General features: G+C 35.2%; 3 protein-coding genes across 4 annotated transcripts in view; 2 read left to right on the top strand and 1 right to left on the bottom strand.

Moving 5' to 3' along the window:
- Window positions 1-13,031, top strand: part of LOC129279652 (ragulator complex protein LAMTOR4 homolog) — a 20,828-nt gene extending 7,797 nt beyond the window's left edge. Inside the window, exons 3-5 of one of the 2 annotated variants that reach the window (XM_064110916.1) lie at window positions 485-602; window positions 4,423-4,553; window positions 6,208-13,031. In XM_064110916.1, the coding sequence (XP_063966986.1) occupies window positions 485-602; window positions 4,423-4,520 (216 nt within the window). In that variant the 3' untranslated portion in view covers window positions 4,521-4,553; window positions 6,208-13,031. Of the gene's footprint in view, window positions 1-484; window positions 603-4,422 lie in introns of both variants that reach the window. The other variant, XM_064110915.1, reaches the window with a different exon arrangement.
- A 3,379-nt stretch (window positions 13,032-16,410) lies between these two features.
- Window positions 16,411-51,703, bottom strand: LOC129279663 (uncharacterized). Its single transcript, XM_054915766.2, has 5 exons — window positions 51,694-51,703; window positions 50,714-50,850; window positions 32,214-32,629; window positions 29,123-29,248; window positions 16,411-25,538 (listed from the first exon to the last, which is right to left on the bottom strand). The coding sequence occupies exons 1-5, from the start codon at window positions 51,701-51,703 to the stop codon at window positions 25,436-25,438; spliced, it is 792 nt and encodes a 263-aa protein (XP_054771741.2). The 3' UTR covers window positions 16,411-25,435.
- LOC135156971 (uncharacterized protein K02A2.6-like) lies at window positions 34,923-47,581 on the top strand. The gene is made up of 2 exons (XM_064111152.1): window positions 34,923-43,453; window positions 43,496-47,581. Exons 1-2 carry the CDS (start codon window positions 43,307-43,309, stop codon window positions 47,579-47,581), a joined length of 4,233 nt encoding a protein of 1,410 aa, XP_063967222.1. The 5' UTR covers window positions 34,923-43,306.
- Window positions 51,704-72,089: the final 20,386 nt, after the last annotated feature.

Below are 72,089 nucleotides of genomic sequence, written 5' to 3'. Positions count from 1 at the left end.
CCCCATCTTGTTGGAATTTGTTTGTAATTAGTTTGATGTGAACACTTTCTACTATTAATTTTAATGATTTAATCATGGTTTATATTGGCCACTTTGCAAGGTCAGGCCCAAAGAACAAATAAAAAAAAGAGACAGTACATGTAATATGCATTTCCAATGGCAGCTTCAAAATCAGTGGCACAAATCTTTATTTTAATTGACTCTTGAGCACTGTTACAAAACGAGTTGCTATTGTTGGTAGATAACAAGCGTCTTAATTAAAATTTTACTTTCTGTACATAATAAAAGTCCATTAGAGAATGCTGTGTAAAATCTGTGTGAGTAAGTAAAAAAAAATATAGAATAAAAGTTGAGACATATTACAAGGAGCAGAAAATTTTTTAATGAAACTTTTGAGTGTTATAATTTAAGCAATTTTACGATGCATTTGGCACCTTGAACTGAATCAAATGATACCGGTATCTATTTTACTTTGATATGCTAGTCATCTGGGGATCTTGAGAATGATGAAGCTACTGCTGCTACCATAATGAAGATGATCAGGCTAGCATCAAAAGTAAATATTACATCAGACAACTCACAATCCTTCAAACGACTCTCAGGTATGATTGAATGTATGGAAATCATCCAGTAAACAGAGAACTCTGTGAAAATAAAGTATTATGTTTTTTTTTTCTTTTTATGTAAAACCATAATTTTGGGTTTTATTGTTTTTTATTCTTTTTATATAAAATCATAAGTTTATGTGTTTTGTTGAATCTATATGTATAGACATAATCAAAGAATGTGTACTGTACATGTTTTCAGTGGCTTATTATAATCACTCGCGTCGCGTTCGAAATCACTCGGGTTTTGGATTTTTGGCGATTTTTTTTTTTTTTCGGTGTGATTTTTTTTCTAACGGTGTCTTCAATGGGACAAACACGCTGGGAAAATAAAATGAAATTGAAATTCGAGTTTCGTTTTAAGCCGGCAAGTGCCTTAAATAAGATGTAGGCCTACTCGACTACTGTTTTAACATTACAAACAAGTAAATCAGCCATGTGGCTCAAATAACTTAGAATAGATCCGGACTTCTACTGTGTCTTATAGAGGACTCTGAGTCGGAACTTGCCATATCTGCCACATCGATATTACATCGTATCATTCCCATATGCGGACATGCCTGCATGCAATGGCCCCAAGGCGGCCGGACCCGACCGCGTACGGACACGACGTGCATCGGTAGCATGGAGTAAGCTAGTTGAGTCGAGCTGAGTTAGATCTCACGTTACATATGAGGCGCCGATTGTACCAATATTATATAAAACAATTATTTGTTATATAATCATTTATTATATAATAACTATTATTTATATTTAATTTACATTTTATTTGAAAATAATTACTATAATATAAAATAACATTTCTAATTATTTATATATAATTCCAAGTAATACTTCATTATTTGTAAATAATGATTATTTGTTTTCATTATTTATAAATAATGATTATTTGTTTTTCATTATTTATAAATAATGATTAATCGTTTTTCATTATTTATAAATAATGATTATTTGTTTTTCATTATTTATAAATACTGATTGTTTGTTTTTCATTATTTATAAATAATGATTATTTGTTTTTCATTATTTATGAATAATGATTATTTTTTTTTCATTATTTATAAATAATGATTATTTGTTTTTCATTATTTATAAATAATAATGTTTGTGTTTCATTATTTATAAATATTGACACTGCATACTTCATTATTTATGAATAATTGCAATTCGTTTTTCCATTATTTATACATAAGTTTGTCGAGTTTTCTATTATTTGTAAATAATAATTATTTATTTACAATGCCAGTGCACATTTCTTTATTTATAAATAATTTGTTGAGTTTCCCATTATTTATAAATAATGATTATTTGTTAAATAATGAAGACGTCTACTTCATTATTTATAAATATTTTTTTCGAGTGCGCCATTACATGTATTCTCATTATTTATAAATAATCATTATTTAATGTTCAAGTTTTCCATTATTCATAAATAACGATTATTTGTTAAATAATGAAATATCTACCTCACTATTTATAAATAATGAAAATTCATCGTGTTTCATTGTTTATTAATAACAATTTTGTTTGAACAATATCCCATAATTTATAAATAATCATTATTTATAAACGATTTTTACAGTTTGCCATTATATACAAATAATCGTTACTTATATACAATTAACCATTATTTATAAATAATGAAAAACAAATAATCTTTATTTATAAATAATAAAAAACAAATAATCATTATTTATAAATAATGAAAAACAAACAATCATTATTTATAAATAATGAAAAACAAATAATCATTATTTATAAATAATGGAATGTCGAACTATTATTATTTACAAATAATGAAGTATTACTTGGAATTATATATAATTAGAAATGTTATTTTATATAATAGTAATTATTTTCAAACAAAATGTAAATTATATATAAATAATAGTTATTATATAACAAATAATTGTTCTATATAATATTGGTACAATCGGCGTCTCATATGTAACGTGGGATCTAACTCAGCTCGACTCACGTTAGCTTGCTCCATGCTACCGATGCACGTCGTGTCTGACCGCGGCCGGGTCCGGCCGCCTTGGGGCCATTGCATGCAGGCATGTCCGCATATGCATGGGAATGATACGATGTAATATCGATGTGGCAGATATGGCAAGTTCCGACTCGGAGTCCTCGTATAAGACACAGTAGAAGTCCGGATCTATTCTAAGTTAGTTGAGCCACATGGCTGATTTGCTTGTTTGTTATGTTAAAACATTAGTCGAGTAGGCCTACATCTTATTTAAGGCACTTGCCGGTTTAAAACGAAACTCGAATTTGAATTTCATGTTATTTTCCCAGCGTGTTTGTCCCATTGAAGACACCGTTAGAAAAAAAATTGCACCGAAATAAAGAAAAATCGCCAAAAATCCAAAACCCAAGTGATTTCGAACGCGACGCGACGCGAGTGATTATAATAAGCCTTTTCAGTAGCTTGGTGATTATTAAAAACAAGTTAGAAAAGGACAAGAAAATGATCATGCATTTTTTTTCCCTCAATTTTAAACTTGATTGATTTTTAATAGAGTAAAATAAAAGAAAAAAAACAGACAAAAAAAAATCAATGAAAGAAGAGCAAAAACTTGGTTTATAATCAACCTTGATTTCTATGAGACATTGGACTCACCATAATGAAAACTGAGTGCCATATCCATGCACATACATATAGAATGCATGCATTAATTGGACTGAACATTAAGCAAGCCCAAATCTACAAAGGTGGTTTTGAATTTGTGGTTAGAAACCCTGGTTTATGCATATTCTATGCATCGATTCAGCACGTACATGTATGATAAGTCCAAATGAAATCTTTACCAAGGACAAGTTTTTTAAATGTCATAACTTTTAAGGTATATGGATCTAGTATTTGGACATTAAAGTAAATCAAGCATCAGTGAAGATCCTGCATGAGTTTCAGGTCACATGATCAAGGTCAATTAACCTTCTTGGGGGTATTTGTTGAATTGCCATCATACCCTTGAAAGTTTATGATATGTAGACATAAGAGTAATCAAGTATCACTGATCGTCTATTACAGGTCTTTGGTCACACAATCAAGGTCAAATATCATTTAGGGTCAATGAACTTATAGTATTTTATTATCATATGAATGGTGCTTTTTGTGAATAATTATTCTAGAGTTCTTTTCAAAGTCAGCACTGTTGCTATATTGAATCGCGTAATGCAGGCGAGGCTGCCAGATGTGCTCCACTTGTAAATTAGCCAACAAATCTTTATCTATATCTGTCCATTACATACAATCACCAGCATCTACATGTAGTTGTCTTGTACATTTGGGTTTATGGGTTGAGCGCTAAACACGGTTAATCTGCTTTCTTTATAACAACGTGCTCATCAATGATGTAGCCTCAGTAACAAACATTAAATTAGCATTATATGATATAAGATCAGTGCAACAAATCATTTAAATCAATAATAAATTTCCTTTTTTTTATTACTACTGATAGAACATATGTAAGTAAAATATGCTTCCATAAAGATAGGCTGGTGACTATGAGAGGCAGTTCTAAATATTCCAATCATAGTCCTTTTAATCCAAATTGGCTGGTAAAGATTCTTGAAGAAAAATCCTTTGGAGAGGCTTCTTCTCCTCAAATTATATTCCTCAATACATTTGAATAAATTGACAGCTTTAATAATTGTTCTAATATCCAACTTATCCTTGTAAAACTCATACCCTCATCCAAGATTTGTTTAATTTGATAAATAAAAAAGAAAGAAAAAGAAAAACCTATTTAATTTCCTATTCAAAATGTTTTTTCTTGAAGATGTATTTCATTATTTTCTTTTCCTGCAGTGATTTTCGATGACTTCCTGTATATAGCCACAATATCAAGTGACAAGGTCTACATTAGTAAAAGGAAAAATATTCCCAAAGAACCGGTTTTGGCATGATAAACGAACCATTTGATGTAAATGTATTACAAGGTTTGTATAAAGGATGTACAGTACATCTTTACATTTGTTCAACCATCTATTAAAGGGAAAGTTCACCTTGCCTAAAAGTTGATTGTAAAAATAGCAGAAAAAAACAAACAAATAAATCACCATTGGTAAAGATGATGGTCGAACTATTTTTCGAGGGAAGCTGGATGTACATGTAGCTATCCTTTGAAGTGAAGCTGAGGAAAGATAGTGATAACGAGTACATTCAGCTTGCCGAGAAAGGGATAGTTTGCCTCGCTACCTGAAATCAAGAGGTGATTATATGCTTTATATTCCATTAATTGCCTGTTCAATACGAGAGCGTATTCCTAAAAGGACCAATATCCAATGAATATCCGGTAGGCTACTGTACACAACTTGCTGTTCAATATGAGACCTTATTCAACAGTCAAGTGCACATACGCAAAATGTACACCTACAACAATGAATGCAATGTGATACACAGCATAAAGCACAATGATACTGTATGACGTCACATTTTTATGATGATTATAATGAAGTGAGACCACATTAACTGATTGTAGTGACATGAGATTTACAACCAAATTTTCCCCTCTTTTTTTTTTTTGGAGGGGGGGGGGTGGGATAGATATTAAAGATAATTATATTTGATAGCTTTTTTTTCATGGAATATAATACACATTCCATTCGTTAGGACCAACATTCCTCTGCAATTCATGGAATAATTACATATTATATCAGATGGCTGAGAATGGGATACCAGAAATATTCCAAGAGTTTGGTAAAATATTCTACGAATTATAGATGAGTGGAATATTGGCGCTAGAGAGTGGAATATTTCTGGTATTCCTTGAAATTAAGTCATCCAATATAATTATTACAATATATTCCCCCCACAAAGAGGGAAAATTTTTATTGAGCAAGTCCTTTCACTTACTACAATCAGTGAATATGGCCTTGCTTCATAAGATCAAATTAGATCGTAGAAATGCGTCATGACATCATTGAGTATCATTGTGCTCTATGCTGTGCATTGCATTGCATTCATTGTTGTATGCGATGTATATTTCATGCATTCCCGCATGCTCACTAGACTGTAAGTGTTGAATATGGTCTCATATTGAACAGCAAGTTTTGTACAGGAGACTGGGATCCTTTCAGGAATACACTCTCATAATGAACAGGCACTTGAAGCAGACAGAAATATGCATTTTTGCTAACTCTATATAGATAATAATTGCCCTTATCCCTAATAAGACCAGGGGGGGGGGGGGGGTGATTAACAAAATCATTAGAAATTTAGCAAACAATATTTGTAAGAAAATGAATGTGATGTTGAAATTTTAAGAAGTACATTTGATCAGATTCCTATAAAGAGTCTGTGGACCAAAAATTAGCACTTTTGGGGCATTTAATTATTTACTTTATGAGAGCAAACTTTTGATTTTACGCATAAATTACCATAATTACTTAGCAATGAGATATTTCACAGAATCTGATCTTATAGTTTTGTAGATTATGACACGGGCAACGTGCGTGCCAACTTTTGACGGCCGAGATCCTAAAGGGGGGGGGGGGGGGGCCTGAATCCCCCCCCTCGTCTTCTTAGGCATCAGAATATCCCAGTCTATTTGTGGTATCCAATTCCATCCCATTTTTTCTTTTATTTTTACAGCAAAGTTTTTGTTAGGATGAACTTCCCCTTGGTGACTTCAAGCTCATTGTCATGAGTGGAATACAGTCTAGCTTATCAAGGCTAAGTGTCGCATGAAAAATGGTTCCAACCATATCTTGATAACTCAACATCAAGTAAAGTTTGATCTTGCATCAGCCTCATTTATACTTTGATGCAGTGGCAACAATAGTTGATGTGAGTTTTGTGATCATCAACTGTGACCTGCCATTCCCAAACCATCAAACAGTTGCCAGGAAAGGTTCTCTGTAAACTGCCAAAGTAGTGAGTTGGTCTTCAAAAAGTTAAAATGTGACCAGGCATAGCAAAACCCACTTACAGTCACCAGAAATGATTTTAAGTTAAAAATTTCTACTTAAAAGAGGAGACTCTCAGCTTTAAAATTCAATTCAATTTTTTCAATTCAATTCTTTATTCATTCAAATTCAAATAGGTTAAAAAAAACCATATGTACAATGCAAACAAATTAAAAATGCATACAATAATACAGAGTAAATCATTTCATAAATAAACAAAACATTGCCTTGATTAAATATCATAATTGAATGAAAGAGAACTTGAGAAGAAAAGCACAGAGGCCTTGTGAGAATAAGTTCTCAAAAGAAATTATAATATATATTACACAGGCATATATCTAGATCATTATAATAATGTAGGATGACATCAAAAACATGTAAAATAGGGAGAGCAAAATAATTAATACTTGGACAAGAGGGATTTTTAAAGACATCTTTTAAATAAATTTAGATTTGTGTATGATCGTATGTTACAAGGAATGGAATTCCAAACAGTGGGAAAACTAAAGCGGAATGATTTTTTTGTGAAGGTTGAGGAAACTTTAAATAAATGAAAATCATTGTTTATTCGAGTGTTATAATTGTGAACATTGCTATTTATCTGAAACATCTGTAAAACATTCGATGGTAAAACATTTTGAAAATAAAAGAATCCAAGAACGGCAGTATAATAAATGTATAAGTCATAAACATTCAATATGTTTAATTTTTTAAATAATGGTGCAGAATGTGCAAGATAATGACTGAATGTGCAAATCCGGACTGCTTTTTTTTGTAGTTTAAATAGTGTGTTTAGCTTTGATTGATTGCAATAGCCCCAAAGTGGTATACAATATATTAAATAAGGTAATATTAAGGAATTATACAAAGTAAGCAGAGCAGATAGGGGTAAATAATGTCTGAGTTTAAATAAAATACCGACGCACTTTGATATTTTGTTGTTTATATAGTCTAAATGTACCTTCCATTGCAAATTTTTACCAACATAACAAGAAAATTAACATCATCTGACTTTTTTAAAGGTTTTGAGTCAATGGATATGACAATATTTTCTACTTCATTACTCACATTGCTATATTTATTGTGGAATGGAACAAAATATGTTTTATTGAAGTTGATTATCAATCGATTAGTCTTATACCATGTGATAACTTTGTGGAGTTCAGATTCAATATTTCTTGTAAATTTTCTGTGTTTGGTTGTGTATAAAACAGAGTTGTATCATCAGCGTAAAGTATATATTCAATTTTTTTTAAGGATTTGGTGATATCATTAATGTACAATAAAAATAACAGGGGGCCGAGAATTGACCCTTGTGGCACGCCATATTTAATCAAAGTATTATCTGAAGAACAATTTGCAAAATATGTATAATGGTAGCGATTATCTAAGTAGCTAGTAAACCATTTCAAAACTGTTCCCCGTAAACCATAGTGATTCAATTTATATAACAAGATATTGTGATCCACAATGTCGAATGCTTTTGACAAATCCAGAAATATCCCAAACCCAAACTTATTATTATTAATAGATGAAATAATTTTATCTTGAATGTCTATAATTGCATGGGAAGTAGAATGATTTTTTTCTGAATCCATATTGGCTGTTAGTGATAATATTGTGGCTACAAAGAAAAGAGTACACTCGATTATAAATACATTTCTCAATCAACTTAGTGCACAGGGTAGAAAAGAGATTGGACGATAATTGTTGAAAACATGACAATCTCCCTTTTTATAAATGGGCACTATTTTTGCAATTTTCAATTTGAGTGGAACATCACCAGTTTCAATAGACATGTTAAAAATATGTACTAAAGGCTTCACAATGGAGTAAATAATTTGCTTCATAATATTAACATTTAAATAATTAAAGTCATATGAATAACTGTTTTTTAATGATTTACAAATTTCAGCAATTTCAGATTCTGTAATAGGCTTAAAAAATATTGACTTCGGACAGCTATCAGCAAGATAATTATCAATAGTGTTGTTACATTCACTATTAACAGGAGACGTTGATTCCAATGCTATTGAACAACAGTTAGCAAAATAGGAATTAAACTCTTTGGCAATGCTATGTGGATCATTGATTTCTTTCTCATCACAAATAAAATAGTCTGTTTGAAGTTATACGAGTAGGAGAATTGATAACAGGGAATAAACCAAAAGATGAATTGATGTTCAAGAAAGTACAGGCATCATGTTCCAAAGGATGTTTACATAAATCAATATTAAGGTCTCCTAAAATATAGAGTTTCTTATGCGAACATGAAATCCCACAAAGTAATATGTTGTAAAAGTTTAAAAACACATCATTATTACAGCTTGGTTTTTTATACATGACACCAACTCTAAAGTTAATATTATTTTCACTAAAATCAATAAATAATGCTTCGCAACAGTCTTTTTCTTCATCTGTTTGAATAATATCATTACAAATTTTGAACTTGATGTTATCACATATAAATAAACCAACCCCACCTCCACGTCCGATATGCCTTCTTCTTCTTCTTCTTCCGGGTGTAGTACAGACCTCTGGGTAGAGTATTTTCGTACTTTGTGCAGTGCTTAAAAACTAGTGTGCCATGCTGCATTGCCAAACCTCAGTAATATGCTTATGAGGTTAAAGGTGTATGTACATATAAGGTAAAAGTGCTCCTTGTGCAAGTAAAAACTAACTCCTTTTCCATCTAAGCCTGGCGCAGCGTTATCCCGTCCAGCTGCCTCTTAAACTGTTCCAGAGAAGAAGCAGATGTTACACTGGCAGGGAGCTGGTTCCAAAGGCATACAACACTAGGAAAGAAGGAGTTTTGAAACCCAGAGGTCCTACACAATTGTTGTCGATATTGAGTATGTCTCAATGAATAAAAGTATATCCCTATATTTTAAAGGGAATAAGTGGAGTTTTAGAAATCCAAGTTTCTGAAATGGCAATAACAGAAAAAGAGTGTGTTAATAATGATAAAAAGTCTGTAATTTCGTCAAAATTCTTTTGTAGACTTCGAGCATTAAAATGTATTATGCTGAAACCAGAGGGTATATTAAATTGCAAATTGAACTCATTTGTGGTATAACAATTGTATGAATAGGAAGGATTTAATACATTTATATCAGGATCTATATCATGAAGAGTACTAACCATAGACTAAGTGTAAAATAGTATAACAGCTATGAATGAAATTCCATAAAAGTGTATATATATTTAAAAGGAAACACATTTCTCCAGATTTGATATTGAAAGGTATAATTGAATAAAAAGTTGATCTCCTCCAAAAATACATTACATACAAAAAAAGAACAAACATGTAAAAACGTAAAGAAAAAAAAGGGACTTACGAGTTCTATCAATCAGATGATAGAGTAGAGATAATGAAACATGTTAACAATATACACATGAATATACATGTACATACATGAAAAACAGACACAAATACAACAATCTTCAAATAAGATATTAAAGTCCAGAATGGGAAAAACTCCACCAGGATTAATGCAATGAAATCGAGATTAAGTCTGTTCAGTTTTAGTCAGTTTGTCCATTGCTTGCAAGATGTGAACTATAACTTCTTTAGAACATCAATGTTATGGATTAGTTTTGTTTGATTCTCTTTTCCTTTCAACACGGCAAATATGCGTCCGTCTTTACTCCATGTTTTGTCCACTTTGTCATTTTGTCACGTCTCATTGAGCAGTTTTTGATTTCTAGCTGTGAGGTCCTCAACGATGGACATTTTCTGACCTTTCAGCTTGCGTCGCTTTGAGATGAACTCCTGGCGCTTCCGATAGGATTTAAATTTGACTATGATGCCTCTTGGATGATCTCTGTTGGGATGCTCTTTCCTCTGACCCACCCTGTGGGAGCGTTCAATGTCCTCGATCTTGAGGTCTACCTGGAGATGTTCGTTTGCAACTTTTAAAACGATGATGTCGGTGTTTTCCCCTAGTCTTTCTGGGCAGCCAAAGATCCTTACACAATTTCTTCGTGAGTTCTGTTCTTGTGCATCTAGCTTTTTATCAATTGCCTGTAGATTGGTATTATGGAGACTAATCTGCCTTTTGACTTCGGTGAGCTCCCTGGATTTGTCATTATTGCTTATTTCGAGTTCCATGATGAGGGCACTTTGTTTTTCAATTGTTTCTTCCATCGCTTTGACCCGCTTTGTGATTGATCCTTCCACCAGAGATAAAAAGCTCTTACTTTGAAGAATGTCTTTAATGACCTGTTGTACCAAAACAGAGTCACTTTGTTCCACTGACTGACTAACTGACTTAGACCTAGTCTTTACAGAGGATGATCCTGGGACTAAAGAAGTCATGATGAAGAAAGACTGTCCACAATAAAAAAGACCTGTCCACAAAAAAAAACTGATGGTCTATTATTAGAGGATTAGCAAAGCAATTAAAGTTCAAAGAATTCCTCCAGTGTGCTATTGTTGACAGCTAAGGGACTCAATCAGTGTTACTGTATGTCAGCAAACCTTACAGTAAAAAGAGTGCTCTAAAAGCTAACATCGAAGACATTCTGTGGGACCAGAGCTCTGATTCTGAGATATATAGTCTGAATATCAGGTTGGAGTATAGCTTTTCCAGAATCAGTCACAGCTTGAAAATATCACAATATTTCTCCTGGTGAAGATAGTATCCCAAGTAGTATTTACATGATGATATAACTCACATAAAGATGCAGATAAATGAGTATAAACAGGAGAATAATCAAGAGCTTCCTGTGGTTCCTGTGGTAGATTTGGCCTTTACTTAAAAAAAAGACATACAACTCACTACTTTTAGATGATCTAAATCTTCAATACAGAGAAAATAACATTCACTACCACAGTATGTTACTTTAGAGACATCTAACATACCTCTTATGAAAATTATATCATATTAAAGCTTAGATCTTCAGCTTTATCATAATCTAAAAATCATTTGTGCTCAAACAGAAATGAAGGGTAAAACATCAACTTTTGTTGCATGAAAATAATTATTTTGTTTTATGTTTTAGATCAAAAGTTTCCCCTATATTACAACATCTTTTTAAAAATCCAAACACTTGACCTAAAAGAATGATTTTTCTTCTTTATAAAAAATATGAAATTTGGTTAATATTTAGAGCAGCAATGGCCGAATAAAAAAAGGTGTTTTGGTCCGCACCAAGCTCATTAACAATGCAAAACCACTCTAGTCATGAATATCACTTGGATAAAAGAAGCCACTTTTTCAGGGCTTGCCGACTGACTGGCTCCAAACTAATTAGGCACATCCTGATAGCATAATGCATTTTCTTTATACTGTCAAAATTTTAAGTTGTAAAGTTGAATAAAAGATAAGATACAAGAAATTCTTTGATAATTTCTTGGGGATTGCTTAGCAGTTACACTGAGATTAGTGTGCACATATCATTGGGTATCCTCAGGTGATGGCTCTTTTACACTCTACTACACTTCACTACCTTTACACTTTGCTACACCGACCCAAACCATCAGGGCTTGTAATTCAGATGGACACTTTAATAAAATCTATACAATGTTATAAACCTGCCTGGAGGTTTTATATCTTGTAAATATACAAGATCTGTTTATCAGTTGGCCCTTCCTCCCTTTCAATTATTTATATTTCGATTTGATAATTGTCTATTGTAATTTTATAATGTTATCAATTTTTTGTATGTACTTCAAATGTGATTATATGTTACTATGTCAATTGTATCAAAAATTGTAAATATGAAATTGAAAGTGGAAAATAAAATGATTGAATTGAATTGAATACACACTAGTCTCTCTGCTGAGGCAAGAGTACCCACCCCATAATATTCATGAGAAGGTTGTGTTGTCTAGGGGTTTCTTATTGTTTTTACTGCAGGAGCATTAATAGGCAATTTGTACTGTAAGAAGATGGAAAAAACATATGCAAGATCCTAATATATCTCTGCAAAACTATATTGGCAATTTCTTGAAGAAAAATGTAATAAGAGGTCTAATTTAGTGCAATAATTTTTTTTTTTGAAGTATCCCTGGTTTTTCTAAAGAGAAAAAAAATAACACACAAATTGTAACTAAAATGGAGAAGAATTAATTTTGGAAGACATGAATGATACCCTTTTCATATCAATCAGGACAAAATGGCTGAGGAATCAGTTAAAGGCAGACTTCTTATTTTCCATTTGTGTATGTTTCATTTATATGTGAAAATTGTTTGTCTTGTTTTGAAGCACTTTAATGATGAGCCCAGTGAGTTTCTTGAAAACAGACTTTCAACAAAAGTTTGAAGGCCTATAAGTGGTATGAGATGTGCTCAGTGATGACATTAAGAAGACCATTAGTGAAAGTTGCTTTGTTTTGTCCATAACAGTAATGTGTATGTTGCAAACTAGCAGAAATTAAACTTTTTATTTAATCTGAGAGATATATACATGTATTTATATACTTTACCATTTTACCATTTTAATGGTTCAAACCAGATCTAAATGTGAAATAGTTTTTTAAATAAATAAAAACCTATGGGCTACAAAGCATAGCAAATGTATTTGTTTTATTCTACTTCAGTAAACTGAAACTAGCAGGTTGTGTTTTTTATCCGTCTAAATTACATGATGTCACATTGTGTCAGTACTCAGGAGTGTAAGAGTAGTCATTACATAGGTTTGTTATTTTGCTTTTGGTGTACATTATATTTTGTCAATTTCACTTTTGGGACCAGTTGGGATCTTTATATAAAGTGTGTCCCACAGAAAAATGTTAATGGCACTTTAAATGAGTATAATGTGAAAATTACCAAATCATATTGGATCCCGGGGGGGGGGGGGGGGGGGGGGGGGGGGCCACTTCCATTGACGAGTGGATACCATGCGCGACCATGGGGTCTCGAAAAGCACCCTAAACACGTAATTTCCATATTCTGAAAATGCACCCCTTAACAAGTATTGGCGTGTGAAACCCGACCCTTAACAAGTATTGGGAACAAAACGATACTCTTGGCAAATATTCCCTGAAATGAGCCCCTAAACAAGTACAAGAATATTCTATTGTTATGTCACGGGTCCTTTGGGTGTCGGTTTTCATTTGGTTTAGTACGACCCCACCTTCCACACCTCGCGCAAATCGGACTCTAAACACGTAGTGTTGGGGCAAAAAGGACATCCTTTATAAAACATTTTAATTTTGTTTCATCATCCCCGCAAATTTGACCCTAAACACGTAACTTTCCTAGCAAAATAGATACCCTTTTTTCATTATTTTTGTGTTTTTGACACCCTTATCACGTTACGTACGTAACGTGCCCTATCTTGAAAAAGACATCCTTTTTACGTGTTTTTTTGGTCGCGCATGGTATCCACTCGTCAATGTAAGTGGCTCCCCCCGGGTATTGGATATAATTTAATAATCGCAAACTAGCATTTATTTCATACATCTGGCATAAATTTTATGTGATATGGTTGATTGAACGCAGAGATATGAGCAGTTTTTTTTTTACGTTGAATAAAGTACTTAATGTACATTATTAGTCCAATGATGTCTTCACTCATTCCGATTTTATTTCCTTTGAGTGTTTAGGTGACCATATGCTTAAAGTACAAAAAAAGTTATAAAAAATTGGCATGATATCTTTAATGAAGCATAAAAATAACTACAAGGAAATAAAATCAAACATTTTTTAACCCATGAGCTAATCTTGAAAAGTTGCTTTTTTCTTTCTTCTACATGTAGTTTTTTGTCTCACCTGCATAGCAGAGTGAGACTATAGGCGCCGCTTTTCCGACAGCTTTTTTTGAAATGACAGCATAACTTAGAAAGTATATGGACCTAGTTCATGAAACTTAGACATAAGGTTCATCAAGTATTACTGATCATCCTGCCTGAGTTTTAGGTCACATGACCAAGGTCACAGGTCATTTAGGGTCAATGAATTTAGACCATGTTGGGGAATCAACATCAAAATCTTAACCTACATGTAAGGTTAAGTTTTTGAAATTTCATCATACATGTAACTTTGAAAGTATATGGGCCTATTTCATGAAACTTGGCCATAAGGGTAATCAAGTATTACTGAACATCCTGTCTGAGTTTTAAGTCACATGACCAAGGCCTAAGGTCATTTAGGGTCATTGAACTTTGGCCGAGTTGGGGGTGTTTATTAAATTATCATAACTTTGAAAGTTTATGGATTTGATTTGTATGACCGAGACATACACTGTAAGAGTAATCAAGTATCACTGAACATCCTGTGCGAGTTTCAGGTCACATGACCAAGGTCAAAGATCATTTAACCCTAAAAGGACTGGGGGGGGGGGGCCATGATGCCCCCCCCTCGACGCTTCGCGAAACGCAAAAATTTAGCACCGCAAAATTTTATGACTTTTTTCTTTGAAGTCTCGCGCAACTTTTGAGACCTAATTCGCGGCATTTGGGTATAGCATCGCGACGTCACGTGACTTTATGAGACAATGATATGTGTACAAAGTCTATGGGAGATGAAATTCATAAAAGGGTGATTATTTTTCGTTTTAATCAGTCTGCTTAATTAATTTAGGGTTTATTTTAGGTGTTAAATGGTTTGTAATAGTTTCCAATGAAAAAAACAGACAAAAGATGAAAAAATAAAGAAATACATAAGAAATTCTAAAAACAAAGAAATACATAAGGAAAAAATTGGCTTTTGCAATTTTTCTTTGTGGAAACCTTTAAATTAGATTACAAAGATGAGATCTGCAAAAAAGAAGAAAATTTGAAGTGAAATTGGGTGTTAAATTTTCATAATACAAAATAATTATTTTCAGAATTTTGTTTACACCATCTTGGAGTTTATGTGGTAAGGAATGTGCGTGCCAAATTTCGCCGCGATTGCGCAAACGGCGGCCGAGATCAGAAGGGGGGAGGGCCATCATGGCCCCCCCCCCCCAGTCCTCAATAGATCTCAGGGGGTCCTTAATTAAGGCCAATGAACTTTGGCTATGTTGGGGATATTTGACTGTAATTACCATCATAACTCTATAAGTGTATTGGTCTAGTTCATAAAACTTGGACATAAGAGTAATCAAGTATCGCTGAACATCCTGTGCAAGTTTTAGTTCACATGACCAAGGTCAAAGGTCAATGAACTTTGGCCATGTTGGGGGAATGTTAAAAATCCATCATAACTCTGAAAGTGTATGGATCTAGTTCATAAGACTTGGACATAAGAGTAATAAAGTATAACTGAACATCTCATGCAAGTTTGAGGTCACATGACCAAAGTTAAAGGTCATTTAAGGTCAATGAACTATTGGTCATTTTGGAGGTAATTATTAGATTGCTGTCATAACTTTCAAAGTTTATAGATATAGTTTATAAAATGTGGATATAGGGGTAATCAAGTATCACTATCAAGTCTTAGGTCGCATGGTCAAGGTCAAATGTCATTTATTGTCAATGAACATAGTATTGTATCATTATATGAATATGTTTTTTTTTTTATATCTTTAAGTAGTTTTCAAAGCCAGCACTGCTGCTAAATTGAATCGTGTGATGCAGGTGAGACTGCCAGAGGTGCTCCACTTGTTTTAACATGTACATGTATTTTCATTATTTACGTTTATTCTTGTCATAAGCATTTTCGTGTGGAAAGATTTGGCTGTACTAAATTATGCCCTAGCTGATCTGCCCATCAAGATGAAGGCATGTCTTGAGTCTGCGTCACTTCAGCCATGTCTTCATGTGAAGGAGAGCTTGACAGACAATTCTTGTCCCGACTACACATACATGTACATGTACTACATTGTAAATACAAAACTTGGATGGAGAGGTTTTGTGATGTGCAATGAAAGAAGGCTCATCTTTGCGATTATTGGACTACATGTATGTATCACATAAGATTTCATCCAGTTGTAAAAAATGAATTGTAGTTTACAAGTGTAAAGGATACAATGTTATAATTTTAATGTTATACCCATCTAAAGTGCCATTAATTAACATTTTTTGTGGTCACGCTGTACAAATGATCATCCATATTAAAAGGGAAATGAAATAATGTACAAACATGTCCAACTCCGTCATACAGATTTTTGCTATCTAAAATAATTTATGTACATATGTGAATAAGAAATTTGTGATTTTCAAAGAAATGATAATCATTTTGGTATTTGTGTTATGATAGACTAGTTGACATTCCATTGTGCATTTTGTGCCTTTTGTTCTCATATGTCAACATTGAGACCTCCATCAATTTCAAGCTGGCGGTCTCCCACATCTCAGTTTATGATATTGTTTATTCTTTAGTTCAATATACATGTTTCAATACTTTAAAGAAATAAAAAATTTCCAAGTATAATTACTATGTGTGTAAGGTAATGTATCATTATATTGGAAAATGTTTGCTTATAGTTATCTAAATGTTGATTATACATGTACTTGTATGTAATTTTGTTATTGAAATGTGGAAATGAAATAAAATCAACCTGGAAGCTCTGTACGTTAGTAATGATATTTTATTTCAATACTTAATCCAAAAGGAAATCTTATTTTTAAGACTATCTAGGATTTAGTGTTATCAGAGTTTGAATGCAAATATATACTGTTTATAAACTCCTAAAAAATGTTTGGAAATCTGACTTTGATCGATAATCCCTCCTCGGTCTTAGTGAATATTAATGTGTGATTGATACCAATGAATAGATCATATAATTCTCTTTAAAATGATACGCTACATGATATGATTATGGTTAATATGGAGGTGCAGTGCCTTGAAATGTGAGATCAGGTCACAATTCAAAAGTTGAAAAATGACAATATTAAAAGTCAATGTTCTTTTTTTTTCCGTGGGGATGAGTGAGTTTCTCAGTGGTCTGTTTTGTTTTTATGCACCTTAACATCAACATCAGCATGGAATCAAACACACCTCTGCACAAGCAAACACAACAAAGAACCATGTATGGGTATTTCAAACGACTCAAACCATGTTATCTCACAGAACCATCACTACATAAACCACAACAAAACATCAAAAATGAAGAAGCAGGGGCTTGATTTGAATGGATTGACACAGACAAAAGAATGATGTTCTTTATTTACTGACCCTTCATGTCTGCTCGTTTTGCAGCTTTTCAATTCAGACCTCATCCAACACTTTTGAATCCTGCTCATTTAGTGATGGCATGATCATAACAAGCATGGTATTTTAAAGAAATTTAAATGATCTTTTGAATGATATCAAATATGGGTCAATCCATGTCAAATCAACCAATGCTTGTCACCCGACTCATCGATTTTCTTTAAACTAGCACCAAATGTTGCCCCAAGTGTCTGACGGAAAAATCTGAAATATTTTGCCCCAAGGTCAAATGGTTGCTAAGATACGGCCTCCCATAGCAATCAATGCGCACTCAAAGAAATTATTTTAAATAAAATTGCCTATTTTTGATTGACTACTGCAGCAAAGTTTGATTGATTACAGTCTCCATTTTAAGTAAATTGGAAGAACTTTTTGGTCTAAACATGCAGAGTATACTGCAGCGCGGACCTGTCGACCAGATTTTGCACACGAGGTCACCAAAAATGGCGTTAAGCATCCGTGTCAATGTTTTCAGAAGCATGTTTAAGCGAGTTTAAAGAAAATCGAAGAGGGTCGGGTGACAAATTGTCTGAAAATTGGTTGATTTGACGTGGATTGACCCATATGCATTGTGTAAAGTTGGGAGAAATTAATGGCCAAACTCGAGATTTCCAAAAATTTTTTTTAGAGGTTTAGTTACGTGTAGTTTTAAATAACAAAGTTGAGTAAAAACAGTGGAACAAGATAGCTTGTGTGAAACGGACAAATCAAAGAAACAGATCAACGAAAGTTTGAGAAAAATCAGACAAATAATGAGAAAGTTTTGAGCATTTGAATATTGCGATCACTTATGCTATGGAAATCCTCCTATTGGCAATGCGACAAATATGTGTGATGTCACTTGTGAACAACTCTCCTCATACATGGTATAGGTTCGTTGTTGAAAACTAGGCTGAAAACGTAGCCTATAGACTGGAAGAAGCAAGTAGTAGAGGCGACTATAAAACGGGAGTTTTAAACTGTACAGTGAATTTCTAGAATTTACTTACATTGCTGTGCATGACATGTGTAATCTATAAAGAAACCTGCAATGACTCGATCAAGCTCAGTTATATTATGCCTATAATGTCATAAAAGTTATCTAACAATACATTTATCCGAAACATAACACCCTCAACAGATGATGTACAACTGTGAACACAATTAATTGTACATATGAATGACAAGTATACATGATGTTTCTTCATTTTATTCACGCTTATTTCGTGCCTGTACTTTGTAACATCCACAAGACACAGGTATTTTTGTAACAAATCAAGTAATGGTTTATAGATGAAAGGCACTTTTTAAAGGTATGAAAAATGAGGTGATGATACGATAGTAAATAGTATCACCTGAAAAAACAATGAATCCTTTATTGAACTGCATGAGTTTACACAATTAACTTGTTAAATTTCTGTTCAGTTTGACTTCCAAGATCTCTAATTTTTTTGGGGGGTTTTACCAGTAAAGAGAGAGTTGACATACATGTGAAATACAATACCAACATCATTAACAAACATGTATTTCAGAGATTAATTGCCAAACCTGTTACTGTAGTTGCATAACATATCTTGTTACTGCTGAACATTTTTCAATAATCAACATCTGTTTGTTTAGTGAAAATGAAATTTATTGCATCTGTTCTTTGTACGTATATGCACAGGTTTCATTATTTATTATACAGGTGTACAGTGCAAAAATACATACTGTAGCATACACATACATTCAGGTAGATATATAATTCTCTTTCAAATACTTTAGGTCATACTGCACAAATTAGTCATTACAGTTGATTAAATTTGAGACAATATTGCACATAAGGAATCCCAACATTAACAGGGCCAGCGCCAGGATATTTTGAGTTTTTTTTTTTTTTTTTTTTTTTTTGGGGGGGGGGGGGTAAGACAACCTTCAAGGTCAAGTCCACCCCAGAAAAATGTCGATTTGAATAAATAGGAAATAATCAAACAAGCATGCTGAAAATGTCATCAAAATTGGATGTGAAATGAGAAAGTTATGAAGTTTTAAATTTTCCCTTAAAAAAAAAAACAGTGATGTGCACAACTCAGTGTCATGCAAATGAGACAGTCGATGATGCCCCTCACTCACTATTTCTTTCGTTTTTTATTGTTTGAATTATTTATTTCATTTTTTTACAGATTTGACAATGAGGACCAACTTGATTGAACCATATAGTATTAAACAATGCTACACTGTAGATACACATGTTCAGGGAGGAATTAATCGTTGTTTCACACGACAACGGAGAAAATTGGAACATTTCATATTTCATATAATAAGATACAAAAGAAATAGTGAGTGATGTCATCAGTCTCATCATTTGCATACCGACAAGGATGTGAATATAACTGTTTTGTGAAATTAAGTGAAACTTTAAAATGTCACAACTCTCTTATTTTACATCCGATTTTGATGAAATTTTCAGTGTTATGCTTGTTGGATTTTTCACTTTTTTTTTCGAATCAACTTTTTGTTGGGGTGGACTTGTCCTTGTTTAAGTAATTGTGTCTCACTTACATGACTGGGGTATTATAGAAGTGCATGGCCCAGCCCTCTAATCCTCTACTTTTCCTTCATCCCCCTCCTCATTTACCCCCCCCCCCTGTGGTGCTTTCCCTGAATATAAAATAAAGTTTGTTAAAGGGGAATCCAACCCAAATAACTTGTTTTTAGAGGAAAACAAAAAATCAGAGAAGTTGGTTAAAGTTTGAACAGTATCAACCAAACAAAAGTTTTTAATATCTAAAAGTTGTAAAAATTGGTAATCACAATACCCATGGAGACTTCGAATTGGCCGCATACATGTATGTTATGTCATAATGGCAAGGTCTACTCTTCCATGTACTCCGATACATAAAAGAGCTAAAATGTATTTTTTTTCACAAATTTTACTTCAAATTATATTTTTCTTTCATGAAGACATAAACCAATATAGGCCTACTAGCTGGGACTGTGTGACAGTGTTTATTTAGATTACTGCCCCTGGGGGATGGGTACATGTATTTTAATAGGCGAAAACTACAAATACCTGATAATTATTAAAGTCAATGGGAAAAGATGTCCTTGTCATAAACCCAGTTGCCAATTTGAAATCTACAGTGTCCCATCTCGATTTTATAGCACTAATGACTTTCTTATGGCTTGTCTGACTTCTTTCAAACTTTCACCAATCTGTTTTAGTTATTTGTCCTTTCTAACATTTTATGGCCAAGGCTGGATTCCCCTTTAAAACTTGTACACCGATATGTTCCTTAACCCTAATTCTCCCGGGGGGGCCATAATGGCCCCCCTCAACAATTTTCGCGATATATCTGCAGCGCAAAATTTTTTGACCTCGCCGCTCACTGACTTGAGACCAAATTTGTGATGCCCGGGTACGCGGTTATGACATTACGCAACATTATGTAAGTGCATGTCAGACCCAAAATTACTCATAAACGTGATTTCATGTACAAATCCAATGCAAATTGTGTATTTAGCCAAAATTCATAAATGTATCAGTATTTCTACTTTTACTGCTTAAACTTAATTAATTTTGCCTTGTTTATGATCAGAATTAAGTCTGGAACGATTTCCATCAAAAAAACAATAAAAAAACAAAAAGTAAAAAAAACAGAGAAATACATAAAAAATTAAAAAAACAATAAAATACATAATAAGAACTCGGTCTTGCTACCAGAATTTTTTTCATTCACAATCGTTAGGAATGCTATAAAGAATATTTTCACCAAAAAATAGCATTCTAGGAGCTTTATTTAGTGATTCAGAACAAAAAGTATGATTTCATGAATAAATTAGCATAATTAATTCATATAAAATAAAAATATATGAATTCAGTGAAATTTACCAATGCAACTGCGTAGATTACGTCATTCTCTACCATCATGCAAATTTTCGTTGTGATTGCGCAATCCGCGGCTGAGATCTTAAGGGGGGGGGGCCATAATGGCCCCCCCCCCCCGAATGACAAGATTGAAAAATACCCTGGGAGATTTAGGGTTAAAAGGAACAAAAATGGGACATGTAAGTTCATGCATCTTAAAATATATTTGACTTTGTATTTTATAACAAACTGTATATTGTCATTTCTGCAAATTAATGATCAGCTGTGAATTTAACGCTGCGCGAAAACATTAACACATTTTATCCCCAGGCAACAGCATAGCTTTGCTATTGTAAACATGCTGAGTGTTGAAAAAGTTGCACCTACCGTATATATGTACAAAAAAAAAAGTTGAAAAAGTACATGTACAGTTAGTAATTCAAAAAATTGCTAGTATGTTGATTTTTTATTTCTCAAACAAAATCAAAGAATTGAGTAGAAGAAATAACCAGTTGTCTCACGATGTAACAAACGTAGTGGGAAAGCGACGTTTCGTCTGCAAGCTGCTAGACTTCGTCAGGCAATGCAGCTTGCAGCATAGCTTTGCTACTGTAAACATGCAGAGTGTTGAAAAAGTTGCACCTACCGTATATATGTACAAAAAAAAAGGTTGCAGACGAAACGTCGCTTTCCCACTACGTTTGTTACATTGATTACATCTAGTCAATCCTTCACCACGATGAACCTCTTCCACATCAAAATCAAAGAATTTTATTGTCATCTGATGGACTCTATACATGGGTACATTGGTAGCTATTTGAATACTCATTAATATTCATAAGTCACATGACTGAAGGTTTTAGAAATGTAAGATTCTGTTTAAAAAAATTACTTACATGTAAACTAACTTTAAACAAGAGTGTCGCTTAGGCGAGCACATAATACGCCTGCCTGTAATGCAGAAAATGGAGTTATTGGTCAAGCAAGAAAAGTGGAAGGTGGCGACTTCACCTTTGACCTTCTGACCTCAAAATCAATAAGCTTCCTGGGGTCCATGCTAGTATCATACACACCAAACTATATGACCCCAGGTTAAGTTAATTTAATCTGAAGTTATCGCGTTTACACTGAAAAGTTAAGGAAAGGACGGATGGACACCGATCGTGTTACCATAATACGTCCCGTAGAACGGGCGTATAAAAAATCTTACTTAGTCATCATGCTTGAAATAAAGGAGAGACAGTATTGTTTTTATTCTAATCAAATGGCTGGATGAAATACATCATGTGACCAGTAATTTATATTTGTGAACAGAAAAAATTGTTAATAACTATTGATTGGTCATGGTTTTGAGATGAGGATGGTTTATATAGGATCCACATCACTGTCTTATACAAGGAAATAATTTTGCTCTGGTATTAGAATAATAATTAAAAAATTAGAAAAAGTCCAAACAGAACTGTTCCAAAGGTACCAGTCAGCCTGTCACAATGATGTCCATTCATTAGTTCTATCTAATATCAATTGTACAACGCCTACTTAGCTTGTAGTACGCGAGCAAATGGGAGGCTGAATGTCAAACATTCGTACCGTTGCACACACGGCATACCATCCAAAATGTACCATGGCACGGCTTTAGGAGGTGACGTCACAATACGATTTAATTCATGGTGCTCAGTAAATATGAAGGTGCAAAAGCCCAAGGTCATGTGCGCTTGTGGGATTTTGCTTTTCGCTTTAATATTTTTGCTCCTTTTTCATAGCTTACTGCATGGAACAACTCCTTGTTTTTTCATATCTTTGCTAGATTCTGAGGCGTTGGGGGCATGATGGCCGGGCATGGCCCCCCCTTCTGATCTCAGCCATTTGCGTGATCGCGCCGAAATTCGGCATGCACATTCTTTACCGCATAAACTACAAGCCAGTACAAAGAACAATTTCTGAAAATCATTAATTTTTATTTATTATGAATAAAATATGCAAATTTATTCGTGAAAAACATAAACTGCATATTTAACACCCAATTTCACTTCAAATTTCCTTTTTTTTTTCCAGAGGTCATCTTTGTAAACTAATTTCCTTGTTTTTTTCATCTTTTGTTTTTTTTCATTGTTTTTTCAATGAAAATTATTACAGACCATGTAACAACTAAATTAAACCCTAAATTAGTTGAACAGACCATTAGAATGAAGAATAATCACCCTTTTATGAATTTCATCTCCCATAGACTTTGTACACAAAGTATAAAAATGAGCCATTTTCGGCATGACCCTGTCTCGTATAAAGTCATGTTGCTATACCCGTAGGTCGCGAATTTGGTCTCAAAAGTTGCGCGAGACTTCATAAATATCGAGCGAAGCGTCGAGGGGGTTAATGGACCTTCATACCACATTTGAAGATGATCGGAGAAGAAATGCAGCTGGTAGAGCACTCACAAGGACATCTATGCCATTTCCTCAAAAACTCTGGTTACCATGGCAACAATGTCTCTGCCCACAGCAAAATCAATAGGCGGCTTTGCTTTACCATAATGGACCTTCATGCCACATTCAAAGATGATCAGAGAAGAAATGCAGCTGGTAGAGCGCTCATAAGGACATCTCTGCTATTTCTACAAAAACTCTTGTTACCATGGCAACGATGTCTCTGCCCATACCAACATCGATAGGCGGCTTCGCTATACCATACTCGACCTTCATGCCAAATTTGAAGATGATCGGAGAAGAAATGCAGCTGATAGAGCACGCACAAGGAAATCTCTGCTGCCGCGGAGGCGGCGCAACGAGGCCAAATCCATAGTATCCTCCGAACTCTGTTCGGGGGATACTGTACATGTACATGTACAATAATAATTCATACCAATTCTTACTAATGCCCTTGATGATATGTATCATAACTATAATAGATTCCGTAACTATAGTGTAAACCATACAGAACCTGTATCACACACCTTGTTTATCACTTTTTTTTCTCAAAGAATTGCTCTCAGCCAGTCAGTTACTACAATTTCTGTAGCATTGAAGACTGAAGACTTGTCAGCATTTCATGAAGCAAGGGATGACTGAAATTGATCTAAAAAAATTTTCATGACATTTCTCACAACTGGACAATGTCAAGCCAAGGAAGATACCCAAATTTATACAACTCCCAAGAATGTTCTGTAATCTGATTGGTCCAAATCGGATCACATGATATTCAGCGAATTGCACTATTGCATCCAAAATGCACTATCCTGCACTCTGACGTCAAAGTGCAGGATAGTACGAGGTCTGGAATGATCTAGAATATAAATAAAATAATAGTATTCGGGGCAACTCAGTAACATGGGAGAGGAGGGGGTTGTATAAAACAAACAATGTATGCATTCCTGTGCATATAGGACCTAAATAATGAACTCTGTGCTCGACTCGCCAAATGGATATACCGCACTCGGTCCTTCGGACCTTGGTGCGGTATATCCATTGGCTCTTCTCGCACATCGTTCATTATTTGGCCCTGCATGCACGCGCTTACGTGCATTATTTGTATACTATTAAGTACATGTACATCAGCTAAAAGTTATACATATCTTGTCAAGCAGTCTGAATATCTAATTAGAGAATGTTGTCCAATCGTGACTCCTTAAGCTCAACAAAAATTTTAAAATTGTAGGTTTATATTCACTTGGTCTACAAGCAGTTATCACATACATGTAGTCTTTTACTACATGCGCTAATCCTCAGATAGTCTAATACCACATGGACTAATCCTCAGATAGTCTAATACCATAAGGACTAATCCTCAGATAGTCTAATACCATAAGGACTAATCCTCAGATAGTCTAATACAATATGGGCTAATTAGACTCAATAAAAATTTGACAAAGTTGGTACATGTATTAGACATATTGTACTCAAGACCAAACAGCAATTACAACAAATTGAGATGATCCGAGAATTAGACATCTGCTTATAGACCAAGTGGATGCAAAGTCTTTTTAATACTAAAGGAATCAAGAAGAAGTATCAGGGTGTGATGTAAACTTGAGACCTGTGTTTGACAATCCTCTCCACACTGAGGCCTGTGTCTTCTGAGCTCGTTTCGAGTTGAACTTTCTTCTGTAAAGGTCTTGGGGAAAAAAAATGAGAAAAAGGGCACTTAAAATCATTTAATATTTGGTCTTTCTCTACATGATATGAAGCTCTTTGATCATCCCTCTTTTTGGTTGCCAGTACAATGCCCCTCCCCCGCCACATTTACAGATAGCTTAACCCTTTAATAGACTGGGCTACTTTGACACCTAAGAAACCTGAGGGGGGGGGGGGCTGATTCAGCCCCCCTTATAATCTCGGCCGTCGATCATGCGATCTCAATAAGGAGCTTTCGATTGTCTGCGACTGCAACGTAGTCCTAGTTCACCGGAAGTGGTGACACCGCTCGTTCAGTATCACGTTCGTACATCGATGAAAACAGTTTCGATTTAAGTCGATGTACCCTTACCAGGCCACAGCATATACCAGCGTGATAGCGAGCGGGCCGTGGGCCGATGCTCGGCCGGAGAATCAGGCGTAACATCACGCTACGAACCAGTGGGGCGACTGTGGGTGCAACATTTGCACTTTTGCGCAAAAAGCCGAAAAAAACACAGCTGTTTGGAAATAGAACATCAATTACCTATCGGATATGTAGTGTCTGAAAACAGGAGACACTAAATGAAATGGAAAAGCTGGTAAAAAGCAGTAATTTGAAGTTTACCAGCCCTGCTGAATCAACGAAACTCGAATGTTGATGCGGCTTCATTCATTTTTGCTAAGCTTGGATGACGTCATCATGTACGAACTAGCGCTCATTCGAGCACTATGACACCGAACGTCAAAACCCTCAAATACGAGTCACAGATTTGGGCAGTGAACGAGAAGGCTCGTCACAGATTTCTTCGCGCATGCGCAGCGCTCCTAAAATTCCTTAATCTCGTACGTCCACATGGCTCGTCACAGAAAACGAAAGCTCTCCACTGAAAATTGGCATGCACGTTACCATTGGCATATTCTACAAAAGTAAACCCCTCAAAAAAAGTTTGGAAATCTGTGTTTGGCCATTAATTTCTCCCAACTCCCAATTTTACACAATGCATATTTGATATCATTCAAAAAATCATTTAATCCTCTTTAAAATGATACCATGCTTGTTATGATCATGCCATCAGGAAAAGAGCAGGATTCGAAAGTCTTGGATGAGATCTGAATTGAAAAGCTGCAAAACGAGCAGAAATAGTCATGAAGGGTCAATACAGAACATGATTCTTTTGTCTCTGTCAATAGAGATGAAAATCCATTCAAATCAAGCCTCTGCTTCTGTGAGATAACATGGTTTGAGTCGTGGTTTGAAATACCCATGCATGTTTGTTTGTTTTTTGTGTTTGCTTGTGCAGAGGTGTGTTCGATTCCATGTTAATGTTGATGTTAAGGTGCATGAAAACAATTAAAAGAAACCGCTGAGAAACTCACTCATCACCACGGAAAAAGAACAGTGACTTTCAATATTGTGTCATTTTGCAGCTTTTGAATTTTGACCTTGCCCCACATTTCAAGGCACTGCACCTCCATGTGAACAACCATAATCATATCATGTAGGGTATCCTTTTAAAGAAAAGTAAATGCTCTATTCATTGATATTAATAACCCATTGATATGTACTTAAACCGAAGAGAGATTATCGATCAAAGTCAGATTTCCAAACTTTTTTTGAGGAGTTTATTAGGTCAAATTCTGTGATAAATGTCACTGCTATTATGCTAATATATGTAATAAAATAAAACGTTTGGCTAAAAACACTATTTGCATTGGATTTGTACACAACCTCACCTTTTTTGAGCGATCTTGCACCTGCATGCACTTACAAAATGTTGCGTTATATCGGAACCGCGTACCTGGGGGTCTCAATTTTGGTCTCAAAAGTTGCGCGAAACTTGAAAGTAAAAAGTCAGTGAGCGACGCTGTCAAAAAATTATTGAAAAAATGTCAAGGGGTCTTCTTGGGGTTAAGGGTGCCACATTAAGAGGAGTTCATGTTCCTTAATACTCAACTTCAAATAATTTTTGATTGTGTGTAGATATTTCGTAGAGAAATTAACAATCCTGCCAATAGTATCAATTTTGATACGATACACTTTGAGACTATCAACTATACATTCTGCATCCAAACCCTTTCTTAGAAGGTTCTTAAATATCAAATACTTTATAATGAAGGCTTATTTTCTATCCATGAGCTTCATCACATCCCAATATCATATCTTGAAGGTAATTCTGTGAAAAATCTCATTGTTAATTAATTATGCTAATAATTTATGCATAAAATCAAAGATTTGCTCTAACTAACAAAATAATGCCCCCAAATGCTGATTTTTGGTTCACAGACTCATAGGAATCTGATCAAATGTACTTTAAAAAGATTACAACACATTTATTTTCTTATGTATTTTATTGTTTTCTAAATTTCCTATGTATTTCTTTTCTTGTCGACTTTTTGTTTGTATTTTTTTTAATGGAAATTTTAGGGGACTTTATTTGAAATTAATTGATATCAATCAAACAAGGAAGAATAATGATACATTTATGAATTTTGGCTAAAAACACTATTTGCATTGGATTGTACACAAATTCATGTTTTGAACAATTTTGGGTCTGCATGCACTTACCAAATGTTGCGTAATTTCGGAACCGCATACCCGGGGGTCGCAATTTTGGTCTCAAAAGTTGTGCGAAATTTGAAAGTTTTATCATTAGGGTTAATTGCAATAAACATGTACATGTAGAGTACCAAAGTGCGACGTCACTATGTCATGACAACGAACGGCTGGTTCTAAACTGAATCGCAGCTGCACGATCGTCTATTCACATATGTAGTTGCAAAAAAGGTGATGTGTTTCGTCCATGGCTTTTTATACCATCAGTCTGAGAGTCATAACAGGGTGCCGTTTTATAAAGCTGTTTGTAAATTAAGAGCCACTTTAAGGACTGGTGATCCTTTCTTGTGGTAAATGCTGTAATAAATTAGCGATGATTTCACAGCGATAGAAAGGATCACCAGTCGTTCTTAAAGTCTCTCCTAACTAACGAACAACTTTATGAGACGGCCCCTGGGTTCATTTGTTTAGAACCAGGCTGCTAATTCACCATGGCAACTGATGTCATCGCTTCGGTACTCTATTAGAACCATAAAACCTGACCTTAAAGGGGTATTCCTGGCTGACAATAATGATTTGAACAGACATCAGACACTTCAAATTTTATTGTAATCGGACAAGGAATAACAAACTTTTAATTTCATATTTGAAAATATGAAATTGTTTATTCAGATTTCTTTCTCTAATAAATTGTAGTAAAAATTAGTTTTTATGTAAGATAATCATTGCTACATGTACATGTCATACACACATTATGAAAATATGAAATAATTACGGTTTCATGTAAAAATATAGGAAAAAGGAAAGTGGGGACATGAATGACATATCAGCCCTTCTATCCCATATTCATAGTAATAGCACACATATAACAGTTTTTAAACTTTCAATTTTAATAACTTAATGAATTGTTATTAGATTTTGAAGTAAATTTCAGTGTTTTGCTTAATTGTACTCTATTAATTTGAATATAATAGATTTCAGCCAGGATTACTCATTAAATTCCCAAAGACTGATATGACAAACTGTACCTGATTCCAGGATCACTACCAGAGCTTCTATCTCTTGGGATATTGTCATCATGGTTGTCCTGGTGACACACATCACTTCCCGACTCACCGCTAAAAGAGTGTGATCTGATTCCAGCTAAAAACTTCCTAGATGAGGTCAAGGTGGAGGATACACCAGAGAAAAGTCATTGAGTGTATAACATACATGTACATGTACAAGAAAGACTTTTGGGTCAACTATTAAATGTTAGCACAGGGAAGATTAAAGATTAATCAGTAAAACTACAAGTGACATCCCCAGAATGTTGAAATTGAGTTTTCAATTACTTTTGAAGAGAAACTGTCATTAACACATGGTGCTGAGTAGTCTGCGGGAACAGACCTTTGATTATCACAATTTATATTGTGAAATGCAGAGTCTGCAGTGTGAGACTAGATTCAAGCTGTTCTGTTGCTGAGAGTTTTGAGTCTAGTCTTAACTCTAGACATAATTGGTATAAGTGTCCAACTTGAGTTTGTGCTTACAGACTAATAGAACATGCTGAGCATGCTGGATATAATAAAACTCTTTTTACTGCAATAAAAAAGTGATGTCACTATAAAATTTGTGTTCACGTATCATGAAATAAATAAATTGAGATCCACTATAATAGTACCCTTTTATCATGACTTGGTACCCAGGATATACAGTCCGACCTCTCTTATCCGGCCTTCCCTTATCCGGATCCCTCTATTATCCTGACGCACACTTGCCGAGATTATTATTTTTTTTTTAATTCAATCTAGTACGTGAGGAAATGAGATTTCAATCTAAAACTCAATCCTATACGCAAACTTACTTTGATTACATATATTTTCCAATATAGTCTACCTACAACAAAATCTCACCCAAATCACTGAAAGAACTTAGGCATGATGATTTCCAGTAAATCAGGGTGCAGCACAAACATTTCATCACGTTTCTCTTTTTGCTTCCCGGGGAAAACAACAGATGTCTCGCTAGCTAACATTAGGCCTCAATACGGACAGCGCCATCTATCATGTTTGAGCCTACTGTCAGTATAACAATGGCTGACATTGCGAAGCTGCAATACCCGCCATGATGATCTATTGTAAGACTTAGTTTCATCGAGTCATTCTTTCTTTCGAGGTATGCTCGATGTATACCTCAATTATTTTAGCAGGTAAATTATTCAACAGTTTTGGCCATCAATCGATTTCATTTCCTTAAAAATACCGCCCATAATTTGCACTGACACTGCAGTGAATACTGTCTGTACGCCCACTACAATAGATAACGTGTAGCTGACGCCGTTGGTCTGGGGAGGCAGCCAGCAGCGCAACTGCATTTATTTTATATTGGGTCTTCCAGATCCTGATAAATCCCTTATCCGGATTGGTGCTTGTCCCAGCGTGTCCGAATAAGAGAGGTCGGACTGTATGCAACTCATCTTTCACAGCCACCCCCCATCCTCTAATACCGTGTTTACACTTAATCGGCATTTGAATCGGCTCGCGGTTCAGAACCGCGAGCCTGCAGCATCGGCTTTTTCATAGCGTGTAAACGCGAACAACTTGAATCGGCTCGCGGTTCAGAACCGGCAATTTGCACCACCAAAGTAGTAGGTTCTGAACCGCGAGCCGATGCAGAATCGGCTTTTTTACTACGTGTAAACAGAAAGCCGATTCTGCACCGGCAATTTGTGCGCATTTCAATTACTTTACCATTGTGACGTAATTGTAAGCGCACTGATCCAGCGTTGTCTTTATTATGACGTATATTGTAGGTATGCGTATCATTTCAGGTTTTTGCATCGGCTCGCGGTTCTGAACCGCGAGCTGTAACAACGTGTAAACGCAATCCAAATGCCGATTCTGCATCGGCATTTGGTTCAGAACCAATTGCCGATTAAGTGTAAACACGGTATAAGTGAGCTATCATACAGTTGGTTTGTACAATAAATTACACTTAATGATCAATTCAATCTGTCATAGGTCCACCCTTAGTAAGCTATCATACTGTTGGTTTGTACAATACATTACACTTAATGATCAATTCAATCTGTCATGGGTCCACCCTTAGTGAGCTATCATACAGTTGGTTTGTACAATAAATTACACTTAATGATCAATTCAATCTGTCATAGGTCCACCCTTAGTGAGCTATCATACAGTTGGTTTGTACAATACATTACACTTAATGATCAATTCAATCTGTCATAGGTCCACCCTTAGTGAGCTATCATACAGTTGGTTTGTACAATAAATTACACTTAATGATCAATTCAATCTGTCATAGGTCCACCCTTAGTAAGCTATCATACAGTTGGTTTGTACAATACATTACACTTAATGATCAATTCAATCTGTCATAGGTCCACCCTTAGTGAGCTATCATACAGTTGGTTTGTACAATAAATTACACTTAATGATCAATTCAATCTGTCATAGGTCCACCCTTAGTGAGCTATCATACAGTTGGTTTGTACAATACATTACACTTAATGATCAATTCAATCTGTCATAGGTCCACCCTTAGTGAGCTATCATACAGTTGGTTTGTACAATCGAATAATGATAAATTCAATCTGTCATAGGTCCACCCTTAGTGAGTTATCATACAGTTGGTTTGTACAATACATTACACTTCATGATAAATTTAATCTGTCACAAGGCCACCCTCAGTAAGCATCCATACACTTGGTGTGTACAATAAATTACAATAATGATGAATATCAGTCCTACAATCACAGATTCCAAGAAACGCATAAATTCACATTTTGGAATATGATGAATTGAAAGATTTTCTTTCTTATAGATGAGGGATGAAATGATGATATATCAACCACACGTAGGTCTATAATCTCACTATTGAGGAGATGACATGTTTGTGAGAATTTAAATCCCGAAATATCGAAGACCTGCTCGTCTGTGATATTACAAAATCATAACTCTGTTTATCTTTGAAGAATTTTTATTGAACCGTAACCATTATTTTTCTCTTCTTTTTCTGCTCTTATTCAACCAAATCATCGTCTGGGTAAACTTCCATTTTAAACAAAGCGAGAGAAGTGAATTACGTGAATATAGATGTAGGCATCTTAAAACTTACTTGATAGGATGAGAGCTTGGTGTCGCAAGTGACATCTGCCTGGTAAAACCACCTTTCTTAACAAGGGCGCTGTTTGGTCCCATGCTGAACATCCAATGAGGCAAGCTAGGACTTGAATCTCTTTCCTTGGAAACAAGCATCTCAGACTCCTCGTGAGATGACAATGGTGGCTCGGAGATCGGTAATGATGGAGACGATGTGGATGCGGTGATGATGGCAGGTGAGGATGTTTTAGAGGTAATGGAAGAGGTAGATGATGATGACGAAAAGGAGGAAGAGGTGGAGGATGATGATGATGAGGAGTAAGTTGACTTGAGAAGAGGCTTAGAAGACTGGGTTGCTCTGGAAATTACTGGAGGTCTGGTTGCTACGGGCTTGGAGGCATACTGGAGACGTAGCTTCATGAACTTTCCAAGCTGGTGGTATCAACAAGGAAAACAAAAATCTATAAGCCATTTACTTAATGCTATTTTGTTGAATTGCTAAGTATGTTTTTTCCTGGATTCATACAAAATGTGCATTCCCATGATGGTAAATTACATACAGTATGCCTAAGTATACATGTACAATGTATATCCTTGAAGCTTATTTGCCTATCAATGTGTACATGTACAGTGTACATCCTTGAAGCTTTGCCTATAAAAGTGTACATGTATATTCTTGAAGCTTCAGATAACACAAGGCATAAGCGATGTTGTGTACCTCTCCCGCTTGTGAAAATGATTGACCAGTTTCGCATGTTTGATATGGTTTCGCTCAAGTTTCCTAGCTGTTTGTAGAGTATGCTCCCCGTAGAGCTAAGTGTTCCCATCAACGAAGCCTGCAAGATAGTCAGGGACAGACTCCTCACAGATTCCATCCTATCTGAACGAACTCCGCTATCACCAAACCAAATCTACGACCTTCTACTGATGTGCCTCAATGCTACATCCTTCCGCTGGAGAGATGGGTTCTACAGACGTCAGGGGCAGCCATGGGATCGCCTCTCTCCCCCATCATAGCGAACATATTCATGGAGGACTTCGAAACCACTACTCTTCAACTAGCTCCTGTCAAACCAAAGCTATGGCTGCGCGAGTTTTTTGTTATCTGGGAACACAACCAACGGCAACTTCAGATGGAAACAGAACAAAACAAATCCATCCCCTTCCTTGATGCACTCGTCACCAAGTCTGATAATGGCAACGTCTCCCACCAAGTGTACAGGAAACCTACCCACACAGACTGATATCTCAACTGCAGATCCTTCCATCACCCATCCATTCTCCGTTCGGTTCCCAAGACTCTGGTCAAACGGGCACACGACCTAAGCGACCAACAACACATCAAGAGGACCCTTACCACTGTTAATTGCTAACCTGCTGAGCAGATCAAGACACGTCTTACCACTAGCCAGCCTACTGACCAACCCTCCAATATTCAACCTATATAAAAAGCACAGCCATCCTTCCCTACCTTGGAAGGGCATCTCACAAGCTACAACGCATTCTAAGGACAGTCAACATCGAAACCAGATATAGGTCTTCACACAAACTGCATTCTACTCTAAACACCCACAAGGACAAGAATCCCCAACACAAGCTACCAGGTGTCTACAAAATCCCTTGTGAATACGGGAAGGTCTACATTAGGGAAACTGGCAGAGACTTCACTACTCGTCTAAAAGAACGCAAAACTTGGCAGAGACTACATGACTGGGAGAAGTATTCTATTGTTAAACATGCTCAACAACACAAACATGAAATTCAGTGGGAAGACAGCCAGCTCTTAACCACCATCAAGAATTGGCACACACGCAGAATGAGAGAGGCTATTGAAATCATCCAACATAACAGTCCCTCAAGATAGTGGCTTAATCCTGAACAACATTTGGCTACCACTTCTGAACCAACCTTAAACCAGTCCTAACCAGTTTCTGAATTCACCATCAACCCAACCATTAGACTTCTTCCATGAGCATCAACCAATCAGCACCACCTATAAGCCATCAACCAATCAACATTGACCAATTAACCATCAACCAACCAGCAGCAACAATTAACAATCAACCAATCAGCAATCAGCATCCACCAAATAGCAACCAACCAATCAGCATTCACCTTAGATAGTATAAGTACTCAACATTTGGCTCAAGTCTTCACTCCTGACAAAGAGCAAAGCTTATCTGCTCGAAACGTCGAGACAACAGTTCTTTTCAGAACTATAACCAAAAAGAAAGAAAAAAAAAAATGGCAGCAGACTAAGTGACAAGTGCTGGTAGACCTCTCCTCAAGATTTCTTCACCTTAGATAGTATAAGTACTCAACATTTGGCTCAAGTCTTCACTCCTGACAAAGAGCAAAGCTTATCTGCTCGAAACGTCAAGACAACAGTTCTTTTTCAGAACTATAACCAAAAAGAAAAAAAAAATGGTAGCAGACTAAGTGACAAGTGCTGGTAGACCTCTCCTCAAGATTTCTTCTTCATCGCCCTAGATATTAATATCTAAAGTTATTTCAAGTTCATTTTTAACAACACTTTTGGAAAACTTCAAGTTTGGACAGAAAAGGGATCAGTATGAGTGCCGGAATCGAAAAGAAAAGTGAAAAATATACCTCTAGGAAAACACGCTCAAACTACAAACTGTTGCACGATGAACTAGAGGACAATACTACCGTCCCTGCGGGCATGGAGGTCCCTCCTCAACCTGCTGGAAATACAGGCACAGAACTGGCAGGCCTTCTTAAAGAGGCAACCAGTAACTTTGAGAAGATGATGGACAAGGCGGTGAAAACACTAGTCGATAGTGTCAAGAAAGTGGAGAGGGCCCTTGAGTTTGAGGGACTTCGCATAAATGACTTAGAAAAGAAAAATGTAGAACTAGAGAGTCGCCTGGAGAAGATGGAGAAAGCATATGAAACTTTAGTTCAAAAGGATCGATCTAGAGATAGTGAAAATAACAAGGCAGATCGTCTTTCACGAAAACATAACTTTCGAGTTGTGGGAGTTGAGGAAGCAAAAGATGAAGAGGATTGCCTGAAACTCGTCGAGGACATGCTGAAAACAAAATTCCATATGGCAGTCAAGGTGGAGAAAGCCATCAGGACTGGCAAAAGGGGAGATAAGCCACGCCACATCATTGTGAAAACACATGCCTACGACGATAAGGTTAACATACTAAAGAAATCAAGAGAAGCTCTTAAAACAGAGAAATATTACTTGACAAACGATCTCACTAGGATGGACTTAGAGGTGAAAAGAAAGCACCGAAAAGAGGTGGAGGAGTTGTATCAGAAGGGGACAAAACTGCGTTTCTATGCTGGGCAGTGGAGAAACGAGAAAGGAGTCCCTTACTTTACTTCTTAAGTCACCACATGTAGTGCAGCTTTAAACCTTTAGTTATGCCTGTTCTGAATCACTTTGCCTTGGACATGTTGGAGAGGATGATTCATTTACCCATGGGACTAAAACCACACAGCAGATTTTGAGCCCATTATCATCTTCTAAGAAAAACCAGCAAAAGAAATGAACCATTGTCCAGATCAGAGAAACTCTCCAACTCCCCCCTCTCTCTCTCCCTCCCTCCCCCCCCTCTCTCTCTCTCTCCCTCTCTCACACACACACATACAGCTTTATTGATACTTGTCACAGGAGAGGTTGCCTTGATCTTCCTCTTTTTCATTTATTTTTTTCCTGTAGTAACTGAACTTTGTTGCAGGAGTGGGCATGGCCTCGTGTCTATGACTATCGTTTGCCATGTTCTTCACTCTAAACTTAGTTGTATATATGTTAATAAGTAGACAGTTTTTCTTGTTTTCCATTTATGTCTTTTGTTATATCATGTCTGTACTTGATTTCATTAGCATTGCTAAGCCTATTCAGTGTGAGGTGTTTACTACTATCTTCATGTTTAAATGATGTTGGATGATTATCATTTACAGCAAGATATTGACTGTAGGTACTATATTCCGAATGAGTTTAACTCACCTGCTGGGAAGCAACAATCTCATTACTTAAGCTTCTTGCACTGCAATGCAAGAAGTCTGTCTAAAAGTTTTGAAAACCTAAATATGTTGCTATCATCTCTAAAATTTAATTGCTCTATAATAGGTGTTACCGAGATGTGGTTGAGTGCTCAATCACCACCATTATTTCTGATTGATGGTTACCAGATAGTAAGGAAAGATAGATCAATTGGCGGTGGTGGGGGTGTTCTCTTCTATGTGTCTAACAAGATCTCTTTTAAACTCAGGGAAGATCTTTCCCTCCAAAATCAAAGTGCTGAAATTTTGTGTATTGAAATAGACTTACCCTCTGATAAAAACATGATTGTATGTATAGTGTATAGACCCCCTCAAGCTGACATTGATAATTTTCTCACAGGTATTGAGTTATTATTGACTGATATAAATGCATCTGATAAATCAGTTTGCATGATGGGTGACTTCAATATTGATCTGTTGATAGAAAATGCAAACACTCTCCGTTTCCAAAATATTCTTGATTCTAATGCTCTATGTGCAATGATTAATAAGCCAACAAGAATAACTGACAGGTCATCAACACTTCTTGATAACATTTTTGTGAAAACTACCAAAGGTTATTCCCAATCAGGTTTATTTTTTAGTGAGATTTCTGATCATCTTCCAATCTTCTGCATGCTTTATGATATTCATTCCAACAAATGCAATAAGGCTAAAGTTATACTAAAGCGCAAAATTACTGAAAGCAATATTTCTAGCTTGAGGGATGCTTGTCAGGAAGAGAGTTGGTCGGATGTATTGGAATGTCATGATGTTGAACAGGCTTATGAATCATTTAGTAAAATTTTTCATCACCATTTGGATGAGACTATTCCACTTGTTAGAATAAATAATAGAAGTACAGGTAAACGGCCATGGATTACAAAAGGTATACTACAATCAATCAAAAGAAGAAATGTCTTATACAAAAGAGTGTAAAGAAACCTTCACAAGAGCACGTTGAAAATTACAAAAAATATCGAAATAAGCTGACTTCTATTATACGGTCATCACGGAGTTTGCACTATTCTAGACAGTTTGAGAATGCTCGAGGTAACATGCCATTGACATGGAATGTTGTTAGAGATATATTATGTAAGAAAAATAAGTCAGAACCTGCCCAAAAATTTGTCCATAAGGATAAAGAGCTTACTTCTGATAATGACATTGCAAATGAATTTAACAGCTACTTTGTGAACATTGGGCCTGACCAAGCGAAGAAAATAACTCCCGTAGAAGTTAATTACAAAAAATATTTACAAGACAGGTCTGAATCATCTATATTCCTTAAGCCAGCTGATCATCTTGAGATATTAAACATTGTTAAGTCTCTTAAAAATAGTAGGTCATCTGGGCATGATGAAATAAGTTCAGCATTGTTAAAACAAATAATTGGCTTAGTCCTTACTCCTTTACTACATATCTGTAATCTGTCCATTTCAACTGGTGTATTCCCTTCCTCTCTTAAACTAGCCAAGGTTATTCCTGTTCATAAAAGGGAAAGCATCACCGTTATAAGTAATTATAGACCAATCTCAATTTTGCCTAGTTGCTCAAAAATACTAGAAAGAATTGTTTATAACAGATTGATTGCCTTTCTTGACAAAAACCACCTTCTTAATCCCAACCAATTTGGATTTCGCAGGTCTCACTCAACGGACCTTGCGTTGTTGAAATTTTATGATTATGTATCTAGTTCTCTGGCTAATCGTGAGCACGTTATTGGTGTATTTATGGACCTGAGCAAGGCATTTGACACCCTTGACGGACCACTCAATACTGCTTTATAAACTCCAACATTATGGAGTAAGGGGCGTTGCCCTAAATTGGTTTACTAGTTATCTTTCAAATAGAAGACAATACACATGCTATAACTATTCTAATTCTGGTATATCAGTTATGAGGTGCGGTGTACCGCAAGGTTCTATATTGGGTCCATTATTATTTTTGATTTATATTAATGATATTTGTTTGGTATCAAACACATTGAATTATATATTATTTGCTGATGACACAAGTGTTTTCCTATCACACCGTGATATTGATATCTTAGAAAACACCATTAATGTTGAACTTCCGAAACTATCTAATTGGTTTAGAAGTAATACGTTATCACTGAATGTTAAAAAGACTAATTATGTACACTTTAAAGGCAGGAAGTCCTGTCCTGACCATGATTTAAGATTGAAACTTGACAATGCTTTGCTTGAAAGACAGACATCTACGAGGTTCCTTGGGGTCTATATCAATGATCAACCTAACTGGAATGATCACATGAAACACATCAGTAAACCAATTTCTCGAAATATAGGTATACTGTATAAAGTTAAGTACCTTGTACCTTATAAAATACTTTACATGTTGTACAATACTCTTATTCTACCTTATGTGTCATATTGCAATATTTTATGGGCAACATCAACGAGTGTCACAAACCCAATTCTTTTGTTGCAAAAGAAAGCAATTCGCATTTGTGCTGGAGTCGGTTACCGTGATCATACACGCCCTCTCTTTATAAAGCTGCAATGTCTTACTGTTGATGATGTCCATTTTCTTCAAACTTCCCTTTTTATGTATCGGTTTAATGTCAAAATGTTACCTACCTGCTTTTCCAATATGTTTCAACTAAATAGTGCTATCCATACCTACCACACAAGACAAGCATCTAATATGCATTTGTATAGCCCTCGCACACTGTTGGCTCACAAATCTATCAGACATTATGGACCTGATGTTTGGAATTCGGTACCTACTAGTACTAGGAATATATTATCAGTGCATTCCTTCAAAAGTGCGGTAAAACGCATACTTGTCTCTAAGATGTAATTTTGTTGTACTGTACATTTTAAACTTAAATATTGATATAATTTCAATTATTATTACGCCTCACACACTCCTTGTAAATATTTGTAAATCGTTGTGGAACATAATAATTTGTTCTTTGGTTTTGTTTGTTTGTTAGTTTTTTTTTCTCTTTTTTTCTTTCCCCTCTTTGTGTAATCGTTAGTTTTGACTTTTCAGTATTGTTTTTATATTCATGTATGTATTTCATATATCCAAAGGTCTGACAACAGCTCAAGCATCTGCTTATTTTGTCATACCACAGGGCATTTTCACCACAGATGGAAAAAGAGGCAAAAAAATCAAGTTGATATTCATGTCAAATGCTTTATGTTTTTTAATAAAACAAGACCTGAAGTTTCCGAGACAAAAAAATTTCCGACTCTGGCAGCCATATTTTATTTCAAAATGGCTGCCAAAGTATGGATACAAATTAGTGTTGAAAATAGTATATTGATACATATTTTGTTTTGACAGATTTTTAAAGAATAGGTTTGATCATGATGTTTTCGCCTGTGATTTAGCTTGCTAATATAACACTTTTTAAAATCCCACAGAAAGGAACACCATTAATTCATTCATCTGATAAAAAAACATTGATGAAGTATGTGATATGGTATGTAATGTCAGTTACCGAAAACATGAACTTTTTTTTCTAATTTCCTGGAAAAGAGGATATATTAAATGAAACTTGGTAGATTTTCTCTCTAGGTAACACCCCTCCCTTCTACACCAAAATTAAAGATTACCAATTAACAATGAAGCCATAGGGTACCATTAAATATATGTAATGTCAGTTACCAAGTGGAAAATGTAATGTCAGTTACCGAGATGTAATGTTAGTTACCATGATAAAACGTTGGTTAGTGGTTACCAATATTGAAATGCAAATATGTGGTCAATTTTATGGTGAAGAAATATTGTATACTTGTTATTTAAGTCTTTCACTTTAAAAGTCACACCAGAAGGAGCTTGCTATTGACTTTTAAAAGGTATAGTTCACAAGGAATACTATATGAAATTATGAAGGAAGTTGCATTCCCATCAGGCAAAAAAAAATTACTATGAAATTGTTTTGTACATGCACTTACCAAGTACCTAATTGTATCAGACAATTTTTTTTTTTTTTTTTTTTTTTTTTTTGGGGGGGGGGGGGGGGGTAGGGGGTACTTTTCCCAACCTATTGCCTAAATCTGCAACATTTTTTAAGCTTAACATTGTGATGAAGGGGATTTCCAGGGTCCCTTTTTTTAGTTTCTAGGATTCTTTTGAGCATTGCCTCGCTAAAAGTAAATTCCTGGTTTTTATACCTGTTAGTAGTGTGGATGTGTGATACAATTTTGTTTTTGGTTTACAAGTATAGATGAAAAGTGAAATTTGACAGTTCTGATCAATGTTGCATGGATCTACTAAAACTGTTTTTTTTTCTTCTAATTTACAAATAGTTCAGTTTCAGTTTAGAAGCTGGAGTTTATTTTTTGTGGACAGCTTAAAAAAGAAATTAGCAAAGAAAATGATTAAACAAATTATGAAGAGAATTGAAATCCGACAGATATGAACAAGCATCGCTTGCACTGACCAGAATAGAAATCAATAAAACTACATGGCTGATTCAGGGGAGGGGTACATGTAGCCTAGGGGAGGAGACCCTTATTCATTTTGCCTTTTTTGAGGGGAGGGGGAGGTTGAAGAAGGAAAAGGTTTAAAAAGTCAATATAAAACTGATGAATATATTATGGGTGTATAGTCAGAAAAATCCATGTGTACAGTCAATGCAATATTAAATTATTATAAAATAAAGGAAAACATGTAGCTGCTATGACCCCCCCCCCCCGAGTAAGTAAAACATACATTTCTTATCTTTTGATAATTAAAAATGTGAAGTATTATGAAACTTTTATGATTTTAAAAAGCCTTACATATAAGTACCAAGAAAATTATGCCTTTGAAAATCATATAGCACTGGTAAATGTTAATGTGTATTGTCAGTTACCGACAAGTAATGATAAAAATGTTCAAATCAAAGAAAGGAATTGAGAAAAAGAAAAAGTTTTTTCATTGAAATGTTCCTAGAAACTCTGGTATACTTCCACATCAAGCTCACTTTCATGTGAAGCTCTGCACAGAAGATACAATGCAATGATTCCACACATTTGACTTCCATGTGTTATCTCTATGGCAAATTAAGGGTAATGTCAGTTACCGTAATGTCAGTTACCAGCATGGTTGTGGAAAAATTATCATAGCCCCCAAAAAACAAAATCGAATTGTTTAATATTTTGACACATCTTAACCTAGTAACAGAGGTATATTTACATATTCAAATTATTACTCTTGACTATCTACTCAGGGACATGAGATATTTCAATTTTAATGAACACCCTGAAATTGCATGTCCTTTTGCGTAATGTCAGTTACCGACACATTTTTGCTTGCTGATGCGTAAAAAAATGTGGTTACATAGGAAAACTTAGTATCAGGTTATACAGCAAGGTTCACTTTATTAACTCTATCAAAAGCAAACTCCCATCATTTGTTGTTTTAGAGATACACACAATGAAAGGTGTGAAAACATTGTGCCGTGTAATGTCAGTTACCGTGAAAATGCCCCACTGCATGTCTGCAACCTTGTTATAATCAGTTATGTTAATGTTATGTTAATCATCATAATTATACATTAGCATTATGTAAAATTCAATGTAATCAATTTTGTGATGGTCACACTATGTACATTGTCATGACATGCAGAAATAAATAAATAAAATAAAATAATAAACAAACAGTCCTTTTCAGGACTAACCTACATGTACATGGTGTAACTGCAAAACTCTCTATTCTGGATTAGAATATGTATGTAATTTGTTAATAACTCTTAAGTTCACACTAAACACTGGTAATACAAAGTACATTATATTTGGTTCCAAACAACAGCTCCATAATTTAAAAAATGTTAAGATTTCTATTGGTAAAATGAAATTGAGAAAGTAGCAAATTTTAAGTATCTAGGTGTCATACGAAAGGCACATAGATCACATTGCTAAATAGGTTTCAAGAAAAATTGGATTTCTACGTTGATCTGGAAATTTTTTTAGGATGACATTTTAAAACTATACATGTAGGCCTACTCTGTAATGCTTTGATCATGGAAAAATTTGATTGTGACATAGTTTGGTCAAATTGTTCTCCTTGATAGACTTACTCTTTGGACAAAAAAAATAGCAAGGATGATCTTACGGACCAATCTGCGAACTCACATTTGTGATTTATTTTCTATTCTAAAATGAAAAGATCTCTTTTCAAGACGGCACTTCCACCGAATGTGTGAACTATTTAAATGTGTTATTGTATTTCTCCCCCATATTTAAGTAATGATTCATTAAACTTAATATAAGAACTAGATCCAATGTCCACTGCCTCCCTTCAGGTAAACAGTATTCCTCTTCACAATAATAGTGGCAAGAGGACTTTTCAATACATCGGAACCACGGAGACAATGTCCATCAACTCATTCCGTGCTTCATTTAACAAATGAAAAATTCATAAGCCCTGCAATGCAAGAGGTGCAACATTGCATAGTTGATTTATATTCTTATATAGCAACATTACTCAAATTCTAGAAGTTATATTACTCATTACACAACATCTACTTGAATCATTTCTTAATCAATTGATCATTGAACAATACTCTGTTACCAGTCATCCTTCCTTTTCCATTTTAACATATTTAGCGGTTTCCAATTGCCAACTTTTCCTTTTGTCTAATAACTTTACAGTAATTCAATTTTGATCTTTTAATTGTACATGTATTTTACTGTTTATCATATCAATCTGTTTTATTAATACTGTAGTACCTGTATATGCCATTTTGACAAATGTATTCTTTGCAAATATTGTACATTGACTTTTATCTCAGGGCCCTCAAGGACAGCAGTTGGTGTAACTGATGTTACCCTGATTATAAGACTAAAAAAAAATTATAAATAAAAAATGAATAAATAAATAAATACATGTATATTCTTGAAGGTAACTGTGGTAGATGTAGCTGTGTTAGATATGATATCAGTTGGCTTTCCATACTCTCACAATGATATGTGTATTGCGTATACATGTGACAGTCACTCTGCGAATAAACATGAAGACATGAACATGTATGAGAATCGGCTCTGACTATTTTGTGAACAACGAACCCAAAGATATCCAACAATTGGCGACGAGATGTGTGTTTTGTAGACGCAGGATAGCAGAGCAACGATGCAGGCCACTGCAGAGTCGGTTTCAGGGCAGGTTTTGCCTAACAATTGCATCAGGTATGATGAATCGGAGGACTTAGATTGTTATCTAGAACGTTTCGAATTGTATCTGATAGCGAGTGGCTTGACAGTACCTGATGCACAGTCAGTGAATGAGAGCGCGACCACAGTGGATCGCGGGGGTGACAAGAGAGTAGTGGCGCTGCTATTGAACGCTATCGGGGCTCGCTACTACGGGATTGTTCGTGATTTGGTATCACCGGCAAAACCAAGTGACAAGTCATATGTGCAGTTGAAGCAAATACTGCGAAAGCATTTCAAACGTACACCAGTCACCGTAGCTGAAAGGCGCAAGTTTATTAGACGTGATCAGGCACCGGGTGAGAGCACGAGTGATTACGTTGTACAGTTGAAACATCTCAGCCTACATTGTGAGTATGCTGATAAACTTGATGAGCAGCTACGAGACCGCTTTATCAGTGGTTTGAATGATGAGTCTACTTCACTGAAACTTATGGAAAAGGCTACTGAGACCCCTAACATGACGTTTCAGCAGGCTGTGGACTTCACCCTATCGAAACAGACAGCTGCGGGGGAGGTCCGGGCGATGCGTTCAGATGGCTCTTCAGGTTGCACCAAGTCCAGTGTTCATGCAGTTCGCGGTAGACAGCAGTCTGGTCAGAAAGGTAGCAGGCGAAAGCAAGAATGTTATCGTTGTGGTCGACACCATACACCAGAGGAGTGTTGGTTCAAGTCCGAAACGTGTAGATACTGTAAAAAGAAAGGACACATCGAAAGGAAAGGTCGAGCCAAGGGCAAGAATGTAATGAAACAAACAGAACACTCAGACTGTAAATCTAAGATGAGTTACCAGAGTAAAAGTCAAACGAAGAAAAATAATTGTAGTGATGTACATAAGATGCATGAAAACAGGAAACCTATGTCTAACAGTAATGCTAGGAAGGAAGCTAGAGTTTTACATGATTCCAGTAGTAGTAGTGAGGAATGCAGTGTGGAATATGATCACACATTGTTCAAGTTAGACGTTATTAGTAAGTCAAAGGTTAGGCCAAGTACAGGTTCAGAGAGTGATCCAATTATAGTTCCTGTTGTTATTGAAGGTAAAGTCACACATATGGAACTTGATACAGGGTCAAGTGTGAGCATGATACCATTGTCATACTATGAGAAACATCTATCACATGTGAAGATGCATGAGTCAGAAAAGTCTTTGGTGAGTTTTATCACAAACCAAACAGTCAAACCAGTTGGGAAAGTTCATGTAGAGGTCACACATGGAAAGTACCAGGGTAAACTGAGTTTGTATGTGGTAGAACATACAGAGTATTTGCTATTTGGGAGAGATTGGTTATCAATAGTACCACTGAATTGGAAGTCTCTGATATCCAGGGTAAGCAGTAATCATGATCATAGTCAGGTTCATCATGTTGGTGAGCTGGATAGAGTCCTGAATAAGCATAATAGATTGTTTGAAGATAGACTAGGTAAGCTCACAAAAGCAAGAGCGCACATTTCAGTAAAAGATGATGCTAAACCAGTAACTACAAGGCCATATAAGGTACCTTTTGCAGTGAGAGATAAGGTAGAAGAAGAATTGGAAAGATTACAGAAGTGTGGGGTTTTGACTGCTATTGATCATAGTGAATGGAGTACTGGAATCGTAGCAGTTCCAAAGAAGGATGGGTCTGTCCGCATATGTGGAAATTACAAAACTACAGTGAATCCAGTTTTGGATCCAGTTCAGCCCCCCAATATCAATGTAGAGAACATATTGGCAAATCTAGGTGGAGGTGTGTTATTTTCTACCGTAGATCTAGCACATGCTTACAACCAGTTAGAGTTGGATGAAGAGTCTAAGAAGTTCCTAGTAATATCTACACATAAGGGGTTATTTCAACAGAATCGCCTGGTATTTGGTATTACTAGTGCACCAGCTATTTGGCAGAGTGCTATTGAACAGGTACTACAGGGGATACCTGGGGTACAAGTATACTTAGATGACATATTGGTAACTGGGCGTACTGTTGAAGAGCATCATGCCAATTTGGATAAGGTTCTCACACGCCTTGAAGAGCGTAACCTTACATTGAGGAAAATGAAATGTAAGTTTGCTCAGCCATCAGTAGAGTTCTTAGGACATGTCATAGATGCAAACGGAGTACATACTGTAGAAGAGAAAGTACAGAAAATAGAGAATCTTCCTAGACCAGAAGATGTGTCACAGTTAAGGTCCTATTTAGGGTTACTTAATTACTACCGAAAGTATGTGCCTAATCTAGCTCATGAGATAGCACCGTTAACGGATTTGTTGAAATCTGATCGTAAGTTTGAATGGCATGAGGAAGCCGAGAAAGCTTTCATTAGGTCAAAGAGATTGATGCGAGAAGCAGGTTTTCTGGTACATTATGATCCGGAATTGCCCATTTCGATTGCGTCCGACACAAGTCCAATAGGTATCGGCGCAGTTTTGTCTCACATATTACCAAATGGTGAGGAGAGGCCAATACAATTTGCTTCTAGATCACTTACAAAGACGGAAAGGAAATATCCGCAAATTGAGAGAGAGGCTTTGGCAATTGTATTCGCGTTACGTAAATTCTACATGTTTGTGTATGGAAGTAAATTTACGCTTATCACGGATAATAAGCCGCTTACAGCATTGCTAGGCCCATACAAAAGCCTACCAGCTTTAGCCGCTGAACGAATGCAAAGGTGGGCAATGTATCTTGCAGGATTTGACTATACGATCAAGTATCGCACTTCAAGCGCAAATGCGAATGCGGATTGTCTTTCAAGACTACCCGACAAAGATGCGAAACCGGAAGGTCGTGAACCAGAGATTGTCTCGGTCCGTCATGTGGATATACTACCCACATCGCACGAAGCATTGCGTAACACAACCCGAAAAGATCCAGTGTTGTCAAAGGTCATCAGATATACATTGGATGGATGGCCAAAACAGTTGTCCGTAGAAGAAAGGGAGCTGCAACCCTTCTTCAGGCGCAGACTTGAAATTACCCTAGAACAAGGCATACTGATGTGGGGAACGCGTATCATTATTCCTGTCAAGAGTCACCGCGCAATCATGGAAGAATTACACAGTGGACATCTTGGAGTTGTTAAGATGAAATCGCTTGCACGTAGTTACGTATGGTGGCCGCAGATCGATGTACACATTGAAGAATGCACAAAACAATGTAATACATGTCAGGTCGTACAAAACCAACCACCACAAACGTTACTACACCCATGGATTCCAGCGTCCAAGCCGATGGAAAGAATCCATATTGATTTCGCAGGACCATTTGAAGGTCGTACATACCTGGTCCTAGTGGATGCGTATTCAAAATGGCCCGAGGTATTTATCATGCCGAGTACTACTTCGGAGCGCACTATTCATGTGCTCAGACGCGTATTTTCGAGATACGGATTACCGCAAATCATGGTAACTGATAACGGAAGTCAGTTCACCTCATCGGAATTCAAAGAGTTTGTAGACAAGAATGGTATTGTACACAAGCGAAGTGCACCATATCATCCTAGCACGAATGGTCAAGCAGAGCGCTTCGTACAGACATTGAAACAAGCACAACGCGCTGCAAGATCCGATGGAGGATCACCACAAGCCCAACTTGACAGATTTTTGCTGGCTTATCGGAATGCTAGACATGCAGTCACGGGTGAAGCACCGGCTGTTCTCTTTATGAAGAGACAACTTCGTATACGGTTGGATAATTTACGTCCAAATGTAGAGCGTAGATATGCAGACCGATTGCATCAGCAAGCACAGTACAGAGATAAACATAGTTCAGTAGACAAACTACGCAAGTTTGCAGTAGGAGACTCAGTACTTGTTAGGGACTATGTAGGAAAACATAAGTGGGTACCAGGTGTCATTGTAGATAGAGAGGGTCCACTAATGTATAAGGTACAAGTTCAATCAGGTATTTGGAGGAGACATGTAGATCAGTTACTTCCAAGACTAGAGAACGAGGTTGAGTTAGATCAGAATGAGTCAAGACAAGATTTTGGTTCAGACAAACCAGTACAAAGTAGGTCAGTTCCTGAATCAAGTCCAAGTAGGTTAGGAGAAATAACTAGTTCTCAAGATTGTCACATTGAAACGGTCCAGGGTGATTCAGTTTCGCAAGACTTACCTGTTGTATCAGAGGATGTTGTAGTAGATAGGGAAAAACCTCAAGAACTTAGGAGATCCCAGAGGAAGAGAAAAGCTCCAGATAGGCTTAATCTCTAAGGTTATACAGAAAGAGTTTTGTTATGTTTTTGGTATGAAGTCATTTCAGGTTAAAGTTTGATGTTTTTAAGTTTCCAACAGATTGCAGAGATATTGGATACTAAGCCATATTCCATGTCAATATAAGTATGTTTTTTTTTTTTTGATAGAGAAGGATCTAGTATTGTGTTTTATACAAACTTAGTCAAAATTTGATTAACATATGTTAGAGTTCAGAACATGTGTCAAGTTTATTTTGTTTGAATGTAACATTACTTGGTGAATAACATGGATTTACAATGTCATGTTATAAATATATCAGTTTTCACAATTACAGTTTTTTTTGCAGAACACAACCGAACACACATAATTATTTGGTATGTAATTTTATTTGGATCAATAGACATCATGAATTATGTATACATTTACAGAAAAAAAAAAACAGGCACAAGCTTTATTTTGGCAAGATTTTGAAATCTTGACAGTTGTATTTTATAGAGTACAGTAATTTTTAAAAGGGTTAGTTATTACATGGGATTTGTAATACTACTCAGTTCTATTGGTGTTGTATTAGTTAACAATTGTTTTGGAGTGACAAGATTGTTTATTGTTAGCATAATCATCGGTATATGGTATGTACATGCACATATAAAACAGTTGCAAAGTGGAGGTAACTTTAAATTTGCTGTGGGGGAGATCTGTTAGATATGATATCAGTTGGCTTTCCATACTCTCACAATGATATATGTATTGCGTATACATGTGACAGTCACTCTGCGAATAAACATGAAGACATGAACATGTATGAGAATCGGCTCTGACTATTTTGTGAACAACGAACCCAAAGATATCCAACAAGCTGAATGACTGAAGGCGATTCATACGCCTGCCCTAACACTACCACCATAAAACAGTTGCCATTCGCACGGCACCAAAACATTACATTACCATGGCAATACAGGTTCTGATACACTCAAACACAATGTCTTGCACTCTACACTCCAAGACCAATTCATGTCTCAAGAGCATCAAGCAAAAACTGGGAAAGTAGTTTTTCCTGATTTATCGGCCGACATATGTAATACATGTACATCTGAATGCAATATTACCATCTGAGGCCCAGTATCTGAGACACTGTGTCATGCACAGCTTCTTTCCAAGGCCACAGTGTAAGCTCTGCAAGGTAAGGTCTTGATTTACCTTGATGTACATGTAGGGCATTAAGTATCTAAGACCTATTTGCCCCCTCTGCATCTTCTTTGAACTTGTCCAAAGTTGTTATCAACAATTTTTCTATGCAAGTGTGGGTTCGGACGTCCTTGTGTCTGGGCCGAAAAGGTTAAACTTGGTTTTCCAAAGTTTATAACTAATAAGTTTTAATTGAGCGCGTTTATACTGCTGTTGTTAAAATGAGAAGGTACATGTAGATAATTCAATGGGTTGACTACTCGTCAAGAGAAGTCCCTTAGTCTGATTGTTGAGTAAGCTCTTTACTTGGTGAGTTTCAAGAATGACCTCTTGATCGAGAATGAGTCTTGAGTTTGAAAAAGCCTGTGCAATCCGATTCACCTATGCTCTGAATAATCTGAAACGTTTGGATCATGTCAGCTTTATTCCTCCTATAGTAGATCAAATTTTTCCAGTCGTAGATCAAATTCTTGGCTTAGAAATCATTCTTGTTGCTCTATGTTGGATATTTCCAATTTTATGATGTTCTCCTTTAATAATAAGGGTGCCATACTCTACTTTTAAGTATTCAAAACATGGTCACATGATTGACTGGTACAGTGTAAACTATACCTCTTTCACCCAAGTTTGAACAAGTTCAAACACAGTCAATCACAGTCAATCCTAACAGGTAGTTAACATTAGCACACATTTCAAGAATTATTGAAATGTCGTCTGGTCATAGATGGTAGCTCATACCTGGACACTACTTTGCATTTTCTCTGTGTACCGGCAGGAAGTAATTCCTCAAAGAGCTGTGAGCACCGTAATCGGTAGTCAAGCTTAGCCAGGATAATATAGGAGTGCCTTGAGCAACTAACAATGTGGATATGTGCGCAACACAAATACCCTATATTGTTATTATTATATTCATTTTGTTAAATGTTTAATAACTGGCCATTTCCTGCCCATGATGAAAGATTGAACAAATCGTGTTGGAGGCTTACATTACAATTTTCATCATGATGACATGCATACAGATTTGTGGATCTGCGAAACTAACTTAAAGAGTTTTTAGAAATCACATCCGGAAGAACAATGATATACATCATGATAAAGAGAGCAGGGCCGATAACACTACCGTGAGGTATTCCACTGGTCACCTCATATTTCATGGACAATACTCCATTCACTCTTTGTTTATGATCAGAAACAAATGGTTTAATCCATGCCCATATTTTTCCTAGAATTCCATATCCCTGTACTTAGATGAGGATTTATGTATGTGGAATACTATTGAATGCTTCGCGATAGTCCAGCTTAATAAAGGCAACTATATCCTTTGCCTCAAGGGCAGTACTCCGATTGTTTCTCCAGTAGTTGGTTAGTGTATGTTGTTCCTTTCCTGAACCTGTGTTCATGAGGCTTTATGAGATATTGGATTCTAGATCCAAAATCTGGTCCCTAAGGAGTGTTTCCATTATCTTACAAACGACACTGGTAAAACTAATAGGTCGATAGATCTCTGCACCATTCTAGGGTCCCTTCTTGTCAATGGGTACATCTAGGGAAAACACCATGGATCTGATCAGTAGTAATTGGAGTGGTGGAAATATCCCTAATGAGTATCTGAACATCACCTGTACATGAACATGTTTATCAATTTAAAGGGAAGTTCACCCTGACAAAAAGTATGTTGTAAAAATGCAAGATAAATTAATAAAGGAATATTGGCGAAGTTGAGGGAAAATCCATCAAAGATAGACGAAGGTATTAGAATTTGAAGTTTTTAATTTGTGACATCATATACATGTACATGTAAAAACAGGGGATAAGTACATTGAATGGCTTTTTTATCCTGGAATACCAGAATTATTCGACTCATTAGGGCCATTATTCCACTCATCTGCTATTTGGGAGTTGGAATACTTCTGGTATTCCATTCTGCGCCATCCAATATAATATAAATAACAAGAAAAAACCTACTTCTTGAACACCAGCTTTCAAAGGTTGAAAGGTGATAGGCACTTTAATGGTTGATCCTTTCTTTGAAGGTCCTAGCTGCTTAGTTGGTTCTTGGCAAACTATTCTATCTGCTATTCTACTCTCGCTGTAGCTGTCACCTGTAGAATTGAAGAAAAAAATTCTTATCAATTACATCATAATGAGTTGTATGCAAGAACAGAAATAAACTGATATCTAAAGGGACCAATATTAATGTATTATACCCGACTCAAACCAGGGGCAGCACCATGGGAGTTGGTGGGGGGGGGGGGAGCAGAAAAACAATAGGGAGAAAGGAAGAAGGGTATAAAATACGCATGCATTCGTAATTCCGAAGCTTCGTTATTCCGAAGCTTCGTTATTCCGAAGGTTCGGATATTCCGAAGGTTCGTATTTCCGAAGGTTCGTATTTCCGAAGGTTCGTAATTCCGAGGGTTCGTAAGTTCGAAAACGAAATGAGGTTCGTAATTCCGAAGGTTCGTTACTCCGAAAACAAAGTGAGGTTCGTAATTCCGAAGGTTCGTTAATCCGAAAACGAAATGAGGTTCGTAATTCCGAAGGTTCGTTAGTCCGAAAACGTAATGATTAACGAACCTTATTTCTTTTTCGGACTAATGAACCTTCGGAACATCGAACCTTATTTCGTTTTCGGATTAACGAACCTTCGGAACAACGAACCTTATTTCGTTTTCGGACTAACGAACCTTCGGAACATCGAACCTTATTTCGTTTTCGGATTATCGAACCTTCGGAATAACGCCACAAATGTTCGGATTAACAAACCCTTTTACGTTTTCGGATTAACGAACATCGAGGTATAGGCAATTTACGTGTTTCGGAATTACGAACCTTCGGAATAAAGAACCTTCGGAATTACAAAGTGTAACCATAAAATAGAGATATCTTGACTGTGTAGCTCAATTAACCTGTAGGGGAAGGGGGGGTAAGATGAGCCATTTCACCTTTTTGCATGTTAGAACTGGTTTGATTAATAATCTTGTAGAAATAAGAACCTTGTCTTAAAATGTAATTCTCCAGAAACATTTTTATCTATATACACCTGTATAATATTCTACCCCTACACTAAAAGTCACTGTCACCTTTGAAAAAAAGGATGTCAAATGGCTCAACTTGCCCCACCCATGGGGTAAGTTTTGAGCCACCTTCTGGGGAAAAAAGTTGAGCCACAAAAACTATTTACAAATGGTATGGGACAAGAACAAACCTGACAATTTTCCAGTTTAAGTCTTTTCACTTGCAAATTCTCCATAAATACTGACATTCTCTAAAAGTAGTATAACAACTGTCTTGTGAATTTGGTCTTTTCTGCCTGCACATACATGTAAATGGCTTTTTGATGTTTTTTTTTATATACAGTGCGTCCCACAAAAAACAAAACCGAGATTTAGCGATGATTTATCATAAATACAATAGACAAATTACCTACCAATGTAAAGCTTAGAATCTCCTCTTTCATCTGAAATTACTTAGATTATTCCTTATTCACGCATGAGTGAGCAAAAACAATTTGAAGAAAGGACACCAAAAACTCATTTGGCAGTAGTCCGGTCTGTTAGCGTAAAAAATACCCTACTTGTGGACACGGTGGACAAAAGCATGATTTTTTCTCCAGACCTTTGTTTATGTATAAGAATTAAAAATGGGGTATGCTCCAAAAAATCTGGCTGCAGGAACATAGAAAAAATGGGTGAAAATGTCAGAATTTATGAGTTTAGATTGGTCTGATATATAGACTAGCGGTAGTGCAAAACTCAATAGCAGTGCATTATTTTGCATTGGTTTAGTTCTTGAATTCAGACCCTTTTTGAACAGATGTTCTGTTTGTCCTCACATCTCAATGCACCAAATATCTGAATGCAGATGCTAAACAAGCCGAAGGGTGGCGGTGGAGGGGTTGAATGTTGGTGTGTATGTACATATTTTGGTCTTGGGGTAAAGATGTGCAAGACAAATTTTGTGCATGTGTTGGAAATTGTGTTGCCATGGTAACAGTGTATTATGGCAAAACTAAGGTAAAAGTCTTGCAGTTAGAACTTCTTCCTCCGTTTTCATCCGATTCTCATGAAATTTGGCACACACATTGGTCTTGAGGTGAGGATGTCCAAGACACATTTTTGTGTGTCTTTCAGAAATCTTGTTGCCATGGTAACAACATATTATATGGTGAAAATTGGGAAAAAAACTTACAATTCAAACTGCTTCATCAGTTTTCAATCAATCCACATAAAATTTGGCACACACATTGCTATTGAAGTAAAGATGTACAAGGCACTTTTTGTGTGTGTTTCAGAGATGGTGTTGCCATGGTAACAACATATTTATATGGCAAAATTTAGGTAAAAACCTTGCAATTTGAACTACTTCATCAGTTTTGAGCACTGGCAGTAGTTTGATCCACAATGAGTTTTCCTGCATTTCTGGCCATCATATGTGGTTACCATGGCAATGCACTCTCTGACAAAAGCACACAAAAAATGGTTCTTGCACATCTTTACCTCAAGGCAAATGTGTGAGCCAAATTTCATGAGAATTGGTTCAAAACTGATGAAGTAGTTCAAATTGCAACGTTTTTACCTAAATTTTGCCATATATGTTGTTACCATGGCAACACAATTTCTGAAACACACACAAAAAGTGCCGTGTACATCTTTACTTTAATACCAATGTGTGTGCCAAATTTCATGAGAATTGATTGAAAACTGATGAAGCAGTTTGAATTGCAAGTTTTTCCCCCCCCCCAATTTTCACCATATAATATGTTGTTACCATGGCAACAAGATTTCTGAAAGACACACAAAAATGTGTCTTAGACATCCTCACCTCAAGACCAATGTGTGTGCCAAATTTCATGAGAATCGGATGAAAACAGAGGAAGTAGTTCTAACTGCAAGACTTTTACCTTATTTTTGCCATAATACACTGTTACCATGGCAACACAATTTCCAACACATGCACAAAATTTGTCTTGCACATCTTTACCCCAAGACCAAAATATGTACATACACACCAACATTCAACCCCCTCCACCGCCACCCTTCGGCTTGTTTAGCATCTGCATTCAGATATTTGGTGCATTGAGATGTGAGGACAAACAGAACATCTGTTCAAAAAGGGTCTGAATTCAAGAACTAAACCAATGCAAAATAATGCACTGCTATTGAGTTTTGCACCGCTAGTCTATATATCAGACCAATCTAAACTCATAAATTCTGACATTTTCACCCATTTTTTCTATGTTCCTGCAGCCAGATTTTTTGGAGCATACCCCATTTTTAATTCTTATACATAAACAAAGGTCTGGAGAAAAAATCATGCTTTTGTCCACCGTGTCCACATAATTTCGCTAACAGACCAGACTACAGGGGGTATCTGAATTTCAAAAGAAAACCACATGCCTAAAAGTTCAATATCTGCTCTTTTATTTGATACCTTTATCACAGAAAATGGTTAAGAAGTAAGAAAGTTATGTTCGCTCGAACCAATGCTTGTATTTCCATAATTTAATTAAATAAACGTGTTTTCACCGGTTTCCCACAGAAGCTAACGCACGGTTAACAAGACTTAATGCTTGGCTGATCGTCAACAAACGGAGTGTCTATTGGTTCTGAACGCTAGCCTGTGAAACCTCTTCATTTTACGAAATTATTAAAATTCAAGCCTAATTTCAAATAACCTGGGGTGGTATTCTGAGATCCATTTTATCTCAGATAAAATAAAATATTTTATCTCCGTTAAAATCAGTGAGATAAAATACCCTTAAAATCTCTCCGAATTGGTATTCTGAAAACAATTTTATCTTCATTTTATCTCTGTAAGACACACCTACTTTTTAATCAATATCCAATTAGAAACGTGCTTTTATAGCTCTCTCGTGTCACTCAACCAATTGAAATCCATTCCGCCAGGAGGTGTGGCAAAGGGGTGAGATTGCGTCAATTTATTGACTTCAAATACGCTTGCACTATACGCTTGCGCGTCTTTACAGAGATTTCTTTTTAACAAAAAGGACAACACTCTTATCTTTTTTCGAAGTCTATATCGCATCTTTTCAAGCATCATTTCAAAGACAATATTAGTCAACACAAGTCTTATGAAATACTTTCTGTTTGTACAGGAATAACGTTAAGGTGTTATTCTCAATTAATATATAATTTTTCTTCATTTCCATGTCAACATTTGGGGTTAATTCACCTAGAAATATTGGTGAAATCAACGTCGCGGAGATAAAATAGCCCGTACCCTCTTTTAAGTTTATTTTTATTTTTTCTTCAAAGCAACTTGGGCGCAAGCACATCATCCGCATTGCAATACCCAGATACGCGATGGGTATGTCTACGCAGGCACTTTTCTGTTGCGTATCATCTATAGTTACGCAAGATAAAATTTTAAATTTTATCTGAGAGATAAAATGTCATCTCAGAATTCCAATTTCATTTTAAGAGATAAATAAAATATTTTAAAGATAAAATGACCTCAGAATACCACCCCAGAACTTTGTTATTTCTTGACCATTTTCTGTAATTGAGGTATCAAATTAAAGAGCAGATATTTATTTTTTGTTAAATGTGGTTTTCTTTTTGAAACCCAGATACAGCCCGCCAAATGACTATTTGGTATCCCCTCTTCAAATTGTTTTTGCTCACTCATGCGTGAATAAGAAATAATCTAAGTAATTTCAGGTGAAAGAGGGGATTCTAAGCTTTACAATGGTAGGTCATTTGTCTATTGTATTCGTGATTAAGTTATGATAAATCATTGATAAATCTCAGTTTCGTTTTTTGTGGGACGCACTGTATTGTATTGCATGAAACAAAGGCCCCCCCCCCATCATTTCAAAGTGGACATCCATGCATGGAATGGCAAAAATGTTTGCAAATATTTTGTTGTGATTCCATAACTCTAAACAATGTCATTGTCTGTCCAGTGTTTTGAGGTACAGTATACACACTATTGAGTCACGTATCAGGGTTCCCAGCTTTTAAGGAAAACAAAATTCCCAGATTTTTCCCTGATGAAGTTTAAAAATTCCCTGAAAATTATTTAAACCCAGTCCCAGTTTCGCATGTTTTTCGAGTTGTTACAGTGAATTACATGCATTTTCAGTATAAAAACAATAATATAAAACTAATTTGTAACACCATAACCAGTCACTCAATGATTATGATTGCATGTGTGCAACAAAATATAACAGAGTCTGACTGACTACTGTGCTTTCGACTTTTGAGCTGATGAAAAATTTCAGATTTTTCCCTCATTTGAGGCATTTTCCCCTGATTTGAGGTATTTCTTTTTTTTAAATCAAATTCCCTGACTGGAAAAATGTGAAATCCTCCCTTACTTAAATTATTGACTTATTGCTTGGGGGTAATGCAACAATTTGGCTGATCGATAGACTATTTATATTGCAAAAAAGAGCTATTCGTGTAATAAATAATGCAGATTTCCGGGCACATACAAATAATCTATTCTTGAAAAATAAAATTCTGAAAATTAAAGAACTGTACACTTTTCAACTTGGACAGTTTATGTTCAAGCTTAATACTAAACAACTACCTTTGCCTCTAATTGATATGTTTTTTGAAAATAGTTCGATTCATAGTCACTTCACTCGCCAAGCAAACTCTTTTCATTTACCACTGAACAGAACATCATTTGCTCAAAAAACTTTTATTTTTATGGGTCCTAAGCTATGGAATTCTTTTACAATTGATATAAAACAAAGCAATTCTATACAAATGTTCAAAAAACGACTTAAATCATTTCTCCTGAATTATTACTAAATATTTAATTCATCAATTACAAATTAAGCCTTCAGTGCTAAGTAGGAAACCTTTAATAATTTGTATACACTATGAATGATTCATATATTTTTTTAATATGATGCATATGATTTGTATTATAATGTATATATTACATAATGTAAATATTGTTATTTGTTTGTTTTTGTTTTTTTACACAAAAGAGCAATTCAGTTGCTATAAACACGTAATTACAACATTAGGGGGGCCTACATTATACAAGCTCTGCTTATCAGTTGGCCCTCCCTCCCTTTCAATTATTTATATTTCGATTTGATAATTGTCTATTGTAATTTTATAATGTTATCAATTTTTTGTATGTACTTCAAATGTGATTATATGTTACTATGTCAATTGTAAATATGAAATTGAAAGTGGAAAATAAAATGATTGAATTGAATTGAATTGAATTGAATTGATTGAATTGAAATAATTTTCCTTGATTTCCCTGATGGGCTGGGAACCCTGTGTATGTGTACATGTACAATTGAGAGATATTTTGTTCCTTTGTCAAGATTTTTTTAGTCTTAAAGTTAAGCAATACATGCACTGCAATGGTAATAGAATGTAAATGAAACCTTGCAACCAAAAAATCTATAGTCTCAAAAGTTTAAAGTACTGTGTAGCATGTACTATAAAGATCTCAATTTCTACTCCATAGGCTTTCACCTCCTACTAAAGAGCTACATGTACCCAATTTAATACATGGGTGGAGAGGGGCAGAGTATGGATTTACACCTTAGAAAAGGGACCCTAGGCCATGCAGAATTTGAATACAGAACCACTTCACCACCACGCTTCCTCTATTCATATACTACATGCACATGTACATAAAATACAAACAAATCAGCATGCTTTAAACTGTTAATAACCAAATCTAGCATGCACAATTTCGTTCAATCTTCCACGATCAATTTTCCTTTGCTAAATGTGGAGCGTTGTGGCCCAGTGGATAAGTCTTCTGACTTTGAAACAGAGGGTCGTGGGTTCGAATCCCAGCCATGGCGTAATTTCCTTCAGCAAGAAATTTATCCACATTGTGCTGCACTCGACCCAGGTGAGGTGAATGGGTACCCGGCAGGATTAATTCCTTGAATGCATGAGCGCTGAAAGGCAGCTCGAGCTAAAGCCGGGGTAATAATAATAATAACGACGCGCCTCGGAATAGAATATTTCTAGATAGATGGCGCTATATGCCTATTATTATTATTATTATTAAATGTTGAGACACAAAGCATACATGTAATTTTACAAAACAAGAAAAATAATCTCGATCACTACAGGACATGCAGCTGTGCTGAGCTACCAACATATTTCTCTGTGCGGAATATTATAAAATTGTAGTATGGCTGAATTACATTGCATGCTTCATTTAAGCCTTCATTTTTTATTTTGCAAATTTGATATTAAAGGCATGTGACTGTATTATAATAAAAACAATAATTTCATCATGTTTTAATAAATATGATTTGAAATACATACTGTAACACAGAATAGACATTCACTAATGAAACAAAATTGTATTTTGAAATTCATTATATACATGTAGTTTAAAAGAAAACTAACGTTGGTGAAAACCATGCAATGTCATGAAGGGAACAAATAAGAAAAATCCCTGAGAAATAAAACAACACTAACGAATAACAGAGAAATGAAGGAGGGAATATCAACACAGGAAAAAGAAAAAAAAAAATTTAATTCTGGACTGGATAATGATAATTATAATAATATGTCAAATTGTATAGCACAGGTGGGCAGGTCCAAGCTATTTGACTTGTGACGTACGGGACATTTAGAGACTTTAAAGTTGTGTAACATAAAAAATAAATGCACAACAGAGAATCTTTTATGGATTTTGGAAGGCCAGTTGAGCCCTCTTTATTCGGTAAAAAAATTAGTGATCTACAATTCCATTAACGATGTAATATTTTCATTAATACGCGCTGTGACGTACGGGACCAGACAAAAGCTGATTTTTTTGAAAAAAAGTTTGTCATTAAAACTCTGTGAATTGGAACAAGCTGGAAATCTCTTATTATCAAGTTTTCATCTTGTTTCTTATCGAGTTTCATTAGCCATGAATAAAATGATAGAACTCATTGTTTTAATTATGTAATAGCTCAAAACATAAACATCCGCGCTGTGACGTACGGGACATTTGTCCATGTGTAAAACGAATGGTGAAAGTGAAATTTCATCAAAATTTTTAATTAACTGGATGTAAACCAAAGTAAGTTAAGTTTTACATGGATTATCATGATTGATATATATTTCTTTAATAGCATACACTGAAACAAAACATAGCAAACACTTTACGATCTTATAAATATTATGAAAGATGTCTTGCAAATAATTCCATGTGTTAAACGAATGGGGAAAGTGAAATGTCATCAAAACTTATAATTAACTGGATGTAAACCAAAGTAAGTAAGTTTTACATGGATTATTATGATTGATATATATTTCTATTATTATAGTATATGATTAAACAAAACACAAAAAAATTAATGACCTTATAATTATGCTATATTTAATAATTAAATTAATAACATATGTTTACAAGTATGCTAATATATGCACCCTAATTAGAATTACATAGAAATCCTATGTATAAAGTATGGTGTGTCCCGTACGTCACACATTTGTCCCGTACGTCACAAAGCTTAATTGGCTGATATAATTAAACATGTAATTGATTCTGTAAATTCACTTTAATTTTTGGATGTATAGTAATATAAATTAGAACTCTCCAAAGTGTGAAGAAAACTGTTCAACTTTTTTTAAATTAGAATCTAAAAAAACTTATGCTAAATTGTGACGTACGACACTGCCTGTTAGAAACCAGGGCCCGTATTCCATAAACGAGATAAGCTTTTTGCTTAAGTCTTAGCAATTTGTCTTAGCATTTTGCTTGTCTAAGAAATCTTCACTAACGATATTCTATAAACTTTAAGACATTTGTCTCAAGTCAGACGATATGGCTAAGCCAAAGTCTCAAAGTCAAATTCTATGACCTTCTAAACTGCTGCAGGGGTGACTGCAACAAAATAGCAAAAATGTAATTGAAGTTGTTTTTTCTTAACAATTTTGATTTTATTGAAACTAATTACAACTATTGTAGTAAAAGAAGAGCATTCATCACTCATATATGGTAAGAATTTTTTATTCAGATTATCTATATTTTGTTAATTACCAAAACATTTCAATCCCAAACCGAGTGACTTGCACAGTTTTTTATGTATCAGTCCCATTCATTACTTTTCATGTATTGTTTGTCAAAATCTAAATGGAATAGATTCCTCTCGACATCTTTATTCTACTTCAGTTGAAGTAGAACTAGGGTCTAAGGGAAAACATTTGTAACTTTTGAGACTAGTCTTGGGTCTAACATTAGGCCTAGATCTAGCCTAGGCCCAAGATCTACAACTAATATCCGTCTGTTTGGAGGAGAATTGAACATTGTTTTTACTTTTTACTTTCCTGAAGAAGACTGAAGCAAAACGTAACTTTGTTAGTCTAGTGCCGTAGTGGAGCAACTGAGACTGAAGCTACATAGGCCTAGATCTAACGATAGACCTAGGCCTATATTAGTATTGGTCTAGGCCTAGAACATGCAGGACTTAGCCTGGCTTAGCCTTAAGACAGGGATAGATCTATCTAGATCTACATGTCGGTCTAGAATAGATCTGACTTAGACCAAAAGCTTCAGTCTCCGACTGTATTTTGGTTGGTCCGCTATTACGAGTACGACACTAAACAGTCTAACGTTACGTTGGCCTAGTCTCACCAATGTGAATGTGATATATGACAGTAAATGTCAGAAACTTTTAAATAAATCCCCAGAAACGACGGTTATTCCTGTCAACAGTGCTAACGTTAGATCTATCGCTATGCATTGCTTGCCAACTATGCCTAAAGTTAGATCTAGTCCTAGTAGTACTCTAGACATCTATCTAGATCTACTCCTGCTTTAGGTCCATCTGTTTGGAGTTTTTATTTTATACATTTTGAGGACTTGTTTAGATCTAGGTTTCCAGGACTAGAAAACAGGCCTAAACCTAGACCAACACTGGCAACAGCTCAGTCTAGACTAGGGCCTAGATTTAAATAAGAATTTAGATCTAGGTCCTAGCCTGTGCTTTCTTCTATTCTTTCTAGATTCTATTTCTAGCCTATCCGTTGGCTCTAACGTTAGGACTGGCTGATCTAGTCTACTGTTTGATCTAGAAATCTCTAACCTAGGCCTAGATCTAGACTAAATGACTTACTCACTTAGACTAAAAGTTAGACCCTATCTAGATCTAGAAGTAGAACTATACCAATCTAGGTGTACATAGGGTCATAGTAATAGGTCTAGATCTAGAGACTTGTAGACTCTATCTCAATGTAGATTATAGATCTAAAAATAGAAAATGTAGGCTAGATCTAGTCTAGTTCTACTCATCTAACGTTAGGCCTGAGAAAGAAAGTAGGCTAGGGATCTAGCATTGGATTATTTCTAGGACTAAAGTAAAGGATCTTGATCTAGGCTTAGATCTAAACTAGGGGCTGTAGTTCGAAATCTTGAGGTCTAGCCCCCCCCAAAAAATAAAAACTAGAACTAATCCCTCAGCTACATGTAGTTCTCTATGTAGCCAAACAAAAGTTAGCATTGACCATTGTCTTAATCTTTTTTTGGCGTATAACGGTACATGTAGTTATCATACAAACACATATTTTGATGAATGAGAAAATGTGTCTTGCAGATTATTTTAGCTCAAAACCTACATTTCATGGACATATAGGCCAATGTCATAAAATGTAGTTCAATACACATCATGCTGTTTACACATTTATTGATCTGATATGCTGTTACCATGGCAACACATTTTCCAATATATGTCTTGCAGATCTACACCTCAAAATCAATGTGTGAGCCAACTTTTATAAGAATTGGTAAAACTAATAAAGGGATTCAAACCACAAGATTTTCACCTAATTTAATTATATAATATGCTGTTACCTTGGCAACACGATTTCTGATACAGACAAAAATAGTCTTGCACATCTTCAACTCAAGACTATTGTGTGTGCCAAATTTCATGAGCATTGGTTGAAAAAAGATGAAGGAGTTCGAACTACAAGATTTTCACCTTATTTTCGTTATATAATATGTTACCATAGCAATGCGAATTCTGATACAGGCAAAAGTATGTCTTAGACATCTTCAACTCAAGACTATTGTGTGCGCCAACATTTTAGGAGAATTGACCAGTTGAAAACTGATAAAGTAATTCAAATCACAAGATTTTCATCTAATTTTTGCTATTTTATTTGTTGCCATGGCAACGCAATTTTTTATAAAGGCATAAAATATACTTTGCACATCTTCACATCAAGACTAACATTTGTGCCACATTTCATGAGAATTGATTAAAAACTGAAGAAGTCGTTGGAATTTTACATAATTTTTGCCCTAATATACCGTTACCATGGCAACACAATTTCCGACACATGCGAAAAATGTGTCTTGCACATCTTTACCTCAAGACTTATGTCTGTGGCAAACATGAGAAGTGGTTGAAATATTATGAACTTGTTAAAACCGCAAATTTTTCACCCAATTTTTGTTATTTAATATGCTGTTACCATGGCAACGCAATTTTTTTATATAGGCATAAAATATGTTTTGCACATCTTCACATCAAGACTAATGTTTGTGCCACATTTCATGAGAATTGGTTAAAAACTGAGGAAGTAGTTGGAATAGCAAGATTTATACATAATTTTTGCCATAATATACTGTTACCATGGAAACACAATTTCCGACACATGCAAAATTGTGTCTTGCACATCTTTTCCTCAAATCCAATGTGTGAGTCAACTTTCATGAGAATTGGTAGAAAACTGATGAAGTAATTTAAATTTTAAATTTTGGCCATAATATACTGTTACCATGGCAACACAATTTCTGAAAAAGCAAAAAAAAATTCTTACACCTCCTTACTTTAAGACCAATGTGTGTTCCAAATTTCATGAAAATCGGTTAAAAACTGAGGAAGTAGCTCGAAATGCAATATAGGTATAAATTCTAAAAAAAATTTGGCCATGATTTGTTGGATTTAAACCAGGTTGTCTTAAGACAACTCACAACTGTCTTAAAGTTAGGGCTAAATTCTTAGCCATGTTGTATTTATGAAATACAGACTCTGCAGTTTTAAGAAAAGTTACTTAGCCATTCATCCTATATCTGTCTTAGTCGCGCAAAACCTCTTAGCCAAATTCTAAGACAAAATTCTTAGCCAATTCTTTATGGAATACGCGTTTTGGCTAAGAATTTTGTCTTAGACAGAAAATAAGACAAAATGCTTAGATTTTTTACTTAAAGGAGAATGAAACCCTTGAAACCAGCTGAATCCATATCAAAGAGAAAAATCAAAGAAAAATATTGTTGAAAGTTTGAGGAAGATTGAATGAATAATAAGAAAGTTATGAGCATTTGAATATTGAGATCACTAATGCCATGTAGATCCTCCCATTGGCAATGCGACCAAGATCTGTGATGTCACACACGTACAACTCCCTCATTACTTTAGTACTTATTTCACATATATTCTCACTTTTATAGAGTCTCTCACAAGGTGAGGTGTTCTCTTTATGAGAGGACAAGTACAGAGGTTTCACAACATTATATCATTGATGAATCGTTTGTCATGTGCTTAGAATGATTAAAAAGAGATGTTTTGGGGTATATTTTCAGTGTCCACAAGGCTAGAGTTGTTCATCTGTGACATCATAGATCTTGGTCGCATTGCCAATGGGAGGATCTCCATAGCATTAGTGATCTCGACATTCAAATGCTCATAACTCTTCTATTGCTAGTCCTATTTTACTAAAACTTTTGTTGATCTTATTCTTTGATTTTTCTGCTTTCACAAAAGCTAACTTGCTCCGAGAGTTTCATTCTCCTTTAAGCATGCTTATCTCGTTTATGGAATACGGGCCCAGATAATTAACTTAATTAATTAATTTTCAGAATGATTTTTTTTCTCAAAAGTTTGCATTAACTTAGCACTACAAGTCCCAACAGAAATATTTTCAAATATATAATTTGCATTTTCTGTAGATCAAAAAAATGTGATGTCCCGTACGTCACGCAAATTAATTATTTCTTGGAATCGTGACCTTGGCATTCATTAACTTTACATTTTCAAAAGAAAAAAAATATAGGGCAAAAAACTTCAGAGTATAAGCTTCAAAATGACATACAATATGTTAGATTTAGGCAAAGATTTAATTTTGGCTTCAGAGGGGACAATAGCTTGGACCTGCCCAGGTACTACGTGTATATGGGCATTTTCACGGTAACTGACGTTACACGGCACAATTTTACACTCCTTTCATTCTGTGTATGATTATCTCTAAAACAACAAATGACAGTTTGCTCTTAATAGTAGAGCGGATAAGCCGAACAATTGTGCAAATTATGACTAAAGCATGAAACTTTCACAAGTATTAGTATATGCCGTAAGATTTATTTTAAAGATGGGAGGTAAATTTTTAAATGCCATTTTCGGCCGTTGCCATGGCAACGGATTAATTTCTCAAAAATCACATACATTCCCATGTAAATGATAAATAAACATGATATAGATGACCAAAATGATACTTTTTAGGCTCCCAATTGAATACATATGAAATTTAGAAATATTCGAGATCACCAATTGATCCGTTGCCATGGAAACGGCTTGTTTTTCTCAAGAAAAATAAAAAATTTGATTTAAAAAACGTTGTAGAATATGATTTATCTTTAATTTTACAGTGTTAAACAAAGATATTTTGGTAGCTAAATGTATAATTTACATCTCAAGCCATTGCCATGGCAACCAAATAACATCTGATTTACAAAAATAACATGGTTGACAAGACAATGGAGAGGTGGAAAATACAATTGGAATTGACTTAATCTTAATCATTGGTTTTAAGGATCAAGTAGTACATTGGGCCAAGTTATAGGGACAGCCAGTGGTCTGAATGTCCAAAAATCCAAGATGGCTTCAAAAAATTGAATCTAAAATGGTTGCTGATACCTATAGAAGACGTAGCTCATTTCATAATGGTCTGGGGTGTGATTTTGGTGTCTAAATCATTGGTTTCAAGAGTCTAACAATATTAGGACAAGTTACGACAGTCAGGTATGTTTGAAAATTCAGTATGGATTCTAAATATTATTCTAAAATGGCTACTGATACTTAAAAGTGGAATAGCTCCTTTTATATTCACCTGTGAGGTATGATTTTGGTGTCTAAACTACGATTTCAAAAGTCAATAATACATTAGGACAAGCCAAACAGACAGCCAGTGGTCTAGTATGTCCAAAAATTCCAAGATGGCTTCCAAAAAAGGTGTAAAACAAGTCTATTAATGTTACTTACAAATAAACATAGTTTGTCTGGGGAATATGATTTAAAGGGTCATTAGGACAAGTTACAAGGACAGTCAGTGGTCTGGTATGTTAAAAAAACGCAAGGTGGCTTTAAAAATGGGGTCTAAAATCAACTGTTACTTAAAAATTTGCATAGCTCATTCTATATCTGCCCGTAAGATGTAATTCCGGTGTTTAAACCATAGTTTCAAGAGTCAAATAATAAATTAGGATATATTTTGTTCAATATCTGTCTGGGGAATATGATTTTGATGTCTAAACCATAATCATAAAACCATGGTTTAATGCATTAGAACAAGTTACAAGGACAGTCAGTAGACTGGTATATTAAAAAATCCAAGATGGCCTCCAAAATGGGGTCTAAATTGACTGTTGTTACTTCAAAATGGACATAATACACATTGGGGATATGATTTTTATTGTCTACACTAGTGTTTAAAGGGTCAACTAATACTGTACATTGAGTCAAGTTGAAACGACAGTCAGGTGTCAATATTGTGTCCCAAAAATCAAAGATGGCTTGAAAAATGGGGGCTTTAATGTTACTTAAAAGTGGACATACTACATTAAAAATACACCTGAGGGTGTTATTTTGGTGTCTACTCCAGGGTTTTAAGGATCAAATGATACTTTGGGACTAGTTACAACGATGTATAGTTGTCCATTTTGCCTAAAAATCCAAGATGGCTTCCATAAATGGGTTCTGAAATGACGACTGTCACTTTGTGAGAAATAATTTTGGTGCCTACACTCAAAATGCAAGCAGATAAGAGTTGGTAACAGCACCCATTTCGATGTAATTTTAGAATCTACCTTGGATTTTGGACAAAATTGAAAACAAATCACCCTTGATACTTGTCCTTATGTAATAGTGGACCCTTCCGACCACAGTGTAGACACAAAAATTGTTTCTCACAGGTGGATGTTGTATGATAATTTTTGAGTGATAGAAGTCATGCAAAATGGACAACTGGATATCATTGTAACCAGTCTAAACATATTTTTTTAAACCTTGAAACCAAAGTGTGAACACCAAAATCATTTTCCTTGGTGGATTTTAAATGAACTATATTTTTAAGTAACAGACTCCGACTAGACTTCAATTTTTGGAAGCCATCTTGGATGTTTAGATATACTGGATTACTGACTGTCCTTGTAACTTGTTCAAGTGTACATGATGTATTTACTGACTTTTCAAACCATGGTTTAGATATCAAAATAATATGGCAGATATTACACGAAATATGTCCATTTGTTAGTAACAGGGGCTATTTTATATTTCATTTTTGGAAGCCACCTTGGATTTTTGTACATACTTCACCACTGACTGTCCTTGTAACTTGTCCTTATGTATATTTGACCCATTTAACCATGGCATAAACATATTCCAGGATATTAAACAAACTACGATTTTTTTTAAATGCAGCAACAGCAATTTTAGACTCCATTTTGGAAGCCATCTTGGATTTTTTAATATACTGGACACCCGACTGTCCATGTAACTTGTCATAGTGTATTACTTGACCATTCAAACCATGGTCTAGACACCAAAATCATATATCCCAGACGGATATGAAATGAGCTATGTCCATTTACATGTATATATCAACAGCCATTTCAAACTCCATTTTTGGAAGCTGTCTTAGAGTTTTGGACACATCAGATCACTGGGTGTCCTTGCAACTAGTCCCAATGTACCACTTCACCCTTAAAACCATTGCATAGAAACCAAATTGAGCCACTGAAATTAGATGTTATTTGGTTGTGATGACAATGGCTTAAGTTATTTGTGTATCAACAGCAAACATAATGCTTTGCACCCTAAAATTAGGGGAAATGTATGACAAACTGTAGATTCTAAACTGTTTTTCGATCAAATTTGGTACTTTTCTTGGGAAAAAAGGATTCGTTGCCATGGCAACGGGCCATATGCAACATTTATATTTATCATTAGATTCAAGCATTACCAAGGCAACCTCAAATTTTAAAATTCTAATGAACTAATGCGAAACACTTTAATCTTTGTTCAAAATTAATTGACTGGGTCAAACCTTGAGTTGTTATTGATTGCATTTTCCATCTGTCCATTATCATGTCAACCATGTTATTTTTTTATCAAATTAGATGTCATTTGGTTGCTAGTTGCCATGACAAAGGCTTTAGATGTTATTTATATGTTAACAGCAAACATATCCATTCTTACCCTAAAATTAGGGGAAATGAAAGAAAAATCTGATTATACAGTCCCTTTTCTAATCAAAACTGTTACTTTTCTTAGGTAAATGAGCCGTTGCTATGGCAACAGGCCATTTGCACATTGATATTTATCGTTGAATTCAAGTATTACCAAGGCAACATCAATATTCTAATTAGTTCATGCAGAACACTCACTGTATTATTTCCCCTAAATTAATTGAGTAGATCAAACCTTATGCATGTACTGTACATAAAGTTAATTTTCATTGTATTTTTCACCTGTCCATAACCTTGTCATCTACGTTGTTGTTTTGTAAAATTAAATGTTATCTGGTTGCCATGGCAATGGCTTAAGATGTTATATTTATAAATCCAGTCACAAACATATCTCAATTAGTACCTTAAAATTATTAAAAATGGAATGATGATCATACATGTATTTTACATTTTTATCAATATTTTTACGTTTCTAGAGGGAAATAAGTTGTTGCCATGGCAACGGGCCCTTTGCAATATTTTAATTTTTAAATTCAATTCAAGCATTTCCAAGGCAACATAATTTTTCATCTTTATAAAGAACTCCTGCAGAACCCTCTGTATTTTTTGTTCAAATGAGGGGGTCAAAACTTAAGCATACAGATTAAGTCAATTCTAATTGTATTTTGAACCTGTCCATTGTCTTGTCCACCATGTTATTTTTGTAAATTAGATGTTATTTGGTTGCCATGGCAATGGCTTGAGATGTAATTTATACGTTTAGGAACAAAAATGTATTTGTTTGACACTGTAGAATTATGGGAAATTAAAGATAAATCATATTTTACAACGTTTTTTTATCAAAATTTTTATTTTTCTTGGGAAAAACAAGCCGTTGCCATGGCAACGGACCAATTGGAACTATCTTGGTGATCTTGAATGTTTCTAAATTTCATATGTATTCAATTGCGAGCCTGAAAATTATCATTTTGGTCATCTATATCATGCTTATTCACCATTTTTACATGGTTCACAATCTGAGCTGAGAGTTGAGAGATTTCATACCAGATTTCATTCCAGATTTCCTATGCTTGATAAAGTTCTTATGATAGTCTGTGTATCAACATAATGTAGCGTGTGGACAGTGTTTCGATCCCACCGGAAATTGTGCATCATATCTTTCATGTATGGAAGTCATTTGTGTCTGGGAAATCTCCATGGTTTTTTCAGGATCTAAGTGTTGACTAGTCCAGTCCCATATTGATATTTTCGTGCTGTGTCACTTCGGAAGACTAATTTCTGTCTCTAATTGCTTAAACCGGTGAGTTGGCATTTGCACGGCCCATCCCACTTTTCGATTGTATTATTACGTAATCTCTAACGACATGTCGAAGATATCCACCAGATCGAGGGGCCGTTTGCACTCAGCTGATCCATGTACCCCACCCTCTGCTCCATCGTTGACTGGATCTAAACAAAGTCCAGCGTACCTAGATCGTATTGATGCAGTCGTTCAAAGAGCGGTGGCCGTGGCAATGGAACGCGAGAGACAAAAACTCAATGATGACATGGATAAGCGCGAAAATAAATTGCGTGAAATACTTGATGAGAAGCTCGCTAGTCTACACGTTCTTGAAATATCTATCGATAGTAAATTGAAGCAACTTCGTGATTTTGAAAAATCGGTTTCTGATAACACGACTAACACCAATGCTTTGTCAAATAGGCTTGACCACGTCGAGCAGTACTCCCGTCGCAATAATATCCGTATCCTGGGAGTTAAGTCTACTCCTGATGAAGATACCGATGAGATCGTTCGTAACGTAGCTAAGCAGATTGGTATCGATCTTACACCATGTGACATTGATCGATCCCATCGTCTTCGCCGTCCAACTAGCCATGATGTTCAACCCCAAGGATCATACGCCGGCGTGGCCCGTAACGCCAAGTTAGCACCTCCACCGATCATTGTAAAATTTCACTTCATACAGGCCGAAACGAATGATGATGAAAAATAGAAGAAAATTAAAAGGCTCAGGAACAGTGATGTTGAGGATCTGACGAAGAAAAATTCAAATCTCCTCTTCCAGACGTCAAAACATACAAATGTGAAGGCTTCCTGGACTGTTGACGGACGTGTTTTTGCCTTGGTCAAATCTACAAGCGGACATGAAATGAAAAAACTCATCTCTGGTCTTCCTGACCTAAACTCTATCTGACATTCTTTTTGATATACCATGCATTGGTGTAATGAACATGATATTCCATTGCTTTTTAGCAGTTTCTTGAATGTTTTCCTTTTCCGGTGGAAATTTAATTCTTTTTGCTAATATAGACTGATTAAGTATCTAGTTTAAGTATTATATTTTTTTTGTACTTGTAAATAAACTTTGATTATGCCTGATCGTGAATTGTATCTCCAATTTCTCAATAATTTGCATTCTACTTCAATATCTGATCAATTATCTCCTTTAATTAATGATGAATTTACAAATGGTCCCCTCCAAAACTTTTTCACACCCGATGAATTCAATACATTTACTGCTAGACAAAATCTTGATAACTCATTTTCGTGTATTCATGTAAATTGCAGAAGCATTAAGAAAAATATTCTGCACCTTGAAACCTTTTTAAATATGATCGATTACAAACTTTGTGCAATAGCAACAACAGAAACTTGGATGAAAATTAATGACCCAGTGTATAATATCAATGGCTACGAATTTATTGGTAACTGTCGTAATACCCGTTCTGGAGGCGGGGTAGGCATTTATATACGAGATAATTTAAGTTATTCTCATAGATTCGATCTTGATATAAATACTGCTGAATTGGAATCTGTATTCATTGAAATAAAAACAAAAAAGAAAAATATAATTTTTGGCAGTGTTTATAGACCGCCGAATACATCTTTCCAGAATTTCATTGTCTCTTTTAATACTGTTATTGATACAATTAATAAAGAAAATAAATTTGTGTACCTCGCTGGAGACTTTAATATAAACTTACTCAATGCCAATTCTTGCCCTCAAGTTAGTGATTTTCTTGATGTACTTATGGTTAATTCCTTCTTTCCAGTTATACACTATCCTACTCGTATTACTATGAATTCAGCTACATTAATTGATAATATATTCACTAATAACAATAACATAGAAACTATTAATAGTGGTATTATATTTGCTGATATCAGCGACCACCTTCCAATTTTTTGCATTAATAATACTATAATCGATAATGATGAATACATTCCAATCATAAAACGTGATATGTGTGAAAATAATATTAAAACATTTACAGACAAACTTAAAGACGAATACTGGCAATTTGATAATAGAGATCCTAATGCCACTTATAATTATTTTCTAAACAAATTCAAGTCTATATATGATGTTTGTTTTCCAAAGGTTCAGAAACCCATAAGGCCAAGAAAAGATAAACTGTGGTTTAATGACGATCTACGTAAAATGTGCAAAAAGAAATATCGCTTATATAAAAAATACATGAAATCTCCAACTACTAAAAATCATAATTCTTATAAAATATATAGAAATGAATGTAATAATAAAATCAAAAGAATTCGAAATGAGTATTATCACAACAAATTTTTACAAGTGCAATTTGATATGAAAAAAACATGGAAATTAATTAACAAATCCATGGGAAATTTTTCAAAAAACACCTTCATTGATGAACTGATTGTAGGTGATCGATCATTTAAAGAAAATAATGAAATCGCTAATGAATTCAACAAATATTTTATCAATATTGGTCCTTCTTTAACGCAAAATATTACTTCTGATTTCACATGTAATTTTGTGCAATATTTAGATAGAAATGACCAATCTGCCTTTTTTATGCCCATTACTCCAAAAGAAATAATCAATATTGTTTGTAATCTTAAAAATCGATCAAGTACTGGCTTTGATGATATTGATATTTCTATTGTTAAAAGAGTTATTCATATTATTTGTTTTCCGTTAAGCGATATTTTCAATTGTTCGATGTTGACAGGAATTTTTCCTGATAACTTAAAAATTGCCAAAGTTATACCCTTATTTAAAGGCGGTTCTCATGCAAGTTCTAATAATTATCGACCAATTTCTGTGTTACCTGTATTTTCCAAAATATTTGAAAAGTGTATTTATAATCGATTGTTTAAATTCCTTGTTCAATACAATACTTTATCTAATAGTCAATACGGTTTTCGTCCTGGGTACTCCACATCTTCTGCTTTAGTTGATTTTGTTTGTAAAGTTTGTAAGTCACTAGATAACAAGAAAATACTTATTGGATTATTTCTTGATTTAAGCAAAGCTTTTGATACTTTAGATCATTCAATTCTTTTATATAAATTAAATAATTATGGTATACGAGGTGTTCTTTTAGATCTTTTTAAAAGTTATTTGTCAAATCGTATGCAATATGTCTTAGTTAACAATCACAAGTCTGATTTACAGGTCATTGGATGTGGAGTACCCCAGGGATCCATACTTGGCCCGCTTTTGTTTTTAATTTATATGAATGACATTTGTAATTCATCTCGCATTCTTCAATATATACTATTTGCAGATGACACCAGTGTGTTCTTGAGTGATTATAATATCGCAAATCCGATTCTCAATTTTAATAACGAAATCAACAAAATAAATTCATGGCTGATGTCCAATAGATTGGTTTTAAACACTAATAAAACTCATTACATGATTTTTTCTAACAAGATAATTGATTATAATAATATAGTTGTTTCTATGAATGATAACATTATTAATAGATGTACTTCTTTAAAATTTCTGGGTGTGACTATTGATAGTAGGTTATCATTTAATGAACATATTGATGTCATCTGCATGAAAATTTCGAAAAGTATAGGTATCCTAAACAAGTTAAAGTTTTTTCCAAAAAAGATTCTCAAAATGATTTATAATTCCATTATTTCACC

This window comes from Lytechinus pictus, chromosome 16 (assembly GCF_037042905.1).
Source record: "Lytechinus pictus isolate F3 Inbred chromosome 16, Lp3.0, whole genome shotgun sequence".
NCBI lineage: Eukaryota > Metazoa > Echinodermata > Echinoidea > Temnopleuroida > Toxopneustidae > Lytechinus > Lytechinus pictus.
The sequence above is the reverse complement of the archived record's forward strand: the minus strand, read 5'-3'. Positions and strand labels throughout refer to the sequence as shown.

Bases quoted from the DNA above. Each gene is read 5' to 3' on its own strand.
- LOC129279663 (XM_054915766.2), bottom strand. The intron at 32,630-50,713 runs GTAGGTTTTTTC...TGATACCACCAG, and splicing joins TGAAAGCTGGTGTTCAAGAA to CTTGGAAAGTTCATGAAGCT. The intron at 29,249-32,213 runs GTAAGTTTTAAG...GACCTCATCTAG, and splicing joins CCAAGCTCTCATCCTATCAA to GAAGTTTTTAGCTGGAATCA.
- LOC135156971 (XM_064111152.1), top strand. From the start codon at position 43,307: ATGCAGGCCACTGCAGAGTCGGTTTCAGGGCAGGTTTTGCCTAACAAT. The intron at 43,454-43,495 runs GTGAATGAGAGC...GGGGGTGACAAG, and splicing joins CAGTACCTGATGCACAGTCA to AGAGTAGTGGCGCTGCTATT.